The following is a 71,415-nucleotide window of genomic DNA, read 5'->3' as shown; positions in this document are numbered from 1 at the left end:
AACATAGAGCTGATGTTTCTTACCAAAAAGCTCCAGTTTAGTCTCATCTGTCCAAAGGACATTTTCCCAGAAGCTTTGTGGCTTGTCAACATGCATTTTAGCAAATTCCAGTTTGGCTTTTTTATGATTTCCTTTCAACAGTGGTGTCCTCCTTGGTAGTCTCCCATGAAGTCCACTCTGGCTCAAACAACGACGAATGGTGCGATCTGACACTGATGTACCTTGATCTAGGAGTTCACCTTTAATGTCTTTGGAGGTTGTTCTGGGCTCTTTGGATACAGTTTCAACAATCCGTCTCCTCAATTCGTCATCAATTTTCCTCTTCCTCTTTGTAGGTTGTCTACTGTCCCGTGGGTCTTAAACTTCTGAATAATACGTGCCACTGTGGTCACAGGAACTTCAAGCTGCACAGAGATGGTTTTCTAGCTTTTACCTTTACCCTGTTTGTCTATAATTTTGTTTCTTATGTCCTGGGACAATTCTCTCCTTCTTTCTGTTGTCCATGTTCAGTGTGGTTCACACCTTTTCACCAAACAGCAACGTGACTATTTGTCTCCCTTTAAATAGGCAAACTGATTATGGGTTTGAAAACAGCTGTGATGTCATTTAAAGGACATACCTGAGTTCATCATGACCCCCTGGGCAATTAGTTCTCAGTCTTTTATGGAGGTACCATCATTTTTCTCCAGCCCTATTTCATTAGTTTTTTTTTTTAAATAATTCTGTTAATTAACAACTCAAAAGTAATGGTTAAGTCAAACTTGAGGAAACTGATTTTTCAAGTGATTTTATTTTAAAAGTAAAGAAAAACAGAAAAAAAACCCACAGAAAAAAAATTAACTAAAAATCTAAAGTAAAAATGCATTAAAGTACGTTCTGTCAAATTTGAGAGAAAATTAATTATAAGTAATTAAAAAATTAATAAGAGGAAAAAGGAAAGTTTAAGTCTGTAGTGGGCGCAGTGTTAATCCAAGCTGTGCGCACTGGAGCCGTTTTGGATGAAGTGCATGCGTAGCGCCAGATCAGGCAGAGCTCAAGAGTGATAAGAAAACTCGCGATCCATCTAAAAAAAACTAGTACAAAGACCAGGTTAAAGGCATCAAAACCACGGAGGCAGCCGGTAAGATTCGGTCATAATGCGGGGCATAGTTATTGTGATCTGCTGTGCGTTATGCTCCGGCTGCGCTTCAGCGTCAGCTGCCACGTCAACGCAAATGTTTGTTCAGTCCATCATTGAATGTCATTTATACGAGCACTGCTATTTATGAAATATATTTATTGCTGTATTTTCAATGAATACCCGTAATTATGAAGTTACATTTTTAACAACTTAATTGTGTAAATTGAATTAATCATGGGATCATGAATTTAACTGTTCATTAATGTTATATATTTATTGTGGTAAATTGATAAAATATTATGTCTTGTTTAGGTTTTTAACCATATATACATAACCAGCCCCTCGCCATTGCTGTTGAAATCTTTCAAGGGATTGAATGAAGCAGAACAAAGTGTGTTTGGATGGTGTGTGAAGTCCTGATCGTAAAACTCCTGGATGCTTTCCCCTTTCAAGTGGGGCATAATAACTTGACAGTGAAAAACCGGATGACAATGGAAAACCTAACTATGGAAGTCCAAAAACTGTGAACTGGTTTTGTGAAAAGAAGACAAGTGTTCTGAATAACTTAAAAGAGCCCAACAAGCAAACCTAAAATGTCTGGGACAGTGAAATCTGTGGAACAACTGAAGGCTGAGAGGATGATAGCCAAAAGATCCTTCTCAAGTCTCGTCAACACTATACTCCGAAATTACAAAGACATGACTGAAGAGGAATTAAAGGAAAGTTTCAATCAGTTTATGCTAGAAGCTGAGAAAGTCATGGATGTAAATGATGAAGTGGGGATGGGACTCATTGCAGAGTTAGAGGCAAGGCTGGAAACTGAAGATGATGTTTTAACAGAACAGCAAAGAGCCGACTTAACGAAAACTGCAAATAAATGTGAGTCAAAGCTGAGAGAAACCAAAGCTCTACTTCAAGATACAACAAATCTGCAAAAGACATGTACAATCAGTGAAAACGATGGGTTCCATCATATGGCCAAGAGTCGGCCAAAGTCGTCTCAAAACGCTTGACATGATGATCCTAAAGTTAGTTTCCAGAAAAGCAGAATTCATAAAAATAAAGATCAGAGAGTCTGAAAAGCAAAGGATTGTTTTTCCCACAAATGTTCCAACGCCTGTTTCAAATTGAAGCCCATGAACCTCCCTAGGTTTGGAGGACATCAGCGTGACTTCCACAGATGGAGGAAAGAATGGGAGGCCCTTCAGAAGCAGGGTGAACCAACCGGTTCAAGGGAAGTAAAGAAGTACCAGTTGTTAGATAGCCTCGACGAAAGAATCATAAGAACTCTTCGTCTGAATACCTATAACACAGCAGGAGAAATACTCTGAGTTCTAGAGAACTACTTTGGGAACCAAACTGCTATTGCGATTAAAATAGTGAAAGAGTTGCAAAGAATGCCACCTGTAAAAAGTCATCAACCAAGAAAAATAATTAACCCCTGTTGATCAAAATGGTAAACCAGTGAAATCTGAGCTGTGTGGAGCTGTGTTTGCATCCCGTCTGAAAAAGGACTTTGAAGACCACAGTCAGATCAAAGTTAAGAAGTGGCACCATTTCCTGAGTGGACTGTGCCGCTCAGATTTGACTGAAGATCAGTGCTGAGAATTGTTGATGCTGTCAGAGTGAGACAGGCTGTTTTCCTGTGAAACTTCTCTCCAAAAGAAGGATTTGTTGGTCCTAATAAACTGTCATAGAAGACTTTGTAGTTCTTCTGTGTGTGTTCATGTGTGTTCATTCATGGACAAGTGTGTCCAACTTTTTGACAGCTATTTATTGTTTACTGTCAGTGCAAAACCTCTGAACTCCTCCTGAGTTTAAAGACCAGCTTCTTCTTTACATTTGATGTCATTTGTTCTTTGTAACAAACTATTTGAGCCATTCATGCTGAAAATGGTTAATGAACAATGTCCATGTGATCCAGGACTCCTCCTACTTTCTGTCACCTTGAAAGGAAAAAACACTGACAGAGTTCATGTTTTTGTTGCTGTTTTTATGTTATTCCTCAGAAAAAGTGATATCAGAGGAAAATATAAGAATTTTCTTTTGACATAGACACAGACTCATGGAAATCAGTTGGCAAATGTCTTTTTTATTAGTAGATTTTTCTTCAAAGTTAAACTGTAACAAGAGAAAGAGAATAAAGAAGAAGTGCACAGAAAGCAGATTTCTGTCAGCATGTCTGAGTTCAGGACTGGGAGCACTGGTCTCTCCTGAGAGTCTCTGAGACTGGAGTCTGGGATCCTCTCTTGGCCTCACAGGTCACCTTCTCCCACTGGTCTGCAGAGAGCCTCAGGGTGCTGCTCCAGCTGTAGAGGCCGTCCTTCTGCAGCACCCCGGGGCTCCTGCTCTCCTCCCTGCTGCTGCTGCTGCTGCTGCTGCTGCCGACCACCTTCCAGGACAGAGTCCAGTCTGAGGGGAAGCCCTTGTTGGCCACACACATGAGTGTGGCCTCCCCCTGCTGCAGCTCCTCCATGGAGGGGGCCAGCACTGTCAGGGAGGGGGGCACATGACCCACTGCAGAGAAACAGAGGAAACATTTTAGAGCTGACATGAAACTGCTGAGTGTTTCACTTCCCTCTCTGAGCTCAGTAACCATGGTAACAGACAGGCATCACTGATGGAGCACACAAACAGAAGTTTCTCTGCTAACGATCAAACCATCCAAAAGTCCTTTCTTCAATTGTGACTCTTGTCTGATGTTTCAACTCTTCTTCCAGGAACATTTTTCTCCATCTTCTTTTCTTTTGCATGAAAGCATCTTCTTCCTAAGTCTGCACTAACAGCTGCAAAGATATCTCAGTCTAACATGTTTTCTCTGTGTTTTCAGCAGGACTTGATCAGTTCTGTTACAAATTCATGCTGTGATGAACAAATGAAATGAACATTCAAATGAAACTCTAATCTGTTCCAACTGATCCCTGTCATTCATCAAAGTGCAGCTTTGTTCATTTTCAATCATTGTCACTAAAAGCTCATTAGAAGATGCTGACAGACAAACTGACAACAAGGCTCAGCGTTGGCATGAAATTCTGCAACACAAACACAAAAATGTTTTCAGGTGTTCACACATTCAGACAGAAATGATCTATCAGACAAAAAGAAGAACGATGAGGAAGTTACAGATAATTACAACTATGACTATTTTTCTTCCGTTTTTATGATATTTTTACACAAATAAATTCATAATTTATGATCATGACTGAATATTAAAGGACCTTAAAGTAAGAAATAACATTTTTGAGATTTAATTTCCATTCAGAAAATGTCGTTGAAAAACCCTACATTTATTTAAATAAGAATAATAAAACATTAATAACATCAACATAAACTGTAAGATTTTCTTCATAATATTAATCAGCTTTTTTATTTTTTACTTTCAATGAAATCAAAAGTACTTACAGTCAACTTCCAGTCTGGTTCCTCCACCAAAAGTCCACCACAGTGATACAAACTGATGGAAGCGTCGTACAAAAACCTCTGACTGTACAGAGACACGCTCTCTGACTCTGAAACAAACAAACTCAACTGATGACAGAACAAAAACCAAATCTCAAGAAAAACATTGAAATGTCTCGTAAAGGTGCAAAGAACAATAAACAATAATAAATAAAAATAGTTATTGTTGTGTTTATTCTTTACACGCTAAGTTTCTTGATGATCAGAGGAAAATTTTAAATTAAAGTAGTGAGGATTTTAAATCTTTATTCACCTCAATAAAACTGGAAGAATTTCAAAATAAAAAAAATAAAAGTATAAAATGATTTCATGTCCTCACATCACATTGAAAAGCTTCATTTTTTCTAAAATGACTCACAGAATGAATAAAAAATGTCCCTACATGTGTGTATGGGAGTAATTGTGTGTCCTGCAACAGACGTGTGACCCGTCCAGGATACCCCGCCTTACCCAGCAGCAGCTGGGACGGGCTCCAGCAACCCCATGAGCCCCAAAGAGATAAAGCAGATTTAGAAAATTGATAAAGGAAGAAGCCATAATAATCCCTGCTGAATATTTATTTTCTGAACAAATACATTCAGTTTATTGATAATCCTGATGATGATGTTGATCCAAGGAGCCGGTTTAGCTCGAGCTGGTTTGCGGCACCTTCCGTCCGTGAAACCAAGGTTTGAATCCGGGTTGCTCCCTGTTCCCTTCTCTACTTCTGTGCCAGTCCCAAGTCCAGTTGCTTTGAGAGGGTTGTGACAGGAGGGGCATCCGGCGTAAAACATTGCCAAGTTTACCATGCGACTCTTTCGCTGTGGCGACCCCTGATGGGAGAAGCCGAAAGAGAAACAACGACATGATGATCCATGTTCCTGTTGGAGTCAGTGGTTTCCATAGAGACACTTTGCATCAGCAGCTCCATGCTCCAGTGCTCTGGGAGACTTTATAGTCCTGACAGTTGAAGACTGGATGACTAACAGCTGTCCTTCATCACAGCAGAAGACGCAGAAATCCTCCTCCTCATCTTCCTCCAAAACATGAGTGTGATGTGCGTCCTCATCTGGACTCTCCTCTGCTGCTGCTTCACAGGTAAAGTCCAGAGAATCCAACTCCTCTCCTCTATGAACATCCGTCCCTCTGAAATGAAGGCCACAAAAGCATGAAGCTGCTTTCTGTTTCTGTCTCTGTCTCCTCAGAGTCCAGAGGACAGTTCACAGTGACTCAGCCTGGAGTAGTGAGATTTGCTGTGGGAGAATCTGTCTCCATCTCATGTAGGACCAGTGAGAATGTTTTTGTTTATAACGGCTATCACCGTTTATCCTGGTATCAACAGAAAGATGGAGAATCTCCTAAACAACTCATTTACTCTGCTAGCACTCAACAATCAGGGATTCCAAGTCGTTTTACAGGCAGTGGATCAAACTCTGATTTCACTCTGACCATCAGTGGAATTCAGGCTGAAGATGCAGCAGTTTATTACTGTCAGAGTTTTCACTTCATCAACAGTCAGCGGGTGTTCACACAGTGAAAAACAGTCGTACAAAAACCTCCCTCATTCTGGCTGAACAGAAACTGAACTGACTGCTGCAGCTGGAAGATGCTGCAGACACTGAAACAGTTCACTGAACATCCATTCTAACACAATAGACACCATGTTGAATCAGATTTAGTATAATTTGTAAATTCGTATGATCCAGTTCACAATAATCAGAGCATAATATATCATAAATAAATACCCCCCCCCCCCCCCCCGCCCATATTTTATCAATGAAACTGGTATCAGATCTGTTGGTTCATAATAATAATAATATTATTCATAATGCACTTTTCACTTTTTTGGATGGTTGTCCTGTTGGAAGACCCATGACCTGCGACTGAGACCAAGCTTTCTGACACTACGCAGCACATTTCTACCCAGAATGCTTTGATAATCTGGAGATTTCATTTGACCTTCACAACTTCAAGACACCCTGTGTCAGATGCAGCAAAGCAGGCCCAAAACAGAACTGAGCCTCCTCCATGTTTCACAGTAGGGACAGTGTTCTTTTGGTTGGATGCTTCATTTTTGAGTCTACCAACATAGAGCTGATGTTTCTTACCAAAAAGCTCCAGTTTAATCTAATTTGTCCAAAGGACATTTTCCCAGAAGCTTTGTGGTATGTCAACATGCATTTTAGCAAATTCCAGTCTGGCTTTTTTATGATTTCCTTTCAACAGTGATGTCTTTGGAGGTTGTTCTGGGCTCGTTGCATACAGTTCCAACTATCCGTCTCCTCAATTTGTCATCAATGTTCCTCTTCCTTCGTCCAGGGAGGTTGGCTACTGTCCTGTGGGTCTTAAACTTCTGAATAATATGTGCCACTGTGGTCACAGGAACTTCAAGCTACTTAGAGATGGTCTTATATCCTTTACCTTTACCATGTTTGTCTATAATTTTGTTTCTTATGTCCTGGGACAATTCTCTCCTTCTTTCTGTTGTCCATGTTCAGTGTGGTTCACACCTTTTCACCAAACAGCAACGTGACTATTTGTCTCCCTTTAAATAGGCAAACTGATTATGGGTTTGAAAACAGCTGTGATGTCATTTAAAGGACATACCTGAGTTCATCATGACCCCCTGGGCAATTAGTTCTCAGTCTTTTATGGAGGTACCATCATTTTTCTCCAGCCCTATTTCATTAGTTTTTTTTTTTAAATAATTCTGTTAATTAACAACTCAAAAGTAATGGTTAAGTCAAACTTGAGGAAACTGATTTTTCAAGTGATTTTATTTTAAAAGTAAAGAAAAACAGAAAAAAAACCCACAGAAAAAAAATTAACTAAAAATCTAAAGTAAAAATGCATTAAAGTACGTTCTGTCAAATTTGAGAGAAAATTAATTATAAGTAATTAAAAAATTAATAAGAGGAAAAAGGAAAGTTTAAGTCTGTAGTGGGCGCAGTGTTAATCCAAGCTGTGCGCACTGGAGCCGTTTTGGATGAAGTGCATGCGTAGCGCCAGATCAGGCAGAGCTCAAGAGTGATAAGAAAACTCGCGATCCATCTAAAAAAAACTAGTACAAAGACCAGGTTAAAGGCATCAAAACCACGGAGGCAGCCGGTAAGATTCGGTCATAATGCGGGGCATAGTTATTGTGATCTGCTGTGCGTTATGCTCCGGCTGCGCTTCAGCGTCAGCTGCCACGTCAACGCAAATGTTTGTTCAGTCCATCATTGAATGTCATTTATACGAGCACTGCTATTTATGAAATATATTTATTGCTGTATTTTCAATGAATACCCGCAATTATGAAGTTACATTTTTAACAAATTAATTGTGTAAATTGAATTAATCATGGGATCATGAATTTAACTGTTCATTAATGTTATATATTTATTGTGGTAAATTGATAAAATATTATGTCTTGTTTAGGTTTTTAACTATATATACATAACCAGCACCTCGCCATTGCTGTTGAAATCTTTCAAGGGATTGAATGAAGCAGAACAAAGTGTGTTTGGATGGTGTGTGAAGTCCTGATCGTAAAACTCCTGGATGCTTTCCCCTTTCAAGTGGGGCATAATAACTTGACAGTGAAAAACCGGATGACAATGGAAAACCTAACTATGGAAGTCCAAAAACTGTGAACTGGATTTGTGAAAAGAAGACAAGTGTTCTGAATAACTTAAAAGAGCCCAACAAGCAAACCTAAAATGTCTGGGACAGTGAAATCTGTGGAACAACTGAAGGCTGAGAGGATGATAGCCAAAAGATCCTTCTCAAGTCTCGTCAACACTATACTCCGAAATTACAAAGACATGACTGAAGAGGAATTAAAGGAAAGTTTCAATCAGTTTATGCTAGAAGCTGAGAAAGTCATGAATGTAAATGATGAAGTGGGGATGGGACTCATTGCAGAGTTAGAGGCAAGGCTGGAAACTGAAGATGATGTTTTAACAGAACAGCAAAGAGCCGACTTAACGAAAACTGCAAATAAATGTGAGTCAAAGCTGAGAGAAACCAAAGCTCTACTTCAAGATACAACAAATCTGCAAAAGACATGTACAATCAGTGAAAACGATGGGTTCCATCATATGGCCAAGAGTCGGCCAAAGTCGTCTCAAAACGCTTGACATGATGATCCCAAAGTTAGTTTCCAGAAAAGCAGAATTCATAAAAATAAAGATCAGAGAGTCTGAAAAGCAAAGGATTGTTTTTCCCACAAATGTTCCAACGCCTGTTTCAAATTGAAGCCCATGAACCTCCCTAGGTTTGGAGGACATCAGCGTGACTTCCACAGATGGAGGAAAGAATGGGAGGCCCTTCAGAAGCAGGGTGAACCAACCGGTTCAAGGGAAGTAAAGAAGTACCAGTTGTTAGATAGCCTCGACGAAAGAATCATAAGAACTCTTCGTCTGAATACCTATAACACAGCAGGAGAAATACTCTGAGTTCTAGAGAACTACTTTGGGAACCAAACTGCTATTGCGATTAAAATAGTGAAAGAGTTGCAAAGAATGCCACCTGTAAAAAGTCATCAACCAAGAAAAATAATTAACCCCTGTTGATCAAAATGGTAAACCAGTGAAATCTGAGCTGTGTGGAGCTGTGTTTGCATCCCGTCTGAAAAAGGACTTTGAAGACCACAGTCAGATCAAAGTTAAGAAGTGGCACCATTTCCTGAGTGGACTGTGCTGCTCAGATTTGACTGAAGATCAGTGCTGAGAATTGTTAATGCTGTCAGAGTGAGACAGGCTGTTTTCCTGAGAAACTTCTCTCCAAAAGAAGGATTTGTTGGTCCTAATAAACTGTCATAGAAGACTTTGTAGTTCTTCTGTGTGTTCATGTGTGTTCATTCATGGACAAGTGTGTCCCACTTTTTGACAGCTATTTATTGTTTACTGTCAGTGCAAAACCTCTGAACTCCTCCTGAGTTTAAAGACCAGCTTCTTCTTTACATTTGATGTAATTTGTTCTTTGTAACAAACTATTTGAGCCATTCATGCTGAAAATGGTTAATGAACAATGTCCATGTGATCCAGGACTCCTCCTACTTTCTGTCACCTTGAAAGGAAAAAACACTGACAGAGTTCATGTTTTTGTTGCTGTTTTTATGTTATTCCTCAGAAAAAGTGATATCAGAGAAAAATGTAAGAATTTTCTTTTGACATAAAAACAGACTCGTGGAAATCAGTTGGTAAATGTCATTTTTATTAGCAGATTTTTCTTTAAAGTTAAACTGTAACAAGTCAAGAAGAGTTAAAGAAAGAGAATAAAGAAGAAGTGCACAGAAAGCAGATTTCTGTCAGTGTCTGAGTTCAGGACTGGGAGCACTGGTCTCTCCTGAGAGTCTCTGAGACTGGAGTCTGGGATCCTCTCTTGGCCTCACAGGTCACCTTCTCCCACTGGTCTGCAGAGAGCCTCAGGGTGCTGCTCCAGCTGTAGAGGCCGTCCTTCTGCAGCACCCCGGGGCTCCTGCTCTCCTCCCTGCTGCTGCTGCCGACCACCTTCCAGGACAGAGTCCAGTCTGAGGGGAAGCCCTTGTTGGCCACACACATGAGTGTGGCCTTCCCCTGCTGCAGCTTCTCCATGGAGGGGGCCAGCACTGTCAGGGAGGGCGGGGCATCACCTAGGAGACACCAATCAGCTTAGAGGACAGGAAGCACACAGCTGTCAATCCAAAAGCTCTGATTGGATGGAGTGCTTTCAGTTGTAGGAAGGTTTGTGTTCAGGTGTTTTTCTGCTCCATCAGTCATTGATTCACACATTCTTTCACTTCCTTGAAGAAATCTCTCATGCAGATCAGCAACAAGAGAAACTTCAGTTTCTAATGAAAAATGTCCAACTGGGTTGGAAAAAGAGCAGATGCATTTTCATGAAACAAGTTTGGTCTGAATGTCTTTAAAAAGCTTGATCATACAAGAAGGAAATGTACAAATTAGGACAAAAACACAACAATCATGTCAGGTTTCTGTCAGAAAAACTTTTGAAATAACAATTAATGTTCAGAAATATCAAATGTTCAAAAATCAATTTTGTGAGTAAAAACTGCCTTTTAATGCACGATGACCACATTAACATAACATAATTGCTATAAAGAAATACACCTAATAGGATGTTATGTTATTAAAAAATTAATTTGAATAAAATAGAGTTTCGATTTACTTAATAGAAACTGAAACTTAACCTAAATTTTTTTTCAGGTACTTTTTAAAAAGTATTTCATTCTGGTTCCTCCACCAAAAGTTCACCACTTTGACACAAACTGACTAATTTGTTTTACAAAAACCTCTGACTCTACAGAGACTCTTTCCAACTGTTTTAATATCAACTAAATATTTCTAATTTCTTGATTCCACTAGAAATTATGATTTATTTTATATTAAGGCGACACAATTTTGTATTTTCAAGTTTCACGCTAAGTCTGCTTATAGAAAATATATTTTACCAAAATTAATAGTATGTCATTTAATGAACTACTATTAACTCAGGATCAATTAAAAAAGGAAACAAGACATGAAAACATAAAAATCAACCACAAGATCTACTTACTTCCAAACTCCAGTCTGGTTCCTCCACCAAAAGTCCACCACAGTGATCCAAACTGATGGAAGCGTCGTACAAAAACCTCTGACTGTACAGAGACACGCTCTCTGACTCTGAAACAAACAAACTCAACTGATGACAGAAAACGTGAAAACAACACATCTTAGTCTTAGAATTCTAAATGTTCTCAGTAATTAAACTCTTTTAATGATGTTCTTACTCAAGAACTTGTAAATAGTGTTCCATTAAAATTAAATGATGACACAAACACAGAAATCCCCCCAAAAATGTTTAAATATCTCTTCTGAATCCAAAATAAAAGCATGCATGTAATGAATGAGTTTAAATGTGGCTGCAGTTTGTTTGAACCAACAACTTGTTTAAAATGTTGCTCTGCAGAAACTCCAAAAATCAACATTTAATCAGCAGAAGTTCTGACTTCAATGCAATAAACAGCTGAGTCAGTCCATTGAAGTAGAATTATCTTTGGAGTTCAATCTGTCTTTCAGCATTTATGATTAAATGTTTCATATTTTCATATAAAAACTCAGTATTGTGAATCTTTAATATCCTGCTGCTTTGTCATGTTCGTCTGTATATCCAGACAAAAGATAAGAACAATTCTTGTTGCGATTTGTTCAAAGCTAAGTTTCATGTTGAATAATGTAAAATGACGGCTGTCCTTCATCACAGCAGAAGACACAGAAATCCTCCTCCTCCTCATCTTCCTCCAAAACATGAGTGTGATGTGTGTCCTCATCTGGACTCTCCTCTGCTGCTGCTTCACAGGTAAAGTCCAGAGAATCCAACTCCTCTCCTTTATGAACATCCGTCCCTCTGAAATGAAGGCCACAAAAGCATGAAGCTGCTTTCTGTTTCTGTCTCTGTCTCCTCAGAGTCCAGAGGACAGGTCACAGTGACTCAGCTTGGAGCATTGAGCTCTGCTGTAGGACGAAATGTCTCCATCTCATGTAGGACCAGTCGGGATGTTGATGTTTCTCTTATAAGCGGCGATCACTTTTTATCCTGGTACCAACAGAAAGATGGAGAATCTCCTAAACTACTCATTTACTGGGCTACCTATCAAGAATCAGGGATTCCAAGTCGTTTTACAGGCAGTGGATCAAACTCTGATTTCAATCTGACCATCAGTGGAATTCAGGCTGAAGATGCAGCAGTTTATTACTGTCAGAGTTATCATGAAATCAACAGTCAGTATCTGTTCACACAGTGAAAAACAGTCTTACAAAAACCTCCCTCATTCTGGTTGTGTCAGGATATGAGGTAGACACAAAATTGCAGGACGCAGGATCTTCCAATGAGAACTCGAATTTAATCGTCAATTTGCTCTTAAGCCAAAAGATTCATGTAACTCTGTGAACAGCACAAAACAATCTGGCAACAAGTGCAGGGGAGACGCAGACTATAAGCATGAGGATAGATTAAACAATTACAAACAGGTGCGCACATCAGGGAGGGCAGGTGAACACACTGAGGGAAGGTCAAGACAACTGAAATGAGAGGACATGTGAGATACAGGAAGTAACAAAATAAAAGCTGAAACAAAACCCATTCTCACCCTGGCTCCTATACCTCACAGTACCCCCTCCTCAACGGGCGCCTCCGGGCGCACCGCCGGGCTTGTCCGGATGACGCCTATGAAAGTCCCGAATCAGAGTCTTGCACAGAATCCTGGAGGGTGGTTCCCAGGACCTCTCCTCAGGCCCGTATCCCTTCCAGTCTACAAGGTACTGAAGGCCCCTTCCTCACCGTCTGACGTCCAGCAGGCGGCGCACATCGTAGGCAGGCTGACCATCAATGATGCGAGGAGGAGGTGGTGGAGGGGATGACTGTTGCAGCCGACTCGTGACATGTGGCTTAATCTGGGAAACATGGAAAACGGGATGGACCCGCATGGATCTTGGTAGGCGTAGTCTCACTGCCACAGGCTTAATGACCTTCAACACCTCAAAAGGTCCGATGTACTTTGGAGAGAGTTTCTTCGATTCTGTCCGGAGCTTTATGTTTGCTGTTGGAAGCAGGACGAACTGACCTGGTGAGTATGCGGGTGCAGGAGCACGATGCCTGTCAGCCAGCCTCTTGTTGGTTTCAGAAGAGCGAAGCAGGGCAGCACAAGCCTCTCTCCAGACGCGTCTGCAGCGGCGATATAGGTGCTGGACCGATGAAACCGCAACTTCTCTCTCCTGCTCAGGAAACAAGGGGGGTTGGTAGCCCAGGGAACATTCGAAAGGGGACATTCCTGAGGCTGATGAGGTCAGAGAGTTGTGGGCATATTCAACTCAGGGCAGAAAGGCGCTCCAGGAGGTCTGGTGGCGAGAACAGACGCATCGGAGGCCTACCTCTAGGTCTTGGTTCGTTCTTTCAGCCTGCCCATTAGACTGGGGATGAAAACCTGAAGAGAGGCTGGCAGTGGCACCAAAAGCAGTGCAGAAGGCCTTCCACACTCTAGATATAAACTGTGGTCCCCGATCCGAGACCATGTCCACCGGAATGCCGTGCAGCCTGAAGACGTGAGTCATGACTAGTTTTGCGGTCAATGCAGCAGACGGCAGCTTGTTTAAGGCCACAAAGTGGGCGGCCTTGGAAAAACGGTCCACCACTGTCATGACTACGGTTTTACCCACAGAGGGGGGCAGACCAGTTACAAATTCCAATGCAATGTGGCGGCTCGGAACAGATAAGGGATGGAGAAGTCCAGCAGGTGGGCGATTACTGACCTTGTTCTGAGCACAGACTATGCAGGCAGAAACAAACTCCTTGGTGTCCCGTGTCAGACTGGGCCACCAGAACCGGCGACGCAGAAATGAGATGGTTCTGCGGACCCCTGGGTGACAGGTCAGACGAGATGCGTGAGCCCACTGGAGGACCTGACTTCTTACAGTCTTAGGAACGAAAAGTCTGTCTGAAGGGCCCCCTCCAGGGTCTGGTTCCTGGGTTTGTGCAGCCTTGATGTCCCTCTCCAGCTGCCATGAGAGCGCGCCCAGAACACAGGAGGTAGGAAGTATAGTTGCGGACTGCTGGACCACCGCGGCTGGTTCCTGTTGTCGTGAAAGGGCGTCCGGCTTGATGTTTTTGGAGCCAGGACGGTAGGACACCACAAAGTCAAAACGATTGAAAAACAATGACCACCGCGCCTACCTGGGATTCAGCCGTTTTGCAGTCCGGATGTAGGACAGATTCTTGTGATCGGTCCAGACCACAAATGGCTGAGCCGCCCCCTCCAACCAGTGCCTCCATTCTTCTAAAGCAAGCCTAATGGCCAGCAGTTCCTTGTCCCCCACGTCATAATTAATCAAATCAAACTTTATTTATAAAATAGCGCTTATCATGCATTTCATGCAGCTCGAAGCGCTTTAACATTAGAAACAAAAAACACACAACATTACAGTAAAAACCCAACCCACCCTACACCCTTCCCACTCCCCTCCATTAAAGCACATGACCCACGACAATGAATGTTGACTACCAATGCAAGTTAAAATAAATAAATAAATAAATGAATAAATAAATAAAAAAGCAAGCAAGCAAACAAGCAAGCAAGCAAGCAAACAAACAAACAAACAAACAAACAAACAAACAAACAAGGCTCGGCTCTGCTGCGAGGAAACGGCATTTGGGAATCTCTTCATACCAGGAGCCAGCCCGGCCACGGGAGCATCGCCAGAGCGCCAACCCAGACCGGGACAACACCAGGGTCCACTTCACAGCCGTGAGGCTGCAAAATTAAACCCCAGCCGCCCCAGCAAAGGCAAGAACTGCAACAACAGCCACCGGGCAAGCCGGCAACCCTGGCAGAAAAGACTCCCACAAGAAACACTGGGGCTAAAATCACAATAAGATACTAAAATTATAAGATTTATTAAAAATATATATATATAAATAATAATAAATAAATAAAATAAAAAAAATAAAAAATAAAAATAAATAAAAAATAAATAAATAAATATAAAAAAAACTGAGAATAAGATGCATAAAATGAAATGAAATATAGTATAGAATATAGCCTATAATAAAACTAATAGAATAAATTAGCAGTTAAAATCAACTAAAAGCTAAATTAAAAAGGTGGGTCTTGAGCCTCTTCTTAAAAACCTCTACAGTCTCTGCGGCCCTGAGGCCCTCCGGCAAGCCGTTCCACAGGCGAGGACCCTAATGGCAGAACGAAGCCTCACCATAAGTTTTGGTCCTCACTTTAGGAACAACTAAGAGGCCAGCACCGGAGGACCTCAGGGTCCGCGAGGGCTCATATTTTAAAAGAATATCATTTAAATAAGAAGGCCCAAGACCATAAAAACACTTATAAACCATTAAAAGAACTTTAAAATCAATCCTGAAACGCACAGGGAGCCAATGCAGCGACTTTAAAATCGGTGTAATGTGTTTCCGCCCCCTGGTCCTCGTCAGAACTCGTGCCGCTGAGTTCTGCAATAGCTGTAGATTTGAAATAGACTTTTTGGGTAAACCAGAGAGCAGGGCATTACAGTAATCTAAACGACTGAAAATAAAAGCATGCATTAGCACTTCTGTGCTGGCAAGAGAGAGGAACGGGCGGACTCTGGCAATGTTTTTAAGATGATAAAATCCTGTATTGACGACATTTTTAATGTGTGGGATAAAATTTAGCTCAGAGTCAAAAAGTACGCCCAGGTTTCTCACACATTGAGAAGGTTTAAAATTATGAAGATGTGGTAAAATCATCTCTCTCTTGTCTTCAGAACCGATGATTAGAACTTCAGTTTTGTCCTGGTTGAGCTGTAAGAAGTTTTCTGCCATCCATAACTTTATATCTAAAATGCAGTTTAAAAGAGTGTTAGTGTTAGAGATTAGTCTCTGCTGGAGTAAGCCGACGAGAGAAGAATGTGCAAGGATGCAGTTTGTGATCTGCACCCATCCGTTGAGACAACACAGCCCCTACCCCACTGTCAGAAGCGTCTACCTCCACTATAAACTGGTTGGCAGGGTCGGGTTGAGCCAGGACAGGCGCAGAGGTAAAGAGCTGCTTGAGCTTCCGGAAAGCAGAGTCTGCAGCTACCGTCCATTGAAAATGTGAGGAGGTGGAGGTCAGGCCCGTAAGCGGCGCAGCTACAGAGCTGTAATTTCTAATGAACCTACGTAGAAAATTGGCAAACCCCAAAAACCGCTGGAGCTGTTTGCGGCTAGTAGGAATAGGCCAATTCACCACCGCGCTCACCTTAGCCGGATCCGGTCTCACCTCCCCACCAGCAACTACAAAGCCCAGGAATGACACACTGGGGGAGTGAAACTCGCACTTCTCTGCCTTCACATACAGCTTATTCTCCAGCAGCCGCTGGAGCACCAGACGAACATGCCGCCTATGTTTGCTGGGATCCCTGGAGAAGATAAGGATGTCATCCAAATAAACAAAGACAAAACGATGGATGAAGTCCCGTAACACATCATTAATCATCCCCTGAAATACTGCAGGGGCATTTGAAAGTCCAAAAGGCATAACTAAATACTCATAATGTCCGAGTGGAGTGCTGAATGCAGTCTTCCACTCATCACCAGCCCTGATGCGCACCAGGTAATAAGCGTTGCGCAAATCCAGCTTTGTGAAAACCCGGGCCTCCTGCAGGGCCTCAAATGCAGAATTCATAAGAGGAAGAGGATAACGGTTCTTTATGGTGATTTCATTCAGCCCACGATAGTCGATACATGGGCGGAGGGTGCCATCCTTCTTCCCAACAAAAAAAAATCCAGCACTAACAGGAGATGAAGACGGTCTAATCAGACCTGTGCTCAGGGAGTCAGCGATATACTGCTCTATGGCTTCCCTCTCCGGTCTTGACAGGCTGAAAAGCCGACTCTTAGGCAGAGCAGCACCAGGTTGCAGGTCTATGGAGCAGTCGTAGGGTCTGTGAGGAGGTAAAGAGAGTGCTCGGGATTTAGAAAAAACCTCCCCTAGGTCATGATATTCAGACGGTACTTTGGAGAGGTCATGTGAGGACGGCTGCCTAACTGGGACTGCGGGATCAGCTCCCGGAGGCCGAGCTGAACGCAAGCAGGCAGTATGGCAGTGGTCGCTCCAACTGCTGTTCCGGTTGGTGGGCCAGTCAATAACAGGGTTATGAGTAATAAGCCAAGGATAACCTAAAACAACCGGATTGTGAGAGGATTGAAACAGGAAAAAACGGGTGTGCTCATGATGGTTCCCAGAAATGATGAGGTGGACTGGCTCAGTGACCTGGTTAACAGTGGCCACAGTGTCACCATTAAGAGAGACGACCTGCAAAGGACGGGGTAGTGACTCAGTCTTTAAGCCTGCCTGCTTGGCTAGCTCGGCATCCATGAGGTTCTGCTCAGCACCTGAGTCTAACAAAGCCTGAACAGGAATCCCCCTACCCTCAAACATAATATGACCCTTCAGGAGACAGGAAGTAGATCTGGTGGGCATTTGGCCACCACTCGTCAGTGTGCCCACTCTCAATGACGAGCGGCGGCGTTTGGGCAATCCCTGCAGAAATGACCCCGCTGTCCACAGTAAAGGCACTCACCTGCCGTCATCCGCCGTACACGCTCTGAGGGAGACAGACGACCCCGACCCAGCTGCATAGGCTCATCAGCGGAGCTGGAGTCTCTGTGGGAGGAGCAGAAGGAGGTGAGTAATGTGGGGCGTGGTCACTGGACTGCCCCCTGGGTTAAACAGTCTCCAGCCGGCGTCCCCGTCTCCAGCAGCCTGTTGTCAATCCTGACCGCCAGGGCGATGAGGAGCTCCAGGGATGATGGTAGATCCAAAGGAGCGAGGTGGTCCTTCATCTCCTCAGAAAGTCCCTCTAGGAAGGCGTCCGTGAGCGCAGCGGGGTTCCAATCGCTCTCCGAAGCGAGAGTACGGAACTCAATGGCGTAATCCGCCACACGCCGCCTCCCCTGTCTCAGCCGCATCAGCGCCCGAGCTGCCTCCCGTCCCGGCTTTGTGTGCTGGAACACAAGGGTGAAGGCCTCGAGAAAGGCTGGGAGAGATGCGCAGGTGGCTGCTCCACGTTGCCACTCCGCGGTGGCCCACGCTCCGGCTCTCCCGGTGAGGTGAGATATGATGAAAGCCACTCTGGAGCGATCCGTGGGGTAGTTCACAGCCTGCAACTCAAAGTGGAGCTCGCATTGGGTGATAAACGCCCGACAGTCCCCGGAGTCGCCCGAAAATCTCTCCGGTCGGGCCAGCTGAGCCGCGGGGGCGACAGATGTCTGGACAGGAGCCAGATGCACCGAAGCAGAGGAGGGAGAATGGAGTGGAGGTGTTGATGGAGGGTGCTGGATCCGTCCCGCTAGCTGCTCGATCTGCTTACTGACTGCGGTCAGCTGTTGCTCATGGCGATCAGACATCTCCAGTAAACCTCCCCGAAGAAAGCTCAGCTGTTCCTCCTGCTGACGGATCATCCACTCCTGGCTGGGGAGTCCCGCATGTGATGTGTCTGCGTCCGCTGTGTCCATTTTTATGGCCAGATTGTAATGTCAGGATATGAGGTAGACACAAAATTGCAGGACGCAGGATCTTCCAATGAGAACTCGAATATAATCATCAATTTGCTCTTAAGCCAAAAGATTCATGTAACTCTGTGAACAGCACAAAACAATCTGGCAACAAGTGCAGGGGAGACGCAGGCTGTGTCCGAATTACCGCCCTAACCCCTATATAGTGCACTATATTTCTGACCTTATTACAAACTCTAAACCTTCCACCTGCCAACTGGATCCCATTCCTACATCTCTCGTTAAATCCTGTCTCCTTTCTCTTCTCCCATCAATTACCAACATTATTCACTCCTCTCTCATGTCTGGTATTGTTCCACATTCTCTAAAAGTCGCCTCTATAACTCCAGTTTTGAAAAAACCTGGTCTTGACCCAAATAACTTTAATAATCTTCGCCCAATCTCTAATTTACCTTTCATTTCCAAAATCCTTGAAAAAACTGTTGCTCTTCAGCTCCGTGCTCATCTTTCCAGTAACAACATCTACGAACACTTTCAATCTGGTTTCCGCCCACTCCATAGTACAGAAACAGCTCTTTTAAAAATCACAAACGACCTCCTCTTAGCTTCGGACTCCGGTTCACTGTCCATTCTAATTCTCCTTGATTTACCTGCTGCTTTTGACACCATTTCCCACAATATTCTTATTCACAGACTTCAAACTATTGGTATTTCTCACACCCCTCTGTCCTGGTTTTCTTCATACTTATCAGACCGTAGTCAATTTATCCATATTAAACCTCATATGTCAAACACCTTCACACTCTCTGCTGGTATTCCCCAGGGCTCAGTCCTAGGTCCCCTTCTCTTCATCATTTACATCCTCCCTCTTGGTTCTCTCTTCCATAAACACAACATTAATTTCCATTGCTATGCGGACGACACCCAGCTCTACATTTCTACGAAACCCTCCTCATCACTTCCTCCTTCCTCCCTTACCCTCTGTCTGCAAGAAATCCATTCCTGGTTCTCTTCAAATTTTCTGCAACTCAACAGTTCCAAAACTGAAGTCCTCCTTGTAGGCACTCCATCCACTATTTCCAAATCCAATAGCTTCTCCATCTCTGTCAATGACTTCTCTGTTCTTCCCTCCCCCCAGGTAAAGAGTCTGGGTGTCATCCTCGACAGCTCACTTTCGTTCCAATCTCATATTAATAACATCACCCGTTCTGCTTACTTTCATCTTCGCAATATATCTCGTCTCCGCCCTTTTCTCACACCTCATACAACTGCTGTACTTGTTCATAGTCTTGTCACTTCTCGGATCGATTATTGTAATTCCCTCCTGTTTGGTTTGCCCAATAAAACACTCAAAAAATTGCAGCTTCTTCAAAATTCTGCAGCCCGCATTATCACCAGGACCCCGTTATCCCACCACATCACACCAGTTCTCCAAAACTTACACTGGCTTCCCATAAAACAAAGGGTTAGTTTCAAGATTCTCCTCATCACCTTCAAAGCACTCCATAACCTGGCTCCACCCTACATTTCTGACCTTCTTCACATTTCCATTCCCTCCCGATCTCTCCGTTCCACTTCCTCTCTCCAACTCCATGTCCCACCTGCCCGTCTTGCCACCATGGGGGGCAGAGCTTTCAGTCGCTCTGCCCCTCAGCTGTGGAATTCTCTTCCTCCAGATTTACAGAACACCGACACACTGCCACTATTCAAATCCAAACTCAAGACCCATCTCTTCAAACAATCATACAGTTAATCCATTCAGTTATCGCAACCTCATTTGTCTGTTTGTCTGTTTTTCTATCCTATAATTTTTTATGTATCCATCTTAAATGTTTTTATTTATTATTTTTTTACTATGTCTTTATGTTTACTCATGTTTTACTCTGATAATTTCTTATTGACGTTTTATTCTGTTTTTCTTATTTTAACCTTGTACAGCGACCTTGGGTGACCTGAAAGGCGCTTGAAATAAAATTTATTATTATTAAATTTATTATTATATAGTGCGGTCGCCATTTTGTAGTGCTGTCCGAATCTACAGTTCAAAAATCATGTGCACTAGAAATTTCCCAGAATTCTTTACGAAAAAACAGTGTGGATCGATGCTCACTCGATCGGCGAATATTGCCCAGAATGCACTGCATTCATACCAGAATGCATTGCGTGTGACCCACAATACACTGCGCTTGAATTATTCGAAGATGGCGGACGGTTGCGCGAGAAAGAGGACTTAAAAATGTAAGTATATTTAAAAGTATCAAGTATCTGTTGTAAAATATATTTGTAAATACGTTAGATGATGTGTTTAATATGTTATATTCCTCAATCGACTATCTACATTGTTTGGAAGCTCATCAATTTCGGTAATGCTAAAGCTAACGCTAGCGCGAATTAGCGCCGAATGCTAAAAAACAAACGCTGTTGATATTACATAAAAAAATGAGTGAGTTCTAACTGTAGTAATAAGTTATTAACACATAAAATGTGTTTATATATGTAGGGACTGACGAGGATAAGGAAAATCTGATCCAGCATCTGTGGATGGAGAAAGATAGCCTGTTTGTTATCAGGCAAGCTCGTGCCGGATGGGAGTAAGAGACACTTGATCAGATTTGTATTTATTTATCATTAAACTGTAATCGTTGTCATGTTGGGGTAAAGGTTGTTGTTGAAAGAGGAGAGGAGGAAAGAGCACGAAGGGACAAAGAGTAACAGGAGAGTCTGTTAAGCTTACCTGAGTTTAAAATATTGTTCACAAAATGTAACGTAGTCGTTGTTTTTGCAATTTGTTCAATAAATGCAGGAACAAAAATGAATTATTTACATGCATTATTTAAATCTGAGCCATTTTTAACAATCTCAAAAGAATTTTCATATAAATATCAAATGTACATATTTACATTTTCGTTTTATATGTTAACATTTTTTTTTATACATCTTAACAATAATCCTGGTCTTCTAGAGTCATGTGTGTCACAGTTCTTGTGAGAAACTTTATTTCGGTTAAGTTAAACAAACAAACTTAAAAACATCAACATAAACATTGACACTGATCAATGTCAACATAAACATTGAAAATAATAATAATAATAATAAATAAATAAACATAACATAAACATTGAACAAAATTAACCGAAAAAGGTGTTGGGTGAAGCCAAGGCTTATTTCCCCAACCCTGAATACAAACATTACATCTACCTACAAACTGTTAGAACCTTAAATCAGAAAAGAAAAAAGATGAAAAAACCAAAAACCAAAAACAAAACAAACACTTCTCAAAATGACCTCACAACCACCAAAGTCTCTCAGTCCAGAAGGTATTTTTGAAACATTTTAACTTTATACATTTTCTTAAAGTGCAGTATGGATTTTGCATTTTTCAGTTCGTCTGATAATAAATTCCACATGTTGACCCCCTGAACAAAAACACTATTTCTTAATGCGTTAGTTCTGACCACTTTCTTTTTAAACATATCTTTACCTCGAAAATCATAATTATCAACTTTTATTTCGAACAAACTCAGTATTTTGGCAGGTACACATTGTTTTTTAACTTTAAACATAAAAATTCCAGTACTAAGATAAACTAAATCATAAAATTTTATTGCCCTTAATTTAGGAAATATTTGTTTTGTGGATTGATTGTATGAAGAGTGGTTTACAATTCTAATTGCTTTTTTTTGCAGAATAAAAATAGGTTTTGTATTTGACTTGTAACTATGCCCCCAGATTTCTAAACAATAGGTCAAATAAGGAATCATGAAGGAACAATATAGAATATACAATGTAGCTGTGTTTAAAAAATATTTGACTTTATGTAGGATGGCTAATGATTTGGACAATTTAGAGAGAATATAAGTTATGTGTGGTTTCCATGATAATGTATGATTCAAGATTACTCCCAGAAATTTTATTTCATTTACTCTTTCAAGAACAACATCCTCAATTTTTAACTCAGAGATGTTTTCCCGTTTTCTATAGCCAAATATAATGTACTTGGTTTTATTTTGATTTAAAGACAGTTTGTTTGAATCAAACCATTGTTTGATTATGGATAATTCTTTTGTTATGTCTGAAAGAAGCTTTTCCAGGTTATCTCCAGATAAATAATATCTTGGAGAATTGGGATAATAATGGTATTGGGATAATAATGAAATTGGTCTGTAATTTGTAAATATATGGCGATCTCCATTTTTAAAAATGGGAATAATTTTTGCTATTTTCATGTTATTTGGAAAAATGCCCTCCCTAAAAGACATGTTAAATATATGAGTTAGTGGTTCAACAATGAACTCAATTGTGTTTTTAATTAATGAAATATCAATGTCATTCCAATCTTTGGATCTTTTATTTTGAAATGTTCTTACAATTTCTAGTATTTCATTTGAACTAACCTCAGACAGAAACATTGAGAACTTGTTTGATTGGATACTAAGTTCTTTCAACTTCTTTATTGGCTCTTTTATTTCCATTGCAAGTTTATTTCCAACATTAGCAAAGTATTCATTTAATTCATTTGCAATAAGCATTGGGTTTCTGATCTGAATATCATTTTTTTTAAAATAACTTGGATACTCTTGTTTCTTATTGTTTTTTTTGGTTAATTTGTTTATTATTTTCCAAGTCTCTTGCATGTGTAATTTGTGTTGCTCAATTAACTTATGATAATACTGTTTTTTAGAATTTCTTATTATATTCACCAATTTATTTTTATAATTTTTATATGTATTTTCTGGTTCTTTACTTTTTTCGCTTACAAACTGTCTGTATAGTGCATTTTTCTTTTTACAAGCCTTTTCAATACCTTTGGTTATCCAAGGCTTTTCGTTATTTTTTTTATGACTAATTTTAATTTTTGGACAGTTTAAATTATAAAGCTCTATGTATCGATGCAGAAAGGCATCATAAGCTTCATTCACATTGGTAGAAGCATAGATTTCATTCCATGTTTGATTACATAGAGCCCTCCTAAATGAATCAATGTTATCAGAACTGCAACACCTTATCCATTTTCCCTGGGTCTGTGTATACATTTTCTTTGAAGACACATTTTTCAACACTGCAAACACAGGCAAGTGATCAGTAATATCACAAAACAAAAGGCCTCCCAAAATTTCTTTATCAGTTCTATTTGTGAATATGTTATCTAGCAACGTTGCTGATTCTGTGGTTATACGTGTAGGCTTATTAATTATTGGGCATAATGGAGCTGAAAGGAAAGCAGAGATTTGTCTTCGCAGACGAACGCCACTTTACTCGTCCTACTGGTTCCTGCTGTGGCTCAACATCTGTGGCTCCAAGCAGTCCCCTTCGCTGATGCACAGATTGTGCAGAACTGAACTGCAGGCAATGATTTTCATTGCAAAGGTTGGTTTTACTTCCAGTGCCCCCAGAAATATTGCTCTCCTCCTCATCTTCATAATGCCAAATGCTCTCTCGACCACAGAGCGTGTCTTGGCGTGGTGCTGGTTGTAACGGGCCTGAAGCGCATTCCTCATGGGTTCCCTGTAGGGTGTCAGCAGCGTGATGGGATGAGCAATGCAGGGATACCCAACATCACCCAAAAGGATCCTTCAGGTGGGTAATGTTTTATTTACATAAATTGGGCTTTTACGTAGAACCTGTGAACTGTGGACTGATCCTTGATTCCCAACAAAAATATCTCTAAATTTGGCATTAGTCACGTACAGCCTGCAGTTGAATAGAATAAAAAAGCTTCCTGTTAAAATAACAAGCTGCATTTTCTTTTAGGGCCTTTATTCTTAAGTGGCAGCCATCGATGCTCCCTACGACCTTTTGGAAGGTGGAAGACTCAGCGAGCTGCTAAAAAACCAGAGGTGACTAATGGTAGTTCATTCCCACTGGATGCTGGGTGACCCTGCTCATCAGCTGGAGGATGCGGTCTGCCGTCCTGTGGACAACGTCGCTCACAGTGGACCGTGGCATGTCAAAGGCTCTGGTTACCACACCGTAAGATGTGCCACACGCCAGCCAGAAAAGGAACACCAGGACCTCAGTCTCCTGTGTGCCCCCCCAGAGTGTGAGGAACCCGAAACTGCTCCACCAGATGCTCAATGGTCCTGCGGGTCAACCGATCTGCGGGTCTGCGGGTCTGGTCTGGACCGTCAGCGTGAAGGGCCACGACAGACACCTTTATGTTGGCAAAGCAGTAGAGACGTGGAAGACCCTGTAAAATAGAAAAATAATTATTTCATTGAGAAAATTAAATCTGATTTTTTTGAATGTTTCATTTTATTCTGATGTCTTACATTTTAGTTTATGACGTATTTATAAATGCTGGAAAATCTCGTGGGTTTTTTTGGCTGGGTTTTTGGATTTTTATATAAATATTTAAAAATTATAGTATTTTTGTTTAAAACAAGTGATATGGTTTAACTCTGAATAAAAAATACTAAACTTTGATCTGACAATTGTTTCATGTAGTTAGACTATACAGTTCATAGTCCAGTGTTGAAAAATAATGTTAAAAAGTCTTACCCAGCAGACTGTGTGACCTTGAGCACAATTGGTAACAAATGCTTAAATTGAACTAATAAAAAAACTTTAAGTTTAACTCACAAGTTGTTCATGTCTGGTCAGGGGAATCCAGAGGAAATCTTCTGAAACGTCTGCTTCTCCTTGCTGCCCTGTGATGCTGCATATCTGCTCGTTTTTGGTTTGATCCCATGAAAAACGGTTGAATTATTGCCAGGAACACGGACAGATTCATATATAAAGCTATTTTCAGTAAGGTAGAAGAGAAAACTACAGAAAAAAAATGCCTCCTCGCAAGAGCCTGTAAATCGTTCAGCGGCACAAAAATAAATATTGCCATGGAGTTGAGGGTTTATTTATCAACAAATACATAAAAGCTACACCAATGTGTTTGTAATTTTATTATTTATGAATCAGCCACGTTTTCCATGATCAGAACACAGCAGATTCATAAATAGTCTTGATAAAATGTTCATATTTATTGTATTTTTACTTTGACAAATGGGTGTCATTCTCCGCGTTAAATAGAAATAGTTCCCCTCCAGACCAGGTGGTGGCGGTAATGCGCCACTTTGTTTTCGTGCCAAGTGCCATTTGAAAACACCCAAAAGAGAAAACTAGTGAGCACGGGTGTCCGAATTGCTTTGAAAATTCAGAGAACTATATAGAGAACAATATAGTGCCGCACTATATAGGGTTTTAGTAGTTAGGGGTTAGGGCAGTAATTCAGACACAGCCGCAGACTATAAGCATAGATTAAACAATTACAAACAGGTGCGCACATCAGGGAGGGCAGGTGAACACACTGAGGGAAGGTCAAGACAACTGAAATGAGAGGACATGTGAGAGGACATGTGAGATACAGGAAGTAACAAAATAAAAGCTGAAACAAAACCCATTCTCACCCTGGCTCCTATACCTCACAGGTTGAACAGAAACTGAACTGACTGCTGCAGCTGGAAGATGCTGCAGACACTGAAACAGTTCACTGAACATCCATTCTAACACAATAGACACCATGTTGAATCAGATTTAGTACAATTTGTAAATCTACTAATCCAGTTTACAATAATCAGAGCAAATTATATCATACATAATCTTCTTTTCCTCTTATTCTTTATCAAGGACCCTGGTATCAGATCTGTTGGTTCATGACTCCTTCCTTGTTGTGTTGCTCACCTGTAGCCTCAGGTGGAGCTCTTGATTAGTTTTTGGAGACTTTGAGAGGTAGGAGGAAAAGGTTTTCTAAAAACAGCAAATAACTTCTATAGTTTGAATAAAACACCTTTTTGTTGATAAAGGAGAAGTCAACAAGTTTTTTTTATGTGAGTTGACCCCCCCCCTCCCCCCCCAGGGCTGCTGTGGTCACAACACACCTTACGTTACCAGATCAAATGTCTAGCTCTCGTTTGTCTGAAAAAAGACGTTTAAGATACACGGTTGGTCCTTGCTCCTCCCTGGACCAACCGTGGGCCGGGTGGGTGGCTGCCTGGAGTGCGGAGCGGGTCTCCCTTGGGGGGTCCTGGCTCGTACCTGGGGTCGGGGCGGGGGGATGCCCAGAACTCCTGGGTGGTGGTGGGGTGCTCGTCTGGGGCTGTGGGCGTCCCTCTCCGGCGGGGCCCTGCGTTGGGTTCTTCCGGCACGGCGGGGGGCTGCTTTCCTGGCTGGGCTGGGGCGGCGCTCTCTTTCCCTCTGCGCCTCCCTGCTCTCTGGCTCTGGGGGCCTCGTGGCGGTCCTGCTGGCCCTGGCCTGGGTGGCGGTCTTGGTCGCCCGGGGGGCGGTTGTTCCCTGCCTGTTCCCGTATGGCGTTGGGGGAATTCCGGCTGCCGCTGCTGCTGCGGCGGGGGTCTGGGTGTGGGGGTGGCTGGGCGCTCCTCTTCCTTCTTTTCACATTCCACCATCCATTTTAGAAGAACAAAGGTGTTAGCTCACCTTTGCACTAATAGTTTGCATGATTGAATGAATGAAAGATTTCACACTAGTTGGTTTAAAGGCATAGGTATGCGTTCGTGAACACTATCTGTTTTGTGTACATGTTGACATGTGGACATTTTTGCAGCTAGCAGGTGTGTTGATAATATTTGAGTGTGTGTGAACAGGCCCCGCCCTTTTTGTACTACATTTGAACCGTACCGTGGTGATAAACAACCAGTAAACCTGTCTGCTCTATGCTGCTTCATGGTCTTACCCCCCTTCCCCTCCTATTATCACCCTCCTACCCCCCCCCCCCCCCCTCTCTCTAACGTCCCTCTCTCTTCTTCCCCTCTTTCCTTTTCCGTCCGGTCCAACACCAAAGATTTTCAAACATGATTGAAATTAATAAAGTTTGGCCTCAATTACAAAAGGGGTTTATTCAGACATACCTTTGGTTTGTCTGAAGATGAATAACCCCTCTTGTTAAAATAAAATATGTCCAACACAAGAGGCCCTCAGCTCTCATCTGTTTGCCTAACTGTTGGACAGGACAAGTTAGAAAAAAAAAAAAAAAAGTTTACCAAACTTTTATTTTAGTTTTTAATTATAAAGATTTTATTCAAAAATAATATTTTTTAGTAAGTTAAACACAAAAGTAGACAAATGCAGCTTTTAGGAATAAGTCAAATATATTGACATATTGGATACAAAACTTAAAGAGAAATAAATACATTTCAGATGTTAAAGCCCATAAATGTTAAAGAATAAAAAGCATCAGATATTTTTCTAATAATTGTTTTATTCAGTAAATGATAACGATGCTTCACATTTCCTTAAGGATGTATTTCCTTATTAACCTTGAAGCTTTTTTCCCCCACTCTTATTATAAATGTGATATTTATTTATAAAATAAAAAATACTACATTTTTAGTTTTTTTACAGTGAATACAAACAAACTGACATGATTCAGCATTTTGACTGTAATGCATTTTCATGTTTCAAAGATTTTGACTTTTGAATCTAAGATTCACAACAAATGATGTAAAACAAGATCATCAAAAATGTAACAGAAGTTTGATTCTTGCAAATGTTCAGTTTGATGCAGATTGAAGGAAACTTGAAAGTACCTTTAATGTCTAACTTTACAATTTTTATTTTGTTTGTCATCTATAATCTGAAATGACAAGTTGATATTTTTTCATTTTCTTTTTAAGTATTTAAGAGAATTCATGTTCCTGTTGGAATCAGTGGTTTCCATAGAGACACTTTGCATCAGCAGCTCCATGCTCCAGTGCTCTGGGAGACTTTATAGTCCTGAGAGTTGAAGACTGGATGACTGACAGCTGTCCTTCATCACAGCAGAAGACACAGAAATCCTCCTCCTCCTCCTCCTCATCTTCCTCCAAAACATGAGTGTGATGTGCGTCCTCATCTGGACTCTCCTCTGCTGCTGCTTCACAGGTAAAGTCCAGAGAATCCAACTCCTCTCCTCTATGAACATCCGTCCCTCTGAAATGAAGGCCACAAAAGCATGAAGCTGCTTTCTGTTTCTGTCTCTGTCTCCTCAGAGTCCAGAGGACAGGTCACAGTGACTCAGCCTGGAGCAGTGAGCTCTGCTGTGGGAGAATCTGTCTCCATCTCATGTAGGACCAGTCGGGATGTTTATGATGATGGAAGCGATCACTATTTAGCCTGGTATCAACAGAAAGATGGAGAATCTCCTAAACTACTCATTTACTCTGCTAGCACTCTAGAATCAGGGATTCCAAGTCGTTTTTCAGGCAGTGGATCAAACTCTGATTTCACTCTGACCATCAGTGGAATTCAGGCTGAAGATGCAGCAGTTTATTACTGTCAGAGTTTTCACTTCATCAACAGTCAGGATGTGTTCACACAGTGAAAAACAGTCGTACAAAAACCTCCCTCATTCTGCTGAATAGAAACTGAACTGACTGCTGCAGCTGGAAGATGCTGCAGACACTGAAACACTTCACTGAACATCCATTCTAACACAATAGAAACCATGTTGAATCAGATTTAGTATAATTTGTAAATTCTACTGACACAGTTCACAATATTCAGAGCATATTACATCATAAATAACCCCCCCCCCCCTATTTTTATCAATGACACTGGTATCAGATGTGTTGGTTCATAATAATGATAATAATACATTTTATTTATAATGTATTGTATAGAAACTTGGGGGAATAATTACAAGAGCTCACTACATCCTCTCTTTTTACTTCAAAAAAGAGCCGTCAGAATTGTACATAAAGCCGGATATCTTGATCATACAAACAATCTAGACTTTTAAAACTACATGACCTTGTGGATTTTTTCCACTGCGCAACTTTTATACAGAGCCAGTGGGAAATCGTTACCATTCAATATCCAAAAACAGTTCTTAGAAAATGAAGGAGGCTACAGACTGAGGGGATGTAGGAACTTCAAGATCAAACTGATAAGAACCACAAAGAAAAGTTTCTGTGTGTCGGTGTGTGGCACTAAACTTTGGAACGGTTTAAGTAATGAGCTCAAAAAATGTTCAAATATTCAAGAAAATGTATAAAGAAACTCTGATTTCAGGATATGAAGATAAGAGGATTTAAGGATCAACAGGTGTTTGAATAATTCCAAATCCATGTGTGAACTTGACTGTGGTGAAATAATCAAAGCTCTTTTAATTACAACCAATGAGTGTTACATTCTAATGTGCAATAATGATTACTGAAATGTTTAAATTACAATCAATCAGCTATTGATTTTGTTTACTTGACCTGCAATGTGTAGTAATGATTACAGGTTTAATGTGATCATGTGTTCTAATGATAATCAATGATTATTACATATCGGTACCGTTACTGTTTACTGAAATCATGAATGAATGTTTTCTGAAGATCATCAATCATTTCTAGGAACTGGATTTTGTTACTTGAAGAGAATCTATCTGATCAGAACCGGATTTGAAAAACTGCAAGTGAGGTTTTTGTTTTGTTTTCTGTCTTTTTAATCTATGCATTTAATCATTTCTGTAATGAGTTTGATAAATATGTGTAAATTCTTTATTGCTTTGACTACAATGCTTGAAATAAATCAATAAAATCAAAACTCAAATAATGCACTTTTCATTAAATGAATCCTCAAAGTGCTACAAGATAAGAGTAAAACTCAATATATATTTCTGTAATTAATTAGTTTATCACAAATATGTATCCATATACATCTGATCATTGTGACTAAGTAACACAAAAGAACAACACTGAAATAAACTCTGATAACAGATTTATTTTGTCAGGATGGCAGAGAAAAGTCCTTTAATGTAGTCCAGGTAGAAAAAAGTGAATTGTTATTCCCTAAAAAGTTTCATTCCATTCAATCTGCAGCACAAACCCATAGAAAATCATTTTGGGTTTTGAAAGATAAAATATAATCAAACAACTTACTGAAAGATTATTGCAATTCACGAAGATCGTTCTTCTTTTTTTATACAAATGTATCAGATATTTTCTTCATATCATTTTTTGTGTAGGTCGTTGTTTTGGGGAAAATCAAATACCTCAGTGTAGATGGGAGCAGTATTTTCCAATAAGACTGAAATACATTCAGTTTGGTGGCTGAGTGGACTGTGCTGCTCAGATTTGACTGAAGATCAGTGCTGAGAATTGTTGATGCTGTCAGAGTGAGACAGACTGTTTTCCTGAGAAACTTCTCTCCAAAAGAAGGATTTGTTGGTCCTAATAAACTGTCATAGAAGACTTTGTAGTTCTTCTGTGTGTGTTCTTGTGTGTTCATTCATGGACAAGTGTGTCCAACTTTTTGACAGCTATTTATTGTTTACTGTCAGTGCAAAAACTCTGAACTCCTCCTGAGTTTAAAGACCAGCTTCTTCTTTACATTTGATGTCATTTGTTCTTTGTAACAAACTATTTGAGCCATTCATGCTGAAAATGGTTAATGAACAATGTCCATGTGATCCAGGACTCCTCCTACTTTCTGTCACCTTGAAAGGAAAAAACACTGACAGAGTTCATGTTGTTGTTGCTGTTTTTATGTTATTCCTCAGAAAAAGTGATATCAGAGAAAAATGTAAGAATTTTCATTTGACATAAAAACAGACTCATGGAAATCAGTTGGCAAATGTCATTTTTATTAGCAGATTTTTCTTCAAAGTTAAACTGTAACAATAGAAAGAGAATAAAGAAGAAGTGCACAGAAAGCAGATTTCTGTCAGTGTCTGAGTTCAGGACTGGGAGCACTGGTCTCTCCTGAGAGTCTCTGAGACTGGAGTCTGGGATCCTCTCTTGGCCTCACAGGTCACCTTCTCCCACTGGTCTGCAGAGAGCCTCAGGGTGCTGCTCCAGCTGTAGAGGCCGTCCTTCTGCAGCACCCCGGGGCTCCTGCTCTCCTCCCTGCTGCTGCTGCCGACCACCTTCCAGGACAGAGTCCAGTCTGAGGGGAAGCCCTTGTTGGCCACACACATGAGTGTGGCCTCCCCCTGCTGCAGCTCCTCCATGGAGGGGGCCAGCACTGTCAGGGAGGGCGGGGCATCACCTAGGAGACACCAATCAGCTTAGAGGACAGGAAGCACACAGCTGTCAATCCAAAAGCTCTGATTGGATGGAGTGCTTTCAGTTGTAGGAAGGTTTGTGTTCAGGTGTTTTTCTGCTCCATCAGTCATTGATTCACACATTGTTTCACTTCCTTGAAGAAATCTCTCATGCAGATCAGCAACAAGAGAAACTTCAGTTTCTACTGAAAAATGTCCAACTGGGTTAGAAACAGAGCAGATGCATCTTCATGTAGAAACAAGTTTGAACTGAATGTCTTTAAAAAAGCTTCATCATACATGAAAGAAATGTACAAATTAGGACAAAAACACAACAATCATGTCAGGTTTCTGTCAGAAAATCCTTGAAATAAAAGTAAGATGTTCTGAAATATCAAATGTTCAAAAATCAATTTTGTGAGTAAAATCTGCCTTTTAATGCACAATGACCACATTAACATAACATTATTCCTAAAAAAAAAAAAAATAACAAAACACATTGTTAATAGGATATTGTGTAATCAAAATAATATTTTTAAGATTAAATATTTGGACTAAAAAAGACTTTAGATTTACTCAATAAAAACTGAAACTAAACCTGAATTTTTCTTCAGGTAATTTAAAAAAAAACATTTCATTCTGGTTCCTCCACCAAAAGTTCACCACTGTGACACAAAATGACTAATGTGTTTTACAAAAACCTCTGACTGAACAGAGACTCTATCCAGCTGTATTAACATAAACTAAATATTTCTGATTTCTTGATTCACATAGAAATGATGATTTATTCTATATTAAGGCAACACAATTTAGTATTTTCAATATTCACGCAGACTAAGTCTGGTCATAAAAAATGTATTTGACCAAAATTAATAGAATGTCATTTTATAAAGAATACTAGTAACTCAGGATCAATTAAAGAAGGAAATAAGACATGAAAACATAAAAATCAACAAAAAGATCTACTTACTTCCAAACTCCAGTCTGGTTCCTCCACCAAAAGTCCACCACAGTGATCCAAACTGATGGAAGCGTCGTACAAAAACCTCTGACTGTACAGAGACACGCTCTCTGACTCTGAAACAAACAAACTCAACTGATGACAGAACATCTGAAAATAATCCATCTAAGTTCTAGAAATTACATTTTCTTATGCACTAAGTTGTAATTAAACTAGTAATTGTTTATTGATATTTTTACTCCAGTAACTAATGTAACCATTACTCAGATAAAAACGAAATGACAGCAAAACCACCAAAATCCTAAAAAAAGTTTAAATATTTCTCCTAAAAATTTAGAATTCATGTAAAAATAAGTTGAACAGTTTTTAAATGTGGCTGCAGGTTAAATGGATCCAAAACTTTACTGAAGTCCATGTTTCAAATGTTGCTCTGCAAAAACATTTTTTCAATAATAGCAGCAGTTTGACTCTAAATAACAAATAATTCCCATCATGCATTGATAAAAATCCACTCTTTGATCAGCAGAAGTTCTGTCTTTAATGCAATAAACATCTGTCAGACAGTTTAAGTGGAACTTCCTTTAGAGAGAAATCTACCTTTGAGCATTTATCATTAAATGTTTCCAAATGTCTGTAAAAAAGTCAATGTTGTGGTTTCTAGTGTCCTGCTGCTTTCTGTCTGCTGTCATGTTTCTCTAAACATGAAGAGAAATGAAATAAATAGCTGTTAAGATGTGTTTCCTTTAGACACTGTTTCATGTTGAGTAGTGATTTTAAAAATCACTTAGATTCGAATTTTAAACCTTTATATGCCTCGAGAAAAATGGAAAGAAAATAAAAATACTTCAGAAACTAAAAAACAGAAACAATTGTAAAACACTCAGATGTCCTCACATCACATTGAACAGCTTTATGGTCATGATGTTTAAAAAAAGGCTAATAGTGGATCCATAATCATCTGAAAGCAAGTTTTTATGCTACAGATGTATTTGTTCATAAATTATTACTTCCAATTTTCTGATAATCATGATGATGAAGATGATCCATGTTCCTGTTGGAGTCAGTGGTTTCCATAGAGACACTTTGCATCAGCAGCTCCATGCTCCAGTGCTCTGGGAGACTTTATAGTCCTGAGAGTTGAAGACTGGATGACTGACAGCTGTCCTTCATCACAGCAGAAGACACAGAAATCCTCCTCCTCCTCCTCCTCTTCCTCCAAAACATGAGTGTGATGTGTGTCCTCATCTGGACTCTCCTCTGCTGCTGCTTCACAGGTAAAGTCCAGAGAATCCAACTCCTCTCCTCTATGAACATCCGTCCCTCTGAAATGAAGGCCACAAAAGCATGAAGCTGCTTTCTGTTTCTGTCTCTGTCTCCTCAGAGTCCAGAGGACAGGTCACAGTGACTCAGCCTGGAGCAGTGAGCTCTGCTGTGGGAGGAAATGTCTCCATCTCATGCAGGACCAGTCGGGATGTTTATGATGATGAAGGCGATCACTATTTAGCCTGGTACCAACAGAAAGATGGAGAATCTCCTAAACTACTCATTTACTGGGCTAGCACTCGACAATCAGGGATTCCAAGTCGTTTTACAGGCAGTGGATCAAACTCTGATTTCACTCTGACCATCAGTGGAATTCAGGCTGAAGATGCAGCAGTTTATTACTGTCAGAGTGTTCATGAAATCAACAGTCAGGCTGTGTTCACACAGTGAAAAACAGTCGTACAAAAACCTCCCTCATTCTGGCTGAACAGAAACTGAACTGACTGCTGCAGCTGGAAGATGCTGCAGACACTGAAACAGTTCACTGAACATCCATTCTAACACAATAGACACCATGTTGAATCAGATTTAGTATAATTTGTAAATTTTAGTGATCCAGTTTATAATAATCAGAGCAAATTATATCATAAATAACCCCCCCCCCTCCTATTTTTATCAATGACACTGGTATCAGATCTGTTTGTTTCAAAATAACAATAATAATAATAATAATAATACATTTTATTTATGACACGGCAGAACACATGACTCCTTCCTTGTTGTCTTGCTCACCTGTAGCCTCAGGTGGAGCTCTTTGTTAGTTTTTGGAGACTTTGAGAGGTAGGAGGACAAGGTTTTCTAAAAACAGCAAATAACTTCTATAGTTTGAATAAAACACATTTTTTTGATAAAGGAGAAGTCTAGTTTTTTTTTTATGTGAGTTGACCCCCCCCCGCCGTTGTGACCAGGGCTGCTGTGGCCACAACACACCTTATGTTACCAGATCAAATGTCTAGCTCTCGTTTGTCTTCAGTAGTCTGAAAAAACACGTTTAAGATACAAATGTATATTTCTGTAATTAATGTATTCATCACAAATATGTATCCATATACATCTGATCATTGTGACTAAGTAACACAAAAGAACAACACTGAAATAAATTCTGATAATATATTTATTTTGTCAGGATGGCAGAGAAAAGGCCTTTAATGTAGTCCAGGTAGAAAAAAGTGAATGGTTATTCCCTGAAAAGTCTCATTCCATTCAATCTGCAGCACAAACCCATAGAAAATCATTTTGGTTTTTGAAAGATGAAATATAATCAAACAACTTACTGCAAGGTTATTGCAATTCAAGAAGATATTTATTCTTTTTTTGTACAAATGTATCAGATATTTTGTTTTCATATCATATTTTTTGCATAGGTTGTTGTTTTGGGTAAAATAAAATAGCTCAGGGTAGATGGGAGCAGTATTTTCCAATAATAATAATTATAATAAGCTTTATTACAGACTCAAGGTCCATTTGTCACAAAAATACACAAAACATATAAAAGACTTAAGGATAAAAATAGAACACTCAAACAAGTATAAGAACAATGACATAAAAAGTATTAGATAAAAAACAATGTCATAAAAGTATAAAATTCAATGACTTAGGAATATAAAAACAATGAGATAAGAGTATCAGAACAATAAAATAACCAGGTATCATGAACTTAATAAAAAGACTAAAACTGCTGACTTAAACAAAACAAATGAAAACTTAAAAGTTTAAAAAAGACGACCGTACCAAAACCTCCAAATAGGGGATTGGTATCTAAAAGTGCTGTGCTTTACATTGGTGAGAGTTAAAATGATATCATTATTTGAAGCATTAAGACGACAGACAAAACCATAAATAAAATGTCTTAATAAAGCTTGGAGAGTACTAACTGTATAGCACCAACAAACAAACTGTTTGCGCTGCACCACCGAGGCTGTTTTGATAAAATCCTTAGGGCATCATCATAGGCAACCTGTAGCTTCCTCATGCTGGATGCCATAAAATTTGTCCACAGGTGGGCAGTATACAAAGGTGTACATTTCATAAGGATGAATTCTTTGTTGTTGTGAGTGAAGTGTATGGCAATACACCAGTCTTCACAAAGTCTGATGACTTTAATCAGTGGGTCAAGCTGTTTCCTCCACAGAATAGCCACACCCCCTGGTATCCTCCCCTTAGCTACTGATGTGCTGAGGTCGGTGGTAGACTCTCCAGCGCCATAGAGTTCAGGGTGTTCCATTGTTCCAGGTCCTGTTTAGAAATAAATGTCTCTTGAAGACACAAAATGTCACAAGTTTCCATTAGTTTGTCTCCAACTCTGCAGCGAGCTTTTTCCGCTGCGCTCTGACCAAAGCGTAGGCCCCGGCAGTTGTATGAAGCAACACGTATTGCCATAGCGTGTTAAGGACCTTGGACAGCAACATTGCCCCCCGCATTAAGCGAGGTGCTCAGTCCAACCGCAGCAGTCTTTCGCAGCTCATAATGCCTCCTAACGAAGGATCCCTCAGGCCAAAGCTGCGGGGCGTACATTTCGCTCACTTCATTAAACTCAGCAGAAACTATAAAAGAGCTGAATCGAGAGTTTACAGTACCAACCTTTAGACAGGTCACCTCACGACCCATCTTGTCCTTAAGATACAAAGCCAGCACATCGGAGTCCAGAGACAGGTTAAACCTTGTGGCAAAAACACTCACCAGCTTTTTCCGGACAGTTATGATGTTACCTGGGGCTCCGGTGCCGATGACAGTTGCGTCGTTCACTTCACGTTGTCAGCGCTGTCACATTTTGAGGTCGCCGGTTCTTCTTAACAACTTGCGATCACTTTGGTGAGGGTGTGGCAGCACCTCCTGGACTTGCTGCTATTAGCTCCAGCTCGGCATCCAGAGTAGGCACCATCATTCCAGCTACGCTGTTCGCTTCCACTGTAGTGCTCGCGGCTGCCGTGCTCGGAAGTTCTCCTCCCGCTGCTCCAGAGATGACGGAAGCAGGCCCTCTCCCCATGTATCCACCACTGCAAGCTGGCAAGGCCACGGATTCTCCAAAGGTGCGGCACTCCAGCGCGTTCACCCGCCGATCCACGTCAGCTGTCACAGCGCGAAGACTGTCACTGACGTCAGCTTGCAGCTGCATGGCTTGCCTCATCGCGCAAACCTCGGCCTGCTTTCTTTCCCGTTTACCAAGAAGGCTGGAGATATCCAGACACTGGAGGTAAATCATCCAGATTGTGTGACACAAATCTGGGCATGATGTCCCCACATTCATTCAGCACCTTGAGGCAGCTTTTAATATTATTGGCGTCTTTCTGCAAGCCTTTATGCGACACACACCGGTGGGTGGTGGACAAAGTTCAAACAAAAGTTTCTTTGAGGCCTCGATCCATTCAGATTCAAAAAAGTTTGAAGCCAGTGTGACAATTTCCTCTTGAATCATTGTCCTGATTTTTATGGCCAAGAAGTTAAGCAACTCAACCTTCACAACTGTTTTCCCATCAACAGTCTTGTAAATTTCAGGTTTAGTTCTAGACCATTTGAAATCGGGAGCAGACGCACCACGATACGTGTCACCCGCCATTGAGTTTTTAGACTGAAATACATTCAGTTTGGTGGCTGAGTGGACTGTGCTGCTCAGACTTGACTGAAGATCAGTGCTGAGAATTGTTGATGCTGTCAGAGTGAGACAGGCTGTTTTCCTGTGAAACTTCTCTCCAAAAGAAGGATTTGTTGGTCCTAATAAACTGTCATAGAAGACTTTGTAGTTCTTCTGTGTGTGTTCATGTGTGTTCATTCATGGACAAGTGTGTCCAACTTTTTGACAGCTATTTATTGTTTAATGTCAGTGCAAAAACTCTGAACTCCTCCTGAGTTTAAAGACCAGCTTCTTCTTTACATTTGATGTCATTTGTTCTTTTTAACAAACTATTGACCCATTCATGCTGAAAATGGTTAATGAACAATGTCCATGTGATCCAGGACTCCTCCTACTTTCTGTCACCTTGAAAGGAAAAAACACTGACGGAGATCATGTTTTTGTTGCTGTTTTTATGTTATTCCTCAGAAAGAGTGATATCAGAGAAAAAGAGAAGAATTTTCTTTTGACATAAAAACAGACTCATGGAAATCAGTTGGCAAATGTCATTTTTATTAGCAGATTTTTCTTCAAAGTTAAACTTTAACAAGTCAAGAAGAGCTAAAAGAGAATAGAAGAAGTGCACAGAAAGCAGATTTCTGTCAGTGTCTGAGTTCAGGACTGGGAGCACTGGTCTCTCCTGAGAGTCTCTGAGACTGGAGTCTGGGATCCTCTCTTGGCCTCACAGGTCACCTTCTCCCACTGGTCTGCAGGGAGCCTCAGGGTGCTGCTCCAGCTGTAGAGGCCGTCCTTCTGCAGCACCCCGGGGCTCCTGCTCTCCTCCCTGCTGCTGCTGCTGCTGCTGCTGCTGCCGACCACCTTCCAGGACAGAGTCCAGTCTGAGGGGAAGCCCTTGTTGGCCACACACATGAGTGTGGCCTCCCCCTGCTGCAGCTCCTCCATGGAGGGGGCCAGCACTGTCAGGGAGGGGGGCACATGACCCACTGCAGAGAAACAGAGGAAACATTTTAGAGCTGAGATGAAACCGCTGAGTGTTTCACTTCCCTCTCTGAGCTCAGTAACCATGGTAACAGACAGGCATCACTGATGGAGCACACAAACAGAAGTTTCTCTGCTAACGATAAAACCATCCAAAAGTCCTTTCTTCAATCGTGACTCTTGTCTGATGTTTCAACTCTTCTTCCAGGAACATTTTTCTCCATCTTTTCTTTTGCATGAAAGCATCTTCTTCCTAAGTCTGCACTAACAGCTGCAAAGATATCTCAGTCTAACATGTTTTCTCTGTGTTTTCAGCAGGACTTGATCAGTTCTGTTACAAATTCATGCTGTGATGAACAAATGAAATGAACATTCAAATGAAACTCTAATCTGTTCCAACTGATCCCTGTCATTCATCAAAGTGCAGCTTTGTTCATTTTCAATCATTGTCACTAAAAGCTCATTAGAAGATGCTGACAGAGAAACTGACAACAAGGCTCAGCGTTGGCATGAAATTCTGCAACACAAACACAAAAAGTTCTTCTGATTCACATTTTAGGACAGAAATGATTTCTCAGAGAAATATATGGAAGATGAGGAAGTTACAGATGTTTAAACTATGAATATATTCCTGCTGTTTCTGTGACATTTTTAGACAAATAAATTCATAATTTACAGACGTCATGACTGAATCACAGTTTAATGTTTAACAACAGCAGAAACTTCAAGTTAAAGTAAAACATCAATGATCACATTTTAAATTACATTTACAGATAAAGATGTCCTTTATCAGAACTAAAGTAATTATTAAAACTCATTTGTCTTACCAAAAAAAAATGTAGTTGAATATTATTAAAATCTGTTTTAATGTTAATCAGACCAAAAGTTTCAGTTTTTAGAAAGAATCAAAAATACTTACAGTCAACTTCCAGTCTGGTTCCTCCACCAAAAGTCCACCACAGTGATTCAAACTGATGGAAGCGTCGTACAAAAACCTCTGACTGTACAGAGACACGCTGTCTGACTCTGAAACAAACAAACTCAACTGAAATATCAGCAAGAAAAATCTGATAATGACACGTCCTGGATTTAGAATAAAAATACAATTTAGTAAATGTGTTTTTTTTTTTTTTTTTTTTTTTTTTTTTTTTCTAACTTGTCCTGTCCAACAGCTAGGCAAACAGATGAGAGCTGAGGGCCTCTTGTGTTGGACATATTTTATTTTAACAAGAGGGGTTATTCATCTTCAGACAAACCAAAGGTATGTCTGAATAAACCCCTTTTGTAATTGAGGCCAAAATTTATTAATTTCAATCATGTTTGAAAATCTTTGGTGTTGGACCGGACGGAAAAGGAAAGAGGGGAAGAAGAGAGAGGGACGTTAGAGAGAGGGGGGGGTAGGAGGGTGATAATAGGAGGGGAAGGGGGGTAAGACCATGAAGCAGCATAGAGCAGACAGGTTTACTGGTTGTTTATCGTTACGGTACGGTTCAAATGTAGTACAAAAAGGGCGGGGCCTGTTCACACACACTCAAATATTATCAACACAACTGCTAGCCGCAAAAATGTCCACATGTCAACATGCACACAAAACAGATAGTGTTCACGAACGCATACCTATGCCTTTAAACCAACTAGTGTGAAATCTTTCATTCATTCAATCATGCAAACTATTAGTGCAAAGGTGAGCTAACACCTGTGCTCAGGTGAGTGTTTATGTTCTTCTAAAATGGATGGTGGAATGTGAAAAGGAGGAGGAGCGCCCAGCCACCCCCACACCCATACCCCCGCCGCAGCAGCAGCGGCAGCCGGAGCCCCCCCAACGCCACACGGGAACAGGCAGGGAACAACCGCCCCCCAGGCGACCAAGACCGCCACCCAGGCCAGGGCCAGCAGGACCGCCGCGAGGCCCCCAGAGCCAGAGAGCAGGGAGGCGCAGAGGGAAAGAGAGCGCCGCCCCAGCCCAGCCAGGAAAGCAGCCCCCCGCCGCGCCGGAAGAGCCCAACGCAGGGCCCCACCGGAGAGGGACGCCCACAGCCCCAGACGAGCACCCCACCACCACCACCCAGGAGTTCCGGGCATCCCCCCGCCCCGACCCCAGGTACGAGCCAGGACCCCCCAAGGGAGACCCGCTCCGCACTCCAGGCAGCCACCCACCCGGCCCACGGTTGGTCCAGGTAGGAGCAAGGCAGGGGCCCGCCGCCCCCGCCCAGGAGGGGGGAACCCCGGGGAAAAAAGGGCGGCCCACAAGGGATGTTATAAATATGGCCCGACCAGGCTCGGCCATGTTGGAAGTTTGGCGGGGCCCAGCGCCCAGGGGCAAGGACCAGGACCCACCCCCCAGGGACACGAACACCCCCGGCTCAGGTGTAATATGAACCCCCCCACCGTGCGGAGAGAGCACCGCCGGGCCCAGGGAGCCGGCACCCAAGGGACACGGCCGCCATCGCCAAGGGGCCCGCACCCCCCACCAGGGAAGGGGTAGGGGACAGATGGACCCAGGTCCCACCTTCCTTGTAAAATGTGTGTGCGTGTATGGGTGTTTGAGAGGGTGTTTGTGTGCATGTGTATGTGTTTATGTTTGAATGTATATATTGAAGGGGGAGGGGTGTGTGTACTAAGGGGGGTGCAGTTAAAATTGGCGAGTAGGGCACTAAGGGGACATCTCCTGATTACTCACAGTGATGTCCCCTCACCCTCCACACCAAGGGGCCCTAAATGTCTAAGGTGCGGTTAAAATTGGCGGGTAGGGTGCCAGGAGGACATCTGCTGCTTGCTTGCAGTGATGTCCAAGCACCCCCCCTACCAAGGACCCTACATGTCTAAGGTGCAAATAAAACCGAAAGAGGGGGGGCCCACTCCATACGGCAACCATAGGAGGGGGGCCACTCCCAAGTAGCCCCCCCCCCAAGGCGCATCGCAGGCTAGACCCCCCACCCCCTCACCCTAATATGAGGTTATATAAGGAAGGGGGTAAGTAGTAAATGTGTTTTTAAAGAAAACTGTAAATAATGTTTGACTGCATTCCTTCTTTAAAAAAATTTTAAAATCCAACTTAATATTAAATGTCAGGATCAATACCTGTTTTGCTAAAATATGGTGAAATTCCTCTTTAAAATGAAAAAGTAACATTTAAACAAAATGAGTAATATTCCATTATTTAGAGTTACAGAGCTGGTAAAACGATGAAGTACAACAAGTTTTGTCTAAATACAATAAACAGCTGTTTGACTCTGATTTAGTCTTTAAATTTCAATCAGTTTTTATGCATTTATGTTCAAATCTTTAAAAGATTCATTCATGTTTAGTTGGAGTTTCTCTGTTCTGCTTCTCTCTGCTAACTGTCATGATTCTCTCCACATTTTGATAAGTTTGATTAACCATTGCAGTTTTTTGTTTACGCAACAGGTTTCATGTTGCATTCTGGGAAAAGTTAATACACTTAAGTTTACCTAACTTTTATTTTAGTTTATAATTATAAAGATTTTATTCAAAAAATTTTTTTGGTGAAAGTTAAACACAAAAGCAGCTTTTAGGAATTAGTCAAATATATTGAAATGTTAAATACAAAACTTTAAGAGAAATAAATACATTTCAGACATTAAAGGCATTTTATCATAAATGTTAAAGAATAAAAAGCATCAGATATTTTTCCCGTAATTGTTTTTATTTGGCAAATGATAACGATGTTTCACATTTCCTTAAGGAATTTATTTCCTTATTAACCATTAACCTTGTTTTTAATTTTATTTCATATGTGATATTTAGAGATGTAAAAAATTAACAATAATACGTTTTTAGTTTTTTACAGTGAAACAGAAACTGACATGACTCAGCATTTTGACTGTAATGCATTTTCATGTTTCAAAGATTTTGACTTTTGAATCTAAGATTCACAACAAATGATGTAAAACAAAATCATGAAAAATGTAACAGAAGTTTGATTCTTGCAAATGTTCAGTTTGATGCAGATTGAAGAAAACTTGAAAGAAACTTTAATGTCTAACTTTGCAATTTTCATTCTGTTTCTCATCTATAATCTGAAATGAAAAGTTGATGATTTTTTATTTTACATATTATTATTTATAAGAATCCATGTTCCTGTTGGAGTGAGTGGTTTCCATAGAGACACTTTGCATCAGCAGCTCCATGCTCCAGTGCTCTGGGAGACTTTATAGTCCTGAGAGTTGAAGACTGGATGACTGACAGCTGTCCTTCATCACAGCAGAAGACACAGAAATCCTCCTCCTCCTGATCTTCCTCCAAAACATGAGTGTGATGTGCATCCTCATCTGGACTCTCCTCTGCTGCTGCTTCACAGGTAAAGTCCAGAGAATCCAACTCCTCTCCTCTATGAACATCCGTCCCTCTGAAATGAAGGCCACAAAAGCATGAAGCTGCTTTCTGTTTCTGTCTCTGTCTCCTCAGAGTCCAGAGGACAGGTCACAGTGACTCAGCCTGGAGCAGTGAGCTCTGCTGTGGGAGGAAATGTCTCCATCTCATGTAGGACCAGTCAGGATGTTAATTATTGGAACAGATTTTACATTTTATCCTGGTTCCAACAGAAAGATGGAGAATCTCCTAAACTACTCATTTACCGTGCTAGCTCTCGAGCTTCGGGGATTCCAAGTCGTTTTACAGGCAGTGGATCAAACTCTGATTTCACTCTGACCATCAATGGAATTCAGGCTGAAGATGCAGCAGTTTATTATTGTTTTCCTGAATTCAAAATCAACAGCAAATTCTCGTTCACACAGTGAAAAACAGTCGTACAAAAACGTCCGCCAGTCAGACGGAACAGAAACTGATCTGATACAGTTCAATGAAGACACACACCTATGCACACACACTTTTACATAGGTTAACTTTACAGCTATCCACATTTGATTACTTATTTTTTCATCAAAAGTTTCCTGGGCTTCAATTTTCAAAGAAATTGAATCTTAGCTTCTAGGCTTTTTATTAATGATGTTTCCATTTAAAGACTCCCAATTTTTAAAGAAACTCTAGTAAAGATTTCAAATTTAGGATTTTTAAGGATAAAGTATTGATGCATCAATGGTTAATTCAGTTGCTATTGCAGCATTTTTACAGTTTTTAAGAAACTGAAAGATCAGAGTTTGAAAAAAAGTAATAAATCATTCTTTATCAAAATGTAACTCTAAATATACAGGTGTTAACAATAGACCAGATAGAATTGTATTTAGAGGATGTATTGTTCATGGCATTGTTTTGGAGTCTATGGAAACAAAGAACCTGTGGAATTTCGTCCTCCTGCACTGTGGGAGTCTCCGTCTGTCAATCTGTCTCTAAAGATTTTGTGTCGAGCCTCCACTGACTGGTGCTGTTGGTGAAGGAGAAAGTTTCAATGCTGTCATTTAGTTTGACTGACATCCTCCTCCTGTTTGTTGAATCTCTGTCAGAGCTTTTTGAACCATTGCTCTGGAGGAGCTGAAACCACTGAGACCTAAAAGGTTTTTAGCATGAGGCGTGCCGACTTCAGAGGAACCGGATCTACTCATGAGGGGAAAGCGGCTGTGGTCCCTCTTGTAAAGGCAAGGCACGGCAATTCGTACACAGAGTAATTCAAGGTGCTTCACAAAACAGAAAAATGCATTAAAATCACAATACATCATAGAAATAATCAACGTAAAATTTACTTAAAAAGAAAAGAAAAGATTTGAAAATTGATTTAAAAAGAAAGGAAGGAAAGAAAAGAAAGGTGCAGATAGGACCTTTCAGTCATATACACGGCTAAACAGAAATGTTTTAAGTCTAGATTTGAACATGAACACAGAAGAGGCCTGTCTTACGACTTCAGGGAGGCTGTTCCAGATTTTAGCTGCAGAATATTGAAACGCTGATTCCCCTTGTTTAGTTCTGACTCTGGGAATCAACAGGAGGCCGGCCCCTGAGGTCCTCAGAGTATGAGATGGTTCATATGGCACTAACATGTCAGAGATGTACTTTGGTGCTCGGCCATGGAGAGACTTGTCCACAAGCAGAGCTGCTTTGAAGTCTATTCTTTGAGGTACAGGGAGCCAGTGCAGAGACCTGAGCACAGGACTAATGTGATCATACTTCCTGGTTCTGGGGCCTCATTTATAAAACTTTGCGTAGGATTTGCGTCAGAAGTGGCGTACGGATGAAACATAGGACGTGCGTACGCACAGAAATATTCGGATTTATAAAACCGTGCGCACCGTGCGAGTTGAAGCTGCAAAATGTGGATCCATATCATATTGAACTGCATGGGTTAGGAATGGGATGGAACTCCAGTTCAGATGAGTAAAGGAAGGTGAGTCAATACTTTTGCTAATAATGGACACTGATGCCCTTTACAATCTGATCTTTCTTTCTCAGTTCCGTAAAAACTGTAAAACAGCTTCAGTACATCCAGAATGCTGCTGCTCGAGTCCTGACCAGGGGCCTCATTTATAAACGTTGCGTACGCACAAAAGAAGGCGTACGCCACTCTCTACGCAATAGTTGAGATTTATAAAAAGCAAACTTGACGGGAAAATGTGCGGTCCTTCACGCAAGCTCTGACCCAGGCGTACGCACAAAAACGGGTGAAATGAGAAACGGCAACACCGTCGACAGATGGAAGAAACACGTGAAAGTGACAGTGTTTGCCAAAGATGCGCATCTTTCCCTTTATAAATCACAACCGTTTCTAAATGCAGCGCAGCTTTTGCGGCTTCATGACACGCCCATAGTTGCCCATAAATAGTCCATGAAACGCCCACAAATTAATATTCATGGCTTGCTAAATCTTGGCAAACAAAGATCGTACGCCTTCTTTTGTGCGTACGCAACGTTTATAAATGAGGCCCCTGGTCAGGACTCGAGCAGCAGCATTCTGGATGTACTGAAGCTGTTTTACAGTTTTTACGGAACTGAGAAAGAAAGATCAGATTGTAAAGGGCATCAGTGTCCATTATTAGCAAAAGTATTGACTCACCTTCCTTTACTCATCTGAACTGGAGTTCCATCCCATTCCTAACCCATGCAGTTCAATATGATATGGATCCACATTTTGCAGCTTCAACTCCTCGGGAAGACTGTCCACAAAGTTGAGGAGTGCTTGTAGGAATTTTGGACCATTCTTCCAAAAGGTCATTGGTGAGGTCACACACTGATGTTGGTGGAGAAAGCCTGGCTCTCAGTCTCTGCTCTAATTCATCCCAAAGCTCTTCTATGGGGTCCAGGTCAGGACTCAGTGCAAGTCAGTCCAGTTCATCCACACCAGACTCTGTCCTCCATGTCTGTATGGACCTTGCTTTGATCACAGGAACACAGTCATGTTGGAAGAGGAAGGGGCCGCTCCAAACTGTTCCCACCAGGCTTTGAGCATGGAATTGTCCAAAATGTTTTGGTATTCTGAAGCATTCAGAGTTCTTTGTACTGGAACCAAAGGGCCAAGTCCTGAAAAACAAGCCCACACCATAATTCCTCCTCCACAAAAATGTCTTCCAAACCCACGCTCGTCCATCAGAGTGCCAGATGTAAAAGTGTGATCCATCTCTCCAGAGAAGGCGTCTCCTCTGCTCTAGAGTCCAGTGGCGGCGTGCTTTCCACCACTGCATCAGACGCTCTACACTGCAGTGATGTGTGTCTTGGATGCCGCTGCTCTGACATGGAAACCCGTTCCATGAAGTTCTCTGCCTGTTGGACTTGTAATCTGAAGGTCACATGACGTTTGGAGCTCTGTAGCAACTGAGTGCAGAAAGTCAGTGACCTCTTTGTGCTTCATCATCCGCTGACCCCTCTGCATCAGTTTAAGTGGTCTACCATTAGGTGACTGAGCTGCTGTTGTTTCCAAACAACTGTGTTGACTGTGGAATACTCTAACCTCCAGCCTCGCCACGACTCCACGCCAAGCCTCCATCCAGGAAAGCTTACTCACCTAATGGTCCTCATTCCATCTCCTTCGTCCCAGCCATCACAATTAAAGTTCCTTCGACATTCCTGGACAATAAAGCTTTCTATAATCCACTACAGACTAGCTTGATCTTTCAGGTTCCAGCATCTGAGTCTATTTTGTCATTGCTGATAATGACAGTGAACTGTTCTTTTATTTAAAATGATCACTGTTCATACCCAACATCTGTTTTTATTATTGTTCTGTGTTTATAACCCAGTCAGAATCTCATTATTTTCTCAAATGTTAGAAACTAAATGTAAATTAAAACACAATATATTTGAAGGTGTGTGTGCCTTTGTGGGTGTGTGTGTGCATGTGTGTGTGGTTGTGTTTGTGTCTTCATTGACCTGTATCAGATCAGTTTCTGTTCAGCCAGAATGAGGGGGGTTTTTGTACGACTGTTTTTCACTGTGTGAACATATTTATACTGTTGATGTAGTGAAAACTCTGACAGTAATAAACTGCTGCATCTTCAGCCTGAATTCCACTGATGGTCAGAGTGAAATCAGAGTTTGATCCACTGCCTGTAAAACGACTTGGAATCCCTGATTGTCGAGTGCTAGCCCAGTAAATGAGTAGTTTAGGAGATTTTCCATCTTTCTGTTGGTACCAGGATAAACAGTGATTGCTTTTATAAACATAAACATCCTGACTGGTTCTACATGAGATGGAGACAGTTCCTCCCACAGCAGAGCTCACTGCTCCAGGCTGAGTCACTGTGACCTGTCCTCTGGACTCTGAGGAGACAGAGACAGAAACAGAAAGCAGCTTCATGCTTTTGTGGCCTTCATTTCAGAGGGACGGATGTTCATAGAGGAGAGGAGTTGGATTCTCTGGACTTTACCTGTGAAGCAGCAGCAGAGGAGAGTCCAGATGAGGACGCACATCACACTCATGTTTTGGAGGAAGATGAGGAGGACGAGGAGGATTTCTGTGTCTTCTGCTGTGATGAAGGACAGCTGTCAGTCATCCAGTCTTCAACTCTCAGGACTATAAAGTCTCCCAGAGCACTGGAGCATGGAGCTGCTGATGCAAAGTGTCTCTATGGAAACCACTCACTCCAACAGGAACATGGATCATCTTCATCACGTTATGGTAAATAATAAAATGCTAAATGTTTGTCTGAAATTACTGATTTTTCAATTTCAAAAAATTATTTTAACATTTTCTTTGTATTGTCCTTAATGAATTGATTGAATGACTTTGTTCAACATGTGAAGAAACTTCCTGCTGTCATGGTTCATCAGTGAAGCTTGTCTCCTGGGCCAAAACAAGAAAGTCAAAGGTCTTTTTTCTATGTTCAGCAAACTGAAACAGAAAAAACAGCATTTTAGCTTTTTCATGTGACTCTGCTGCTCTCTGATGGAACCACAGTGGAACATCTGATGGTTTCATGTCTCTGTATTTCTGTGGGTTTATTTAAATCAGTCATCAGGCATCCCCACACCAAGATCCCCACCGCAGAAGCAGCGGCAGCCAGAAAAGGCAGAGAACAACCGCCCCCCGGGCAATCACATCCGCCACCCAGGCCAGGGCCAGCGACCCGCCACAGGGGCCCCCAAAGCCAAAGAGCAGAGAGGAATGGGGGGACAGAGAGTGCAGATGTGGCCCAATCCGGAAAGCAGCCCCCCTGCCATGCCAGGAGGGCCCAATGTGGGGCCCCGCAGAAGAGTGCCCACAGCCCCAGACAAGCACCTCATCACCACCCAGGAGTTCTGGGCATCCCCCAGCCCCAACCCCAGGTACTAGCCAGAACCCCCCAAGGGAGAACCGCCCCGCACTCCAGGCAGCCATTGATGTGGTTGAGGCAGCCATTGATGTGGTTGGTCATTGTGTTGTATTTCGAGTCTTCCTGAACCTTCTGCACATCTTATAGTATCCCAAAACAAGAAAAAATAAAGATCTAAAACACGGATGTCCAAATCCAGGCCTCAAGCGCCAGTGTCCTACTGTACATGTTTACGACCTACCATAGAAAATTCTTAAACACACCTGATCCAGATAAACAGCATCAGACAAGGCAAGGTTTCTGGATTTGGACCCCCCTGGTCTAAATGGTCAACAATTACCATCAACAGGCTGGAAGTCTGAAACACAGTAAGAACACATTACAGTCAGATCATATAGACTAGAAATGACATTCATTTCAAATCTATTGTTCTTGTTCCAATAATCTGGACTGAATGGATCCTGTGATTTCATTGTTTCTCACCATTTCTGTTTCTCCAACAGCAGTAGAGGACTCCACTGATCACCAGGAGCAGAACCACTCCAGCTGCTCCTCCAACAACAGGACCAACTGGAAACTCTGAAGGAGAAACTGAGTAGAAACATGGATCAAACTGACATTCAGGGTCAAAAGACTTGGCAGATCAAAAGTGTTTGAGTGACTTCTTGTTAGAAACTCCTCACATGCTTCTGTTTTAAAGATGATCTGGATTAGGTAACACTAAGGTGCTGGGGCTAAAGTTTACAATCTTACCCCAGTTTGTCTGAATCTGTGTTTTGTCCAGCATGGAGACGATGTCTTCTGTTAGTCCAGAGAGCTGGAACACACAGTCATACCTCCTCCAGTCCTCATGTTTGATCAATGAAACGTTCAGCTCTGAGCTCATCTGGAAGGTTCCATCATGGTTAGGTAGGATCTGTCCCTTCTCCACACCCTCATGAATCTCCTCTCCATCTTTCCTCCAGAACAGATCAGCTCTGTCAGGATAAAAGCCAGTGGCATGGCAGCAGACCGGAGAGGAGGGAGTCTTCTGGAGAAAAGATACTGAAGGACGCTCTGCACAAAGAAAATAAAGGGAAAAATGTCTCCCATATTCAGCATTTATTTGTGTGAACTAGTAAGTGTTGTTGACTCTACCTGTTCTCTGCAGAAAACTCCTCCCATAGTGCATGTGTTCCTTAAGCAATTCAGGACATGATGATATGTGATAGATTTTAAAGTGCTTTAATCTCTCTTTGTCTGCATCCCATAAATGTTTTATCCCAACACCTTGTGTTTTTGGAGCAATCCATGTCTCGGTCTACAGGTCCACAGAGATGAAGTCTTCCCCATCAACACTGTACTGTTGGAAACCTTTGACTTCATTGCTTTCATCGTCCCACTGTAAGGATTCAGTGGTTTGGTTTTCTTTGTCAGTCAATCCACTTTCAGGTTCATGATCCACAGCTGTCATCAGTTCAGTTAATTACCATCAGCCTATTTAAGTGTCGTGGTTTCTGTTCATCCTTGTCAGGTCATCTGCTCTGTTTTGTCACACCCATAGTTTTGTCACGTTTCAGTTTGTTTATTTAATGTTTTATTTCCTGTCACCAAGCTTGGTCTCCTGCATTTTGGGTCCTCCACCACCAGTTCCTGACACCCACTCACAGACGGCTATTCTTTGGAGAACATGAGAACCTGAACACCAAAGAAGAACACTAAAACTTTAGAAGTTTAAGGCAATTTGAAAAGTCTTATTTAGATTTTCATTATATTTTATTTAATTTTCATTTAACCTTTATTTTACCAGGAAGTCATTTTCTCTTAGGTGCTCCGGGCATGTCCCACTGGGCGGAGGCCCCGGGGAAGACCCAGGACATGCTGGAGAGACCACGTTTCTCGGCTGGCCTGGAACGCCTGGGGGTCCCCCCAGAGGAGCTAGAGGAAGTGGCCGGGGCGAGGGAAGTCTGGGCATCCTTGCTCAGACTGCTGCCCCCGCAACCCAGATAAGTGGAGGAAGACGGATGGATGGTTTATTTAACCAAATAATGCAATTTTCCAGACATGGCATTCAACAATCCGCAGAGGGAAGTGAAGGAGCAAAAGATACACACTGAAGGTGAGAAAAATTAAAAACACCTAAACTTTCTCTCATCTCAAAGGTGATCAAATCAATTTTATCTCTTAATGCTGCTAGCTGCAGTGCGAAAAAAAACATCAACAAAAGTTATGTTGGGCGGTTTTTGGCTGGGTCTGGCGGTTTTCAGATGACTTTTGGGCTGGAAAACTATGACTCTATCTGGCAACACTGGCGCGAACTCTCTGTCATCAGCGAGTTGGTCTTTGCCCCGCAGCACGTCAAGTTCCCGGCAGAAGATCGGAGTGTTTATTGAAGCCGCCCCGCGTGCCTCTCCCTGCTATCAGCTCTGCAGGTCTCGCCCGATAAATACGAGATCATTTAGGAAGCTGGTTTTGACGTGGTACGCGCTTCGTACGGAGCCAGCAGATGAACAAACTAAAATAAAATTTAATTATTATAAAATACTCATTACTTTCCAAAGTGACAGGGAGCCACAACAAAAGGATGAAAGAGCCACATGTGGCTCCGGAGCCATGGGTTTCCGACCCCTGGACTAGAGGGATGTTTCCTGTGTTTTTGTCAAGCCGTATTTCAGTAAACAACATAAAATCAAGATTAGAAGTAAAATGATTTGTTACATAAAGATCTGACATTGAGTGCAGCAAGTTTGAGATTAGTTTCAGTGGGACTGGTCATAACCTTCTTGCAGGGGATGTGAATAGATTTATTTGATTGGGCAGTCTAACAGTCTTTTGCTTAGCTTTCTACGTGGTGTAACTGCAAATATAGTATCAGAAGAAAGCTGTCCATCACAGTGCCCCAGTTTGATGTAACATTCATGACTGTAATTCCTGCGACACTGGGGGCCAGTTTCATCCTAGCTCTGGGAGATAGCACCTCTTTATTTATTTATTTATTTATTTATTTATTTTTTGAGACAGCACCTCTAGAGGCACGCAGGGGAGGTCGAGTTGAGGATAATTTGGGTGATGGGCCAGGATTTTGGTGGATTTTTCCAATCTATCAACATGCAGCTTTGCTGAAATTGTTTTTACCAACAGTGGAGGAAATAAGTACTTGATTCTGTGCTGATTGTGTAGATTTGTACATTTTAGAGGTTGATTTTTCTAAATAAGTCTGTAATTTTGGGAAGTTCTCAATAATTTTTTTACGATGTTTTAGGAGTTTTAGGGCCACAAAAAAGTAATATCACGACATTTAAAATCAAACAGTTACACTTACGTCACTTAGTTTGTCCTATAATATAAAATATGAACTGAAGCAGGTACACTGACTAAATGTAGAATGCAGACAGGAGTTTTTTTCGTTTGAAAACTGCCACAAACATATTTTTTTTAGTGAAAAAAGAAAAAAGAAAGAAACAGTTGTCTGTTTGCTTCAATGTCTAAATTTCTAGCTTTGGCTTTAAAATTGGCTGTCATTTGCTGTTTTTAGTTGCATATTGACTCATGCAGACAGATAATAATCAGTGGATTGATAGCAGCAGGCATGTTGTGGTTTGGAACCAGAAAGAGTTGCAGCCCGGTATTATCACTTAGTCATTTAGTGAACTTATAGTGCTGTTTACTTAAGTCGCTCCAACATGATATAAATCATCTGCAACAACTAAAATCTATGTTCTCCTTTGTAGTTCATGCTAGCATCCTTAAAGTAAATGAAGCATAAAGAAGCTTTAACAGAATAAACAGCTGCACTTGAGTCTGACTGTTTCAGACATTGAGAGACTACAATCCATGTGTTTGTTTGTCTGAATGTAAGAAAAAGGATTTGATAAGTGAGCTACGTAAAGACATTCAATAATTCACCACAGACCACTTTCCCACTGTGCAGCTAACTGTGAGTTATGGGGAACTAAAGTATGTTTAGTTTATTTTACAAAATAAAAAAATAAGAAAAAGTAACATTTCCTGTGCACACAGCAAGAGATTTTTTTTAATACTCTGCTTTTGTAAAAACACATTTATTCTTATTTAGGAATTTGTCATCCAATTGAATAGATAACTAGTAAAAAAAAAAAGAAAACTGGAGGTGTAGTGTTTTTACACATGCTGCTACTTCCTCTAAGTATGTTTACAGTTAAACAGGAAATCCTGTCCTCAGCACAAATGGAGAAAATGTTTGACCTCATTTAACAAACTGCTTCAGTCCACCTCAGAGTGATAACGCAGCTGCAGCACCTCTTCTACTGCATCAGCCTTAAGATGGCCTCAGATATTTTTGCCAAACCAGATTTCTCCAAGAAGGTCAGATACAACAGAAAGCAGCAAGAAGACACATCAGACTGGAAGGAGTGTGAGGTGGAAATCTACAACGATGCATATGAATCTGTGGAGGACACCACCGGGGTTCAGTCACCAGAACAAGGTAAGAATGAACTCAATCTTCTGCATCCCAGACATGCTGATCAAGATCTCAGTACCAGTTCAGCAAGAATTAGCATTTAGCATGGCTAGATTTGAACAAGGTTCTAAGTCAGGGGGGTCAGAATCCAGGCTTGGAGGGGCGATATCCAACATGTTTTCCAACCAACCTACCATTAAAACTCCTCCACCTGATCCAGGTCATCGGGAGCAGATAAGGGAGGATTTCTGGAAAACCAGCAGGAGGCCTGGAGTTTGACACCCCAAGAGCTTCAAACATGGAGAAAGAATCAATGGGAACAAGAGGCTGAACATTTTGAGCTGGAACTTTATTTAAAAAAAATGTAACTGAGAAATTTACTTTTTGTTTCATAACCCTCAGGATCTTTTGGAAAATTCAAAATGATTGTTTCATGAAGCTCAACGGTCCTACCACATTCAAAGAAATTTTTGTTTTTGCCATGAAGAGATCCTGACGATTTCTTAGTAGAAAATTCAATATTTTGAATGCAAGTTTTAACACAAATTCTGTCTTTGAAAAGCTGTGGTCCTACTTTTGATCAGCTATTGTGAAGAAACTGGATTTTCTAGAAAGGACTGTATTTGTGTTAGTTCGTAACCCCGTAAGTTTCTTGCACACAGAAATAATGAATAAGACTCAGAGACAGTTACTTATCTTTTGTGGAGGTTTTACTTCGCACAAACACGAAGGGGACAGAGAGATGAACATTGTGCATTGAAAGTCCGAACCAACGAGCTCAGGGATGGGCTTTGGTATAAAAACCCTGCATTTGCATATTCAGAAGATCGTCCGATGGACCTCGTCTGAAAATCACGCCCACAGGTTACTGCTGGAGAGGAGCTCCAAGGCTAAAGTGAAGATAAGTCTGAGGCCTGCTCAGCAGAAAACACATGCACAGAAAAGAGGGAGTATGGGAAGAAACTGTTAGAACAATAGTTTGGCTGTGCCTTCTTCAAATGTAATATAATTTTGAGATGACAATACATGCTCAGTGAATTAAGTTTAAACCATTAGTGCAATAAAAGTTAAAGGCAGCCTCCAACTATTCTTCACAGCTATGAACAGTCAATTTCATTTAAATTTGTATTTTTAATTATTTGAATTCTAAAAATTTGTGTTCTCTTTCTTCTCTTTCTATTTTTGGTTTTTGAAGGCCACAACCTCAGACGTTGCAGGCCCAAAAGCATCCATGCACACAACACACGCTTCCACAATAGCTTCTTCCCAGCAGCAATCAGAATGCTGGCACAGGATATCAGAGAGGGAAGACTGAACTGAATCATATGACATGCTATCCAGCTAGGACACTATGTCCAATAAACTATTAACTCCACATGTGCAATAATTCCTCTGAATAGATTGGGACACTGCAATATTTATATTTACTCATATTAATAGTTAACACTTTGTACTTTTCTTGTCTAGTTTTACTTATTTTATTTCCTTTTAAATTTTTATCCTTTCTATATTTACCCTGACATGAGAGATGCCAAAGAAAAATTCTGATGTACTGTATGTGCAATCGGCAATAATACCTTGATTTTGAAATTAACATTTTTGCATTTTCTTAACTGGGCTTTAGATTTTGATCCGGAGTGATTGATCAAAAAACAATAGATTCTTCTCTGAAAGACAAAATCCCTCTTTATTTTTCTCTCATAGCTCCACAAACAGAGACGTGTCCTAAAGTCCAGAAAAGTTTCTGCAGATGTGAACAATGGCGTCTGTTGGTGCTGTGTACTGTCCTGTCAGCTGGGATCATCATTCTATCCTCATGTAAGATAAAAGCTAACACCTCAACATCATAGTTTAGTTAAAAAAATCAAATTACTGGGGCTGTGGGCGCCCTTCTCGAGTGGGGCCCTGCGTTGGGTTCTCCCGGCGCGGCTGCCCTCCTGGCTGCCCTCCAGGTTGGGCTGGGGCGGTGCTCCCTTTCCCTCCGTGCCTCCCTGCTCTCTGGCTCTGGGGGCCTCGCGGCGGCCCTGCTGGCCCTGGCCTGGGTGGCGGGCTGGGTCGCCCGGGGGGCGGTTGTTCCCTGCCTGCTGCCGTGTGGCGTTGGTGGTTCCGGCTGCAGCTGCTGATGTGGCGGGGGTCTTGGTGTGGGGATGGCTGGGTACTCTCCTTCCTTCTTTTCACATTCCACCGTCCATTTTAGAAAAACATAAACACTCACCTGAGCACAGGTGTTAGCTCACCTTTGCAACAGTTTGCATGATTGAATGAATGAAAGATTTCACACTAGTTGGTTTAAAGGCAAAAGTATGCGTGCGTGGACACTATCTGTTTTGTGTACATGTTGACATGTGGACATTTTTGCAGCTAGCAGGTGTGTTGATAACATTCGTGTGTGTGTGGACAGGCCCCGCCCTTTTTGTACTACATTTGAACCTTACTGTAATGATAAAGAACCAGTAAACTTGTTGCTTTATGCTGCTTCATGGGTGTCAAACTCATTTTGGTTCGGGGGCCACATTCAACCCGTCTGATCTCAAGTTGGACGGACCAGTAACGTAAAAGCAAAATAAAGCTTTATTCTTGTTTTTTTACCCAATTGGAAAACATGCTTCAACCAACATGGTAGCCTAATCATTTCTTATTACACATTCATTCACAGAGGCCAATAGATCTTAAATAAAATTAATTTCACTTTAAAAATATTGGTTTATTCAATTTTATACAGCCTGAATATTTTAAATCTGACACTGAAGCGATCCTGATAATAAATTCAAGAGGGGCTACAGAAAAAATGAAACATCTTCCTATATTGTAAATGTCCAAACAATGACAAAATTACACTAAATTAAACCTGCAAACATTTGTGAACATAAGAGTTTGGAGTTAACCTCCTTTCTCTCCTGAAACTTCACGAGACCGTCAATATCAGGATTCAGATCCTGTGCAGAAACACATTTACTGTCAGTGAAGTCTGCAAAACACAATGAAATGTCCATTATTATTTTTCATTATTATAAGAATCTTTTCCTGGTTTCTGCCTGAATTTTGTGGCAACACCTCCCTTCTTCCTGACCTATGATGGAGCGCCATCAGTGACCAAAATGACTTCATGTGACCAGTTCACTTCAACAATGTCCAGCACAGTAACTAGAGAGCTGACTATGTCATCAGTTGTTATTGTGTCCATCAATTCAAGAAACTCTGCTGTGACGTCTCTTCATCACCTCTAATAAATATTCACAGCTGTATATATCTGTGATGTCGGTGTTTTCATCAATAGTGAGTGCTCTGGGAGTATGGGGTCCAGGGAACCTTACTGAGGGCTGACCGGTCTCTGTATGACCAGAGCAAGAGTTTGGTTCGCAAGTCAGACGTTTTCCCGGTGCATGTTGGACTCCGGCAGGGCTGCCCTTTATCACCGGTTCTGTTCATAGTTTTTATGGACAGAATTTGTAGGTGCAACCAGGCAGCGGAGGGATCTGGTTTGGGACCACAAGATTTCCTCTCTGCTTTTTGCAGATAATAAACGGCTTCATCGGGCCATGACCTCCAGTGTGCATTGGGGCGGTTTGCGACCGAGTGTGAAGCGGCTGGGATGAGGATAAGCACCACTAAATCTGAGGCCATGGTCCTCAACCGGAGAAAGGTAGTTTGCCATCTCTTGGTGGGTGGAGTGTCCCTGCCCCAGTTGGAGGAGTTTAAATACCTTGGGGTCTTGTTCATGAGTGAGAGAAGACCGGAGCTTGAGATTGACAGGCAGATTGGAGCAGCATCCTTAGTTTTGCGATCGCTGCATCGGTCCGTTGTGGTGAAGAGAGAGCTGAGCTAAAAAGAAAAGCTCTTAATTTACCGGTCGATCTTCGCTCCAATGCTTACCTTTGGTCATGAGCTATGGGTCATGACCGAAAGAACGAGGTCCCGAATACAAGTGGCTGAAATGAGCTTCCTCCGTAGAGTGGTTGGACGCTCCCTTAGAGACAGGGTGAGAAGCTCGGTCACCCACGGAGAGCTCGGAGTAGAACCGCTTCTCCTCCACATCAAAAGGAGCCAGTTGAGGCGGCCCAAGCTTTTAGTCCGGATGCTTCCCTGGGGAGGTGCTCCGGGCATGTCCCACTGGGCGGAGGCCCCGGGGAAGACCCAGGACATGCTGGAGAGACCACGTTTCTCGGCTGGCCTGGAACGCCTGGGGGTCCCCCCAGAGGAGCTAGAGGAAGTGGCCGGGGCGAGGGAAGTCTGGGCATCCTTGCTCAGACTGCTGCCCCCGCAACCCAGTTCCGGATAAGTGGAGGAAGACGGATGGATGGTTTATTTAACCAAATAATGCAATTTTCCAGACATGGCATTCAACAATCCGCAGAGGGAAGTGAAGGAGCAAAAGATACACACTGAAGGTGAGAAAAATTAAAAACACCTAAACTATCTTTATTTTACCTCATTTGTCTTTTTTATGTCATGCAAACTGGGTTAAACTTGTTTCTAACTGAGGAAATATAGAGACAGTTAAGCTTAAAGGGATACCTTAACAATGCCCTCTTGATTATCTGTTTGTCTGGCATGTGTCTGCGAAGGTTCTCATTCATCCAGGTGGCATTATTTTCAAGTTGAGTCATAGCAAGTGGACTTATTTATGTCACAAGAACAGGCAGACAGCTGGATCCAAATGCAGCAGGTTTATTAGCTGAGCTAGAAGTCCACAAAGCTAAATCAGGGTCAGGCATGCAGGAGTCGATAAAAGGCATAAGATCATCAAGAAGAGACAAGATGGTCCAAATCCAGACAGGCGTCTGGGCAGGCGGCAGAAGATCAGGTCCAGATGTAACACTCTGTAAAGAAGGCAGAATGGCAAAAACAATACTTTACATTTAGCTCAGCTCAGTACACATCTTAAGTATTCTGTGGTTGATTGAGTGAATGAGAGACAGGTATGTTGCAAGCTGGGTGTGCTGGGAGATGAATTGCTTTCAGTATTCTGGAGATTGGTCCCGGTGGAGCCCCCCTCCTGCGAGTGGCTTGGGAAGCGAGGGGCCCTCCAATTCAAACCAGAGGCAGGGGATAACGATACTTAATAGTCACATCACTAAGGCTGTAGAAGTCAATACACAGCTTCAATCCACCATCTTTCTTTTTGACAAATAAGAAGCCGGCTGAGGCTGGAGATGTAGATGGTCAGAATAAGCCTTTGCTAACTCCTCCATGATGTAGGCATGTATGACTGTGACTCAGGTTGAGAAAGCAGCAACACCCGTCCTCAGGTGGGCATAGCTCCGGGCAGCAAATCAATGGAACAGTCGTATAGGACCGGTGTGGAGGGAGCTGGGGGTTACGTTGCTTATTGAAGTTAGACAGGCATTATTTCTACTGATTGGCTAAAAGTCATCTAGGATCACACTAATGCTGGCAATAGTATCGACAAACTTTTAGTAAAGTTTAAAACAGTAAAATAAGAACTGTTAGTGTTAACAGTTGAAATCAAGTTATTTTAAGTGATGTGGGGGTCATTCCAGTTCTGGTCCAGGACTTCTGGTTCTGGACGTTGATGTCTGCAGCCAGGTCCTCTTCACCGTGACAGCAAAACATGAGGCTCAGTGTTTTGCCAAAGGACACTTGAACACATGTGCAGTCAGATTGGGAATCAAACCTGCCTAAACTGGTCCACTGCTGCATCATGACCCCCCCACCACCACCAAAAGTGTCTGTTGAAGGCCATGTGATTGTTCATTTAAGTACAATCAATAATACATGGACTTTTACTGTCTTTCAGGCATCAATGAAACTCTTTTGGATGAAATAAGACAGCTGAAAAATCAGATTGAAGGTGAGAATAGACTGAAAACGAATGGATTATTTAAGTTTGTTTGATCACGTTTACCTTTGAACTTTTTTGCTTTGTAAATAAATGTTGATATGAAAGTTTTAGTTCAAAATACGAATGCCTATGTTATGAGAAAAAACAACGATTTGATCAAAAACAATATTATCATTCCAATATTGATGAAGACAAATGGATGTGACCCAAAAATAAGACCTCCTGAATAAAACTCTCCATCAATATTTTTTCAGGACCAGACAGATTGTACAGCTTCCTCTTAGGAAGGGGAGCACCGGGGAGGAGATTAATGTAGCCGTCATAAGGACGGTGAGGAGGCAGGATGCTAGCTTTATTTCTACAAAAGATACTTCTCAAGTCGTGATTACAAGTGGGGAGTTTGGATAGATCAGATTTGTCGGACGGAATAGTAATGGGAGTAGACACAGGGGGAACGGCGGACTGGAGGCAGTTGGCCATACAAAAGGCACTCCAGTTCAGAATATGACGGTAAGTCCACTTCAACAGAGGCTTGTGTAATTTTAGCCAAGAAAATCCCAAAACGATGGGAGTATGCGTGGACTTGGTAATAAAGATTTGAATGTGTTCCCCATAACAACCTGAAGAGATTAAGAGTATGGGTTTGGTGCGATGGGTTTTGTGCGAAAGATGTTGCCCACCTAAGCCAGAGACTTCGATGGGGGTGTCCAAAGGTTCTGTTGGCAGAGGCAATTTGGAAACAAGATGAGAATCAATCAGGCTTTGTTCAGCACTAGAGTCAATTAAGGCTTGAAAATCGTGGACTTCTGAGTTTAAACAGATCTTGACAGATAAGAAGAAAAAAAATATTGTTTGTGTAACTTACAAAAACACCCGCCCGTGGCCTATCTTCTAGCGGGGGGCTCTGGAATTAAAACAAGACAGACACTGATTAACTAAATGTCCCATTTTTCCACAGTGGAAGTATAATCCCTCCTCGGGACGTTTCTGGCGTTCTCCGGCAGAGAGTTTAGAATGTCCTATTTACATAGGTTTGTCCGTAGGCTTGAGATAAGAAGTGATTATAGAAGGAGGAGGTGAGTTTGAAGTCATTGCTGAGACAAAGGGGCTGTGAGATGGTATGCGGGAGGATTGTAGTTGTTTATTTTGACGTTCCCGAAGCCGCATATCGGAACGAAGGGCCGCAGTTACAAGTCCTTCAAAGGAGGTGGCCTCAGAAAAGAAAAAACTTTTAGTAAAGTTTAAAATGGTAAAATAAAAACTGTTAGGGTTGAAATAAAGTTTTTTTGATTGATGTGGGGGTAATTCCAGTCCAGAAGTCCAGGACTTCTGGTTCTGGACGTTGATGTCTGCAGCCAGGTCCTTTTCACCATGACAACAAAACATGAGGCTCAGTGTTTTGCCAAGGACACTTGAACACATGTGCAGGCAGATTGGTAATCAAACCTGCCTAAACTGCTCAACCTCTGCATCATGACCAACCCCCCCACTAAAATGAAGATTGCTTCGTATCTGTTGAAGGCCATGTGATTGTTCATTTAAGAGCAAATCATTAATAAATGGACTTCTACTGTCTTTCAGGCATCAATAAAACTCTTTTGGATGAAATAAAACAGCTGAAAAATCAGATTGAAGGTGAGAAAAGACTGAAAACTAATGGATTATGTCAATTTGCTTGATCATGTTTACAGTTGAAACCAGAAAGTAAACCCTGCAGTATTTTTGTATATCAGTCTTTGAAGGTAAACGGTGTCCTGAAGGATGGAAGAGATTTGGATGCAGCTGCTACTATAAATCCACTGAGAAAAGAATTTGGTATAACAGCAGGAGTTTCTGTCAGAAAAATGGATCTGATCTGGTGGTTGTAAACAGCAAAGAGGAACAGGTGGGTGTGTTCACACTAGTTCCTTCCAGCTTCTTGTGTCTTGGATTCTCCACCTGTATGTGTGCTGCTGTTGTCTGGATGCTGATGGATTCCAGCTGAAATTCTCCTCAACAACTCAGATTTCATGTTTGTCTTTCAGCAACATTTCAAAGAAACGTTGTGATGGAACACAGAAACTCTTTTTCCCACTTCTAATGTCTTCAATTCCAAATAGGCTAAACTGGGATTCAGTAGAAATGGACTGTTGGCCCTGAAGACAAAACAAGAAGCAAAAACTAAATGAACAGATATCTGCATCAAAGAAAGTCAGATTTTGTTCCTCAGATGAGCTTTCTCTCAGTTTTAGGACACGTATCCAGAACAGATGAATCCTAAAGACGAGACATTTATTTTTTTAATTTTTTTTAAGACCAGACATTGTTTTTACTGGACTATTAGTGTGAAAGGAAACCACGATGGTGAGAATGCATTAAGAAAGAACTTTTTTTTTCTTTACTAGGAGTTTGTTTCTACATTGAATCAGAATGCAGAATCCTGGATCGGTCTGTTTGCTGGATGGTCAGTCCAGAAACAGAAATATGAATGGAAATGGGTGGATGGATCACCACTGACAGAAATGTAAGACTTTGTTTCTTTTACAACGTTACTAAATTCATTCTTTATGACTGAGCCTGATTGTAAATGTGTGAAATCCTTTAAAAAATGTTTGAACATCATAATTCAGACCAGTTTATGAACTGAATTTAGACCAGAGGTAAACAGAATGTTTTATCACAGGTTCTTGGATGAGAGCATTTCAAAAGACCGGAACAAGGATGATGCAGTGTTCTTAAGTACTGAAGGGAAATGGAAACAACAGGACAAAACAAACTTCAAAAACTGGATCTGTGAGAAAAACAGTTTTGGATCTTTCTGTTCCTGCGCTGTGCATTGATTTAACTGTTTAGTAATGTAAGTAATTTTCTTCCATTTTTTTTTTCATTTACTTCTACAAAATAGTGCTTAAAGAAAGGTTGTTTTTTAGTTTATTGTGATTTATTCATAGAAATGAAGTTGTCATCTATCAAAAACTTCATCACATTTAAATATCAGTGAAAATGACTCAGATAAACAGGAAACTGTAATAAATTTTTATTTTTTATTTAACCAGGAAAGTCCCATTGAGATTAAAAACCTCTTTTCCAAGGGAGTTATGGCCAAGAGGCAGCACATTTCAATACAAAATTTACATAAAAACAAACATTATTAAAACCATATACATTATAAAAAGCAGTTGCACATTATTGTTTCAGTCTCTGATGCTTTGAGTTTGATTTTAAAAACATTTAAAGATTTAAGGTCAGTGAGTTTCCAGTCTTTCTGCAGCATATTCCAAGCAAAAGGAGCAGAGTGGAAAAAGGCTTTTTTCCCCAGCTAATTGGTAAATGGCGTATACTGATATAGCGCTTTCTACCTTCTTTCGAAGGCCCAAAGCGCTTTACAGTCACAGTCCCATTCACCCATGCACACACACATTCACACACACATCCACAGCTCTGTGCAGAAAAATGGGACAGAAAGCAACTGATCTTTAGATCTTAAGGTGTGAGATTCCACACTTCTTGTCATTAAAGAACAAAAGTAGGGAGGCAGTAATCCAAGCAAGGCCTTGTAAATAAAAGTGTACCAATGTCCCTGCCTCCTGGTGGACAGAGATGTCCAATTTGCTCTTGAATACAGGCCACAATAATGCATCATGGATCTACAGTTGGTAATGAACCTCAGGGAAGCAAGATCCATGGTGTCAACCTTTTTGAGACATGAAGATGAGGCATTCATATACAGAATATCACCATAATCCAGCACAGACAAAAAAAAGTTGCTGCAACAAGACGCTTTTCTACTTCAAAAGAAAAACACATATTATGGAAGAAAAAGCCAAGTTTAAGTTTGAGGTGTTTTTTTTTTCAAGTTTTTCTTTGTGAGGTTTAAAGGTGAGGGAGTCGTTACTCCGGACACCAAGGTACTTGTACTTATGAACCAACTCTATGACATGTCCATCCAAGGTGGACACCATTGGAATTGTATCAGGGACCTTCTTTTAGTTTGAAAACAAACATTAGTTTTATCTTGTCAGCATTGAGAACCAATTTTAACTGAATAAGTGAGTGCTGTACTGCAACAAAAGCTTTCTGCAAGGTTTCAATGGCCTGAGTAAGAGATGATTCCTAACAGTAAATGACTGTGTCATCAGCATAAAGATGTAGATTAGCATCAGAGATATTTCACCCAAGTCATTAATATATAAAATAAATAGAAGGGGGCCCAGAACTGAGCCCTGTGGCACCCCCCTGTGGACAGTAGCAAATTCATTTAAGGAACCTGATGATAAAAAATGCCTAATTAAAGCAATCCAGGACTTCAGTTTTATCATTAACTACTACTGAATTTTTAACAACAGAAGTAAGAAGTGCTTGATTCATTTTAGTCACAGAAAGAGACTTGATCACTTTCCAGAATTTCTGTGGGTTATTAAGGTTCTCAGTAGTGGAAGACAAAAACAATTCAGATTTGGTCTTTTTTTATATAAGAGAAGTACACCTATTCCTAAGCTGTATAAAAACAGATCGATCAGTGGAAGAATCTGTATGTCTTGCCTTGTTCCATGCTCTATAATGCTCATGTATAATATCTGCAAGTTCCTGTGAGAACCAGGGATTTTCACATCCCTTAATTCTACATTTTTGTAAAGGAGCTTGTTTATTTACTATTTGTAAAAAAAAAACAAAAAAAACAAAAACAAAACTTTCCTTAAAAAATGCCCAAGCCAGCTCTACGTCTGGCAGTAGACCAATATTTATCCATTTAACTGACAAATCATGATTAAAGAGCTTGCTCATTAAAATGTTTCAGATTCCTCTTACAAACTATACGGGGTTTACATTTAGGAATTTTATTGTTTCTGCAAACCACAACACAATGATCACTCAAATCATTAAAGAAGCAAAGACACCAAGCGGAGAAAATTTATGCGGCACATTTGTTAAAACCCAATCAATTAATGTGTACTTTTCTGGGCATTTGAGATTTGGCCTGGTAGGTATGTTCACTATCTGAGTAAGATTAATGGAATCACCAGCCAGAAGTAATTCAGTGTAATTTACCGTAGTCAAAAGCTGCTGTAGTGAAAATAATGCCTGTTTTGAAGCAGATGGAGGCCTGTGGTATCCAATAACAGTAATAAAAAGAGATTTTACTATTTCTACATTCAAAGCCAAAAACTCCAATTGTTTACAGATTGATTGTGACAAAATAACAACCAAGATTTAATGCTTGAATCATTGAATCACTGCCTCCTTTTTCTGCCCTGTCAGTGCAATAAACATTGTACCCAGATTTGTTAATATCTTCAATAGTAATAGATTTAGTTACAAGTTTCTGGAATTATAACAACATCTGCACCTGTAGATTTAACCCAAATTCTGACTAAGTCCATCTTTGGTAGCAAGCTGTGCAAATTAAGATGAAAATATTTAACACCAGTCAATGATTTGAAATCAGAGGGAGTCTGGCAATATTGCAGTGCAGACCCAGGATTAACCGTTGTATAATTAGGAGAAGTGTGTGTGAACCGGGGGCAGCAGTACCATTGGAAATACACTAGAGGCACCAGTAAGCCACTCTCGCACAGATGAATAAATGTGCATTCTGTGCCCAAACTAAAACATGCACAGGAACCTTAAAAAAGGATTTTGAAGCCATTTTTAATAGTAATCTTGATGGGGATTTGATCCCCATTCCGAAAATGGTCCCCATTCCTTGACTGTGTAAACAGATGGTTGTCCCTACAATGTCATAAATACCAACACACACACACTCAAATATAACAATGTTTTTTTTCAGCCAAAAACTATTGTTTTATTTCTACAATTTTTTGTTTCTGACAGTTGAGAGAATGAAAATGAGATTCTGACTTTGAAATTTAGACACAAAATATAACACAGAAAACAAATCAGATATAAAAAATAATGGTCATGGCTGAATAGATTTTTTTTTTCTATGATGTACAAATTATTTCATTAGTAAATCTATCAACTTATTAAATTTCATTTATACTTTTGTTCTTATTTTTCAATTTTATTTTAAATAGATAAAATAAAATAATTTGCCTGAAAAGAAGTGGGTAGAAGAAAAATCTTGTGAGACCCCACCCCTTTTTCTAACACCTTATGTTGTGCATATTTTTCATTAACTTTTTCCCCTTCAAAACATTTAAATGATCTTTTCTATAGCACCTATGCAGAAGTGACATTTGCGTATTTGCTTTTATTGATTATTTCAAGCCTTACAATGTTTCATCTGTGACATTTTGTATTTCACCTTAATTTAACCAGTAAAGTTCCATTGATATCAAAACCCTCTTTTGCAAAGGAATCCTGGCCAAAAAGCAGCACATGGCCAAAAAGCAGCACATTGCAGCACAAAAAATACATATAAAAAAAATCTTGTATGTTTTGTGATTACAGGTACCCCCCTCCCCCCATCTCAGGATGGAAGTACAGAGTGTGGCTGTTTTTCAGGTTAACTTGTTCCAATAATTTCAATAAACCCGACTTTAAAAACAGTGCAGTTGTATTTGTCCCATAATCCACACCATGAACTATTCAAATAGCTTTTTTCTGGTAAGATGTTGTCAGAAGTCAGAACTCTGTCCCCCCATCTGGTCACCAGCCAAAGTTATACCACACTACATCTCCCAGCAACCCCGGCGCACACACCTGACTTTCATTCACTCAATCACGGACAGCATACTTAAACGCTGCACTGAATTGTGTCTCTCTTGCTATCAACTTCCAGCATTTTCCATGTTGGAAAAATGATGCCAGTATGAAGTACATTATTTAATAAAAATACTAATGGAGGATAAATGTGTGAGGAGCCCTCCCCCCCCCCCTAAACACACACAAAACATTTTACAGACTAATAGACCCGATCACTTTTGCCACTGTCCCATGTGCAGCTGGGGGATCTGGGCCTGTCATGCGATGACATTTTCAGAGTTTATTGGCTGAGTTTCCATCCTTGACCACCCCCGCTTTTTCCTCCACTGTGGTTAAGCACGGAGTGGAGCATTTAATTCCCACTAAGGGCCTGCCTGTTTTTGCTCGGGTACGACACCTTGATGCAGCAAAACTCACCATTGCTAAGGAGGAGTTCGCCACCATGGAGAGTCTGGGTATCGTGAGGCGCTCTAACAGCACCGTCACATGGTGCCAAAGGCATATAGTTCCTGGCGCCCATGCAGGGACTTTCACCGTCTGAACGATGGGACGACACACCTGACCATTATCCCATTCCCCAGGATTTCTCGCTTCGTTTGTGCGGCGCCTCAATTTTTTCCAAAGTGGACCTGGTGCGCGGTTACCATCAGCTTCCGGTGCGGGCCGAAGATGTGCCTAAGACTGCGGTGATTACTCCTTTTGGACTTTTTGAGTTCCTGCGCATGCCCTTCGGTCTTAAAGGTGCAGCCAAAACTTTTCAAAGGTTGATGGTCTCGGTGCTCCTCTGAAGAGCATCTCGTGCACCTAAAGGACGTTTTCCAGCAGTTGGAAACCCACGGCTTGATTGTTAACCCAGCTAAATGCCAGTTTGGTTTGTCAGCCATTGATTTTTTGGGTCATCGAATTTCGTCTGCCCACCAAAGACCAGGCTGTGGCAAATTTTCCCCGTCCTGCAGTGGTTAAGTCCCTACAGGAGTTCTTGGGGATGGTGAACTTTTACAACAGGTTAATTCCACGGGCTGCCCACATGTTACAACCCCTTTTTGACAGCTTGCGTTCCAAGAAAGCCACAGACCCTGAGGATTGGACATCAGACCGCATTGCTGCATTTGACGGTGCTAAGTCAGCCTTAGCAAAGGCTGCTCTCCTCGCGCACCCAGACCCAGATGCTGAAATTGCGCTGACTACCGACGCTTCAGACATAGCAGTGGGTGCTGTGGTAGAACAGTGAGTGGCGGACGCTTGGCAGCCTCTTGCATTTTTTGGCCACAAGTTGCAGACTCGGGAACGCAAGTATAGTGTTTTTGACCGCAAGCTACTTTCTCTATATTTGGCAACTCAACATTTCTGTTTCGTGTCCTGGAGAAGGAGGAAAAATGTTTTGTCCTGGACATGGGAGGGCGCAGAGACTTTGTGACAGTGGACCGGCTAAAACCAGCGTTTGTGTTGACAGGCGACGCTGTGCAGCCAGCTCAGGTTCCTCGCCGGGGGCACGTCTTCCTTCCAGACCCCTAGTCACTGTTGGTGACTGTCAGACATTTTTTAAAATGAAAAATAAAAACTTCAAAGACGATGAACTAATTACAAAAATACTTGATAACAAATTGAACAAGTGTTGAAGCTTAACTTTTTCTTGAAAAGAAGTTATGATATAAGAATTAGATGATTTTTGATGTAGTATAAATATAAATTATTTCGATTTTGGAAAATTGAAAAAATGTGCACGTTTGTAAATAAGACAATTTTTTTCACGCATACATAACAGCCCACTATGGGGACCAGCTTTATTCAACACCTTCCTCCATAGCATTTCCTGAAACAGTGTGTCCAGAAAAATGTATTTTGTGGACACCGTCATCGTCAGGATTGAATACACAGTAAAGTCAAAAGTTGACATAAACACTAATTCAGACAAATGGGATTATAATGATTATTAATTGCTTGACTATATTAGAAGAAGTGTGTGTGAACTGGGGGCTGCAGTACCATTGGAAAGACACTAGAGGCTCCAGTAAGCCAAAGTCACACTCTCACACAGATGAAAAAATTATACATTCTGTGCCAAAGCTAAAAAATGCACAGGAAACTTAAAAAAGTATTTTAAAGCCATTTTTAATAGTTATCTTGATACAACCAGGATTTGGTCCCCATTCCAAAATTGGTCCCCATTCCGTGACTGTGTAAACAGACCGTTGTTTCCACAATGGCATAATTACCAACACAAACACACACAAACATAACCTTTTTTTATTTTCTTTTGTTTTCCAAAAGTTTTGTCGATTCTGTAGTTCCTGGTCAGTGTTTACTGCAGCAACCAAACCAGTTCATTGCTGAATGAGAACTGTCTGACGCTGTCAGAGTGAGAACTGTTTTCCTGAAACACCTCAATTAGCATCACCTTAAATTTATAAAATTAAACATGAAGTCAGGATGAAGGGGTTAAACTTTTTTCTGTGTTTCAGTTTATTCCTCACAAAATGTAACACGACAGTAAAACAATAATTTGATTTTGTCATTAAAACAGAAGTCAGTTGACAAAAAGATTTTTATTTGAAGATAATTATGCCAAGCCAAACTGTAAAAAATGTGAAAACATAGTTTGAGAAAGAGAATAAAGAAGAAGTGCACAGAAAGCAGATTTCCATCAGCATGTCTGAGTTCAGGACTGGGAGCACTGGTCTCTCCTGAGAGTCTCTGAGACTGGAGTCTGGGATCCCCTCTTGGCCTCACAGGTCACCTTCTCCCACTGGTCGGCACAGAGCCTCAGGGTGCTGCTCCAGCTGTAGAGGCCGTCCTTCTGCAGCACCCCGGGGCTCCTGCTCTCCTCCCTGCTGCTGCTGCTGCTGCCGACCACCTTCCAGGACAGAGTCCAGTCTGAGGGGAAGCCCTTGTTGGCCACACACATGAGTGTGGCCTTCCCCTGCTGCAGCTCCTCCATGGAGGGGGCCAGCACTGTCAGGGAGGGCGGGGCATCACCTAGGAGACACCAATCAGCTTAGAGGCTCTGACTGGATGGAGTGCTTTCAGTTGTAGGAAGATTTGTGTTCAGGTGTTTTTCTGCTCCATTAGTCATTGATTCACACATTGTTTCACTTCCTTGAAGAAATCTCTCATGCAGATCAGCAACAAGAGAAACTTCAGTTTCTACTGAAAAATGTCCAACTGGGTTAGAGAAGGAGCAGATGCATCTGCATGTAGAAACAAGTTTGGACTGAATGTCTTTAAAAAGCTTCATCAAACATGAAATAAATATACTAATTAGGACAAAAACACAACAAAAATATCAGGTTTCTGTCAGAAAATCCTTGAAATAACAAGTAAATGTTCTGAAATATAAAATGATCAAAAATCAATTTTCTGAGTAAAAACTGCCAATTAATGCACTATGACCGCATTAACATAACATTATTTGCAAAAAAAAAACACTGTTAATAGGATATTGTGTTATTAAAAAGTAATTTGACTAAAAAAAGAGTTTAGGTTTACTCGATAAAAACCAATAACCAAAAATCTTTTTTAGGTAATTTTTTAAATAATTATTTCATACTGGTTCTTCCACCAAAAGTTCACCACTTTGACACAAACTGACTAATGTGTTTTACAAAAACCTCTGACTGAACAGAGACTCTTTCCAGCTGTATTAACATAAACTAAATATTTCTAATTTCTTGATTCACATAGAAATGATGATTTATTCTATTCTAAGGCAACACAATTTTGTATTTTCAAGTTTTACGCAGACTAAGTCTGCTTATAAAAAATGTATTTTATCAAAATTAATAGAATTTTATAAAGAATACTAGTAACTCAGAATCAATTAAAGAAGGAAATAAGACATGAAAACATAAAAATCAGCAAAAAGATCTACTTACTTCCAAACTCCAGTCTGGTTCCTCCACCAAAAGTCCACCACAGTGATCCAAACTGATGGAAGCGTCATACAAAAACCTCTGACTGTACAGAGACACGCTCTCTGACTCTGAAACAAACGAACTCAACTGATGACAGAAAACATGAAAACATCACATCTTAGTCTTAGAAATCTAAATGTTCTCAGTAAATAAACTCCTTTAATGATGTTCCTACTCAAAAACTTGTAAATATTGTTTCGTTAAAATTAAATGATGACACAAACACAGAAATCCCCCCAAAATGTTCAAATGTCTCTTCTGAATCCAAAATAAAAGCATGCATGTAATGAATGAGTTTAAATGTGGCTGCAGTTTGTTTGAACCAACAACTTATTTAAAATGTTGCTCTGCAGAAACAACAAAAATCAACCTTTAATCAACAGAAGTTCTGACTTCAATGCAATAAACAGCTGAGTCAGTCAAATGAAGTAGAATTATCTTTGGAGTTCAATCTGTCTTTGAGCATTTATGATTAAATGTTTCATATTTTCATATAAAAACTCAGTATTGTAAATCTTTAATATCCTGCTGCTCTTTCATGTTCATCTGTACATCCAGACAGAAGATAAAAACAGTTCTTGTTGCGATTAAAGATAAGTTTCCTGTTGAATAAAGGAAAATTTAACATTGACAAGTTTTGAATATATAGCAGTTAGACACCTCAACAATGGACAACAATAAAAAATACTTTGAGATATTGGAAGTTAACACAAATGTAAAATAATTGAACAGTTTTATGGTCATCAAACAAACAGACTCAAAGTGGCTCCTTTTCCAGCTAATAAAAACTATTAGAAATTAAATAAAAGTTACTATTTCCTTAAAAAAATCATATTGTTAAATTATCATGATGATGAAGATGATCCATGTTCCTGTTGGAGTCAGTGGTTTCCATATAGACACTTTGCATCAGCAGCTCCATGCTCCAGTGCTCTGGGAGACTTTATAGTCCTGAGAGTTGAAGACTGGATGACTGACAGCTGTCCTTCATCACAGCAGAAGACACAGAAATCCTCCTCCTCCTCCTCATCTTCCTCCTAAACATGAGTGTGATGTGCGTCCTCATCTGGACTCTCCTCTGCTGCTGCTTTACAGGTAAAGTCCAGAGAATCCAACTCCTCTCCTCTATGAACATCCGTCCCTCTGAAATGAAGGCCACAAAAGCATGAAGCTGCTTTCTGTTTCTGTCTCTGTCTCCTCAGAGTCCAGAGGACAGGTCACAGTGACTCAGCCTGGAGCAGTGAGCTCTGCTGTGGGAGGAACTGTCTCCATCTCATGTAGGACCAGTCAGGATGTTTATGTTCATAACGGCTATCAACGTCTATCCTGGTACCAACAGAAAGATGGAGAATCTCCTAAACTACTCATTTACTGGGCTACCTATCAAGAATCAGGGATTCCAAGTCGTTTTACAGGCAGTGGATCAAACTCTGATTTCACTCTGACCATCAGTGGAATTCAGGCTGAAGATGCAGCAGTTTATTACTGTCAGAGTGTTCATGAAATCAACAGTCAGGCTGTGTTCACACAGTGAAAAACAGTCGTACAAAAACCTCTTTCAGTCACAGAGAACAGAAACTGAACCAATACAGTTCATTGTAGACACACACACACACACACACACACCTACACACACACACACACACGTGTGTGTTTATTTTCCAAATTATTTTGTTAGAATTCTTATTTAGTTTCTAACATTTAAGAGAAAATAATACAATTCTGACTTTGGATTTTAAACACATAAAACAATAAAAACAGACGTTGGATATAAAATACATAAAACAGATATCAGATAAAAAAACAGATCATGGCTGAATAGATTTTTTTTCTATTATGTAAAAATCATGTCAATAGTACATCTGTCAGCTTAGAGTGTTTCATTCATAATTTCATTTTTAATTTACTGAACATGATAAAAGTTGTTGATTGAAGTACAGTTGTATTCATTTTTTTATCCTCATCACCAAATCATCAGTTTTCACAGAATGATGACAGAAAAACTGTGAAGATTTATAAACTAAAGAGAAGAACAACTAGAAAATCCATGAACATGTTTCCACTTTGAACAAACTTTAAATGTATTTGCATTTGTGTGAAAATGATCCTCTTTTTCTACAGACGTTGGTCGTCTTTCTGTTTTTGTCTGAATAATTTGTCTTTTTCATATTTTCTGCTTTATCAGCAGAAATCCTTCTGACTGATTTCTGGCATCCAGTCCGTTGTTCAAAGACAAACTGTCTCCATCAGATGAAAAGTCAGTCAAAGTCCTGCTGCAGCTTCAACTGGGATCTTCAGAGACAAAAGAAGTTTTTGTTCAAGACAACAGACCTGATGAGCAAAGAAACAATGGAGGTGAAAAACAGACAGACAGTTATATACATATAACTACATAAAAAGTGCTTTGATGTGAGAGTCCAGATGAGGACGCACATCACACTCATGTTTTGGAGGAAGATGAGGAGGAAGAGGAGGAGGATTTCTGTGTCTTCTGCTGTGATGAAGGACAGCTGTCAGTCATCCAGTCTTCAACTCTCAGGACTATAAAGTCTCCCAGAGCACTGGAGCATGGAGCTGCTGATGCAAAGTGTCTCTATGGAAACCACTGACTCCAAAAGGAACATGGA

The 71,415-nt window shown here is 40.9% G+C and overlaps 2 protein-coding genes, 1 long non-coding RNA gene, 2 pseudogenes and 2 gene segments (V, D, J or C); 2 read left to right on the top strand and 5 right to left on the bottom strand.

The window, feature by feature from the left end:
- Positions 1–3,192: 3,192 nt before the first annotated feature.
- Positions 3,193–4,650, bottom strand: LOC111948220 (Ig kappa-b4 chain C region pseudogene; annotated as a pseudogene). Its single transcript, XR_013659069.1, has 2 exons — positions 4,523–4,650; positions 3,193–3,637 (listed from the first exon to the last, which is right to left on the bottom strand). The product of XR_013659069.1 is annotated as an Ig kappa-b4 chain C region pseudogene (transcript).
- A 19,134-nt stretch (positions 4,651–23,784) lies between these two features.
- On the top strand, positions 23,785–24,805 carry LOC144995689 (uncharacterized). The gene is made up of 2 exons (XR_013659201.1): positions 23,785–24,139; positions 24,314–24,805. It is a non-coding gene; the product is annotated as an uncharacterized LOC144995689 (long non-coding RNA).
- A 6,295-nt stretch (positions 24,806–31,100) lies between these two features.
- On the bottom strand, positions 31,101–47,301 carry LOC101172990 (Ig kappa chain V-III region MOPC 63-like). The segment is given in 4 exon segments: positions 31,101–31,525; positions 32,491–32,532; positions 46,703–47,017; positions 47,125–47,301. Coding segments are annotated over 4 exon segments (720 nt in total).
- On the bottom strand, positions 37,907–39,401 carry LOC144995414 (Ig kappa-b4 chain C region pseudogene; annotated as a pseudogene). The gene is made up of 2 exons (XR_013658952.1): positions 39,273–39,401; positions 37,907–38,358 (listed from the first exon to the last, which is right to left on the bottom strand). The product of XR_013658952.1 is annotated as an Ig kappa-b4 chain C region pseudogene (transcript).
- A 943-nt stretch (positions 47,302–48,244) lies between the features above and the next one.
- On the bottom strand, positions 48,245–49,311 carry LOC101173235 (major histocompatibility complex class I-related protein 1-like). The gene is made up of 4 exons (XM_020706933.3): positions 49,147–49,311; positions 48,763–49,065; positions 48,493–48,600; positions 48,245–48,367 (listed from the first exon to the last, which is right to left on the bottom strand). Exons 1-4 carry the CDS (start codon positions 49,178–49,180, stop codon positions 48,339–48,341), a joined length of 474 nt encoding a protein of 157 aa, XP_020562592.1. The 5' UTR covers positions 49,181–49,311; the 3' UTR covers positions 48,245–48,338.
- On the top strand, positions 49,277–69,063 carry LOC105355010 (uncharacterized). 4 transcript variants are annotated; one of them, XM_078955121.1, is made up of 9 exons: positions 49,277–49,392; positions 49,604–52,453; positions 54,134–54,247; positions 56,761–56,817; positions 58,188–58,241; positions 59,814–59,867; positions 59,966–60,117; positions 60,617–60,735; positions 60,895–69,063. In XM_078955121.1, exons 2-9 carry the CDS (start codon positions 52,291–52,293, stop codon positions 61,049–61,051), a joined length of 870 nt encoding a protein of 289 aa, XP_078811247.1. In that variant the 5' UTR covers positions 49,277–49,392; positions 49,604–52,290; the 3' UTR covers positions 61,052–69,063. The 4 variants fall into 4 exon arrangements, with proteins under 4 accessions (XP_078811247.1, XP_078811248.1, XP_020562572.1 ...); XM_078955122.1 differs by lacking the exon at positions 49,277–49,392 and having other exon boundaries at positions 49,499–52,453; positions 60,895–61,068; positions 61,268–69,063; XM_020706913.3 differs by lacking the exon at positions 49,277–49,392 and having other exon boundaries at positions 49,499–52,453; positions 59,975–60,117.
- LOC101173480 (Ig kappa-b4 chain C region-like) lies at positions 67,409–68,813 on the bottom strand (the record flags this gene model as incomplete). The annotated part of the segment is given in 2 exon segments: positions 67,409–67,853; positions 68,750–68,813. Coding segments are annotated over 2 exon segments (381 nt in total), but the record flags the coding sequence as incomplete, so codon positions are not given.
- Positions 69,064–71,415: the final 2,352 nt, after the last annotated feature.

This window comes from Oryzias latipes, chromosome 11 (genome assembly GCF_053564925.1).
Source record: "Oryzias latipes strain Hd-rR chromosome 11, Olatipes_Hd-rR_3.1".
Classification (NCBI taxonomy): domain Eukaryota; kingdom Metazoa; phylum Chordata; class Actinopteri; order Beloniformes; family Adrianichthyidae; genus Oryzias; species Oryzias latipes.
This window is presented reverse-complemented; position numbering and strand designations above follow the sequence as displayed.

Coding starts and splice junctions, on each gene's coding strand:
- LOC101173235 (XM_020706933.3), bottom strand. CDS start 49,180: ATGCACTATGGGAGGAGTTTTCTGCAGAGAACAG. Junction 48,601..48,762: donor ACAGATTCAGACAAACTGGG/GTAAGATTGTAA, acceptor GTTTCTACTCAG/TTTCTCCTTCAGAGTTTCCA. Junction 48,368..48,492: donor CTGTTGGAGAAACAGAAATG/GTGAGAAACAAT, acceptor ACTGTGTTTCAG/ACTTCCAGCCTGTTGATGGT.
- LOC105355010 (XM_078955121.1), top strand. CDS start 52,291: ATGGCCTCAGATATTTTTGCCAAACCAGATTTCTCCAAGAAGGTCAGA. Junction 52,454..54,133: donor GGTTCAGTCACCAGAACAAG/GTAAGAATGAAC, acceptor TTTCTCTCATAG/CTCCACAAACAGAGACGTGT. Junction 60,736..60,894: donor GGATCACCACTGACAGAAAT/GTAAGACTTTGT, acceptor GTTTTATCACAG/GTTCTTGGATGAGAGCATTT.